The sequence below is a fragment of the Paroedura picta genome, chromosome 9 (assembly GCF_049243985.1).
Source record: "Paroedura picta isolate Pp20150507F chromosome 9, Ppicta_v3.0, whole genome shotgun sequence".
NCBI classification, from domain to species: Eukaryota; Metazoa; Chordata; class Lepidosauria; order Squamata; family Gekkonidae; genus Paroedura; species Paroedura picta.
In genome coordinates, this window is record NC_135377.1 from 55,648,120 (window position 1) to 55,720,208 (window position 72,089).

Consider the following 72,089-nt stretch of genomic DNA (forward strand, 5'->3'; position numbering starts at 1 on the left):
AGCCTCATTGGCTATAAGACTTTGAAGAAACCCATGCATTGACACTTGCTTGGATTTTGATTTGAGCTGCCTTGTAAGCATCTGAAGTGTTTCTTTAGCTTATTGGAAATATGTTCCTCTTACTGCCACTCTGAATTTCTTCATTTCTGACAGTTTGTGAAAGTTGGTAAAGAAGCTGGAACAGAATCTCAAGTGATCACTTTTCTTTTTCTGCAAGCAACTTCCAAATGGGGAACTCCAAGCCAATGGCAGAAACTTGGAATCCACATGGGATAAATGCACTGGGGCAAACAGCTTCCCAAACCTAAAATGTTCAAATGTTAAGAATTTGATTTTCCCTTGATCAGAATATTTAGGGGAGGGAAAGAATAGGAGAGTGCAATGCTAGTGACACTGGCCACAACATAAATCCAGGTGACAGATGCTTAACTACATTTGGATTCAATGGTAGAGCACTTAATGTGCACTGGGAACTAGCTTCTCCGCTAGTGGAAAAGGAGGAAATATTCCCTTTAACCATCCAAAACAACTAATGGAATATGCATGGACAAGAACCATGTGGGATATGAGGACCCTGACTCTCCTCCAGTTGAGACCTCCAGTTGAAGCTCCTTGGTAAGTGGGGGCTTCATCTTAATTTGGATTTATGAGTTTTAATACCCCCCCCTTTACAGCCTAAGTGCCATGAGGAGCTGCAATTTAGCGAGTTTAATAAAAGTACTTGTGTACAGCCATGACATTCGAAAATCTGAGGGAAGAAGAAGAAGACTGTGATGGCATTATAAACTGATTAAGTGAAATCTCCCCCAGCTCAGTGGCATATCATTCTCAAGACTTTTCAACACTAGAATATCCTAGCATAATCCAAAAGTGTCTGCCAGTGCAAGGAAGCTGCTGTTACTTTAACCAATGCCAGTTCTTCTTTTTGCTTCTTTTACTCAATCAAGAAGGTCACACAAGGAATCTATTTAAATGTTTATTTCAGGAGCTCTCTGAAATCACCCAGCTTTCTGTGTCAATGTACATCTGGCTCACTTCAACCAGCATAGTGTAGTGGTTAAATCAGCAGACTCTAATCTGGAAAACTGGATTTAATTTGCCATTACCCAAATCCCATCTACCCTGGGGATCTTCTGTCCATAAAACATGGAACCCTTTACATAGCAAATTGTCCTTCAGATCCATAACCTAGATTTCTGCTGATCAGAACTCTGGTTTCCTACTGAGAACCCCTGTACTTTGTAGATTTTTTACTTGCTTTTCTGGCTCCTTACCCTACCCCTTGGCCTCACCTGTGTTTGTCCCCAGATCTCCAGATCCCACAACCTATATTTCAGGATGTGAGTCCATTCCCTAACATTTCCAAGTTTCTTGCTTTCTGCCTTTTAGAAATGTCTTGTCTTTATGGTGAATGTATATACATGTGTGTTTACTTGGGAAATAGTTCTCAGGTGCTTAGTGTAAGTTCATTATATTTGAATTCTTTTTATCGTATTTTGCATACAATAAAGTTATTTGTTTATGTTTACAATCACTCTCTCACTCTTTTTCCATATTTTTATTTTATTTTGGGGTATCCCAACCAAGATCCACCCTGTTATAAACAGATTTACAAGGTCCTGTGTTATTCCTTTGTAGATTCCTTTTAATGTTGGTTTACCCTTCTTTGGGTTCACTGTGGATAACATCAGCAAAATACTGCCCCAAATAATCTTGAAGAGCCATGCATACAATACTATGTAGAATGGGCTATTTTTCAGCATTTTCTCAATCTGTATGTGCACATAGGTAATGCAGAACAGAAAACAAATGAAACAAAAACACTAAAAGAAGTGCAGGACACAGCATATGCTGCAATTCTGGGATTAATTTTGGAAGTATTTTTAGTTGTATAATACAATAGGTGAGGAATGCAAGATCGAGCAAACCTATGGATCAATAAAAAAAATGGAACAGAAGAAATGTGCTCATCCCTAAATTAGGACTTCAGTTTATAGGTCAGGACCAGCACCTGGTATTGTGCCTGGAGGATTATTCAAGATTTCTTTTAAATAGTACAGTGGTGTGGACAGTATAAAAATAACTTTAGGTTCAGGTTCTTATGTCAGCCAAAGGTCCTTTATGGAGACATGAACTAGAAAGGAGAGATACGTTTCATTTCTAAATTGTGTAACTTTTGATAGTTCCAGCAAACATGACATTACTTAAGCCTACGTTTTAGGATTTATTATGAATGATGATGTTTTTACAAGTACATTTCAGTTAAACACCAAAGTTCATTTCATGGACAGATTGGAAGTTAAAATGGACCTGGAACAAGCCAAGCTCTTGCTGTACTGCAGACCAGCTCATCCCTGCTACTGAAGGGCAGCAGTTCAGGAGGAGGCAACTGGTGAGTTGACACTAATCGTCACTGCCACTGAAGCAGGCCCTGAGGAACTGTCAGAATTGCTAGGATTTCTCTTTTTGCATTGAACATCCAGAGGCTCTTTAGGAAAGTGGCCTGACAGGAAATTTCAGTATAAGGCAAACGGTCCCAGCAAGTCCCAAAAAGAGCATTGAAGTTAACATGTTGGGAGGTGTATTATATTACCTGGTGATGTTGCCAGAAGATCTAGTCAAAAAGAAAATATTGAAAATATTAAGCTTTAGGCCATGGCATAACAAAAACTGGAAGAGAAATACAGATCATGACCAAGATCCAAAGATGTAGTTTAAGGAAGTCCAGTCTTACTTTCTCCCATTTGATGTTTTTACTTCCTTTGCTTTGCTCTGCAGATGTTATTCAAAACATCTTCAGTTTTTTTTAAAACTTAATCATGCAACATGGGGTGAAGGGAGAGAACCCCCATTCAGCAATAGGGATGCCAGCTCTTGGGTTGGGAATGCCTGGAGACTTTTGGGATGGAGCCTGGAGTAGATAAAATTTGGGGCAGGGAGGGACCTCAATGGAGTATCATCCTATGGAGTCTACCCTTCCAAGCAGCCATTTTCTCTTTCACTTGGAGATAAGCTATAAAACTGGGGGATTCCCAGACTGGCATCCCTATCAAGATTAAGAAGTCCAAAGCCCTTGAACATATGGTACCAATAACGTGATGGGTTTTTTTTGGGGGGGGGGGATAATTTCCCTTGTAATTATAGCACAGATATCTGGTTTACTTCAGAAGGACTGACATAGTTTTCCAACATATAATGGTCACATATATATAGATAATTGTCCCAAATGTGGGTGGAACTAATAAACAAAAATGCAATTTCCAAAACAATATTTTCCTTGAAATTTTAATATGTAACTAGAGGCCATGTGCACAAAGTAGAGGGATCCTTGTTTTAAAATGATCTCACCTCATTTTTCATGCTCCCCTACTAAACCTAGAAGTCAACCATGATGAAAACTTATTGGGAGGTGGAGATAATAATTTAAAAAAAGCAAAAGTCAATTAGTTCTACTCTGGAAATGTTTTCCTATTCCTTCAATTGCATTCACCTGCAGAGTTATCATTCTCAAATATACATAACATGGAGTCCTATTTGGAGATACTTCTAGCAGCAATTATTTGGATTTTACCAAACCACATATAGTAAACCACAAGCCTTCCATAAGTTTAAAAAATGGTTTGCACCATGCCTCAAATATCACATCAAATCAACAGGAACCAGGCTCACGCTAGATTAGGCTTTCTCAACCAGGGTTTTGTGAAACTGTGGGGTTTATTGACCTTGAGAGTTAATGTATTTATATAATTTATTATATGAATTTAATTTAATTTATTATATAATTTATTATATTAATATGGCAGCAAGGAGTTTGGGGGGCACATGGGTCCCACCACAGGATAGTGGGATAGCAGCATGCCACCATCCCACCATTGTGGAGATATAGAAATGTCCCATTTGGCTCTGCAGCACCAAAGCTGAACAGGGCATTTTGTGTCCCTGTAGGCACACCATAGGTATGGGGAAGGCTGGCCGCTATGGCAAGACAGGGAAGTAGAAGGATCTGTGTTCCCGTTCCTTGGCCTGTCGGAGGCCCTAATGCGGGCCAGTGCCAAGAGGGGGCCTGGACAGCACTGGCATCATGTGTAAGTGGGAATTAGCCCCACTGGCATGCAGGTGGCAGCTCGCCTTTGTGATAAGCAGAGGGAATAAAACAAGAAGAAAAAAATGACACTGCCATTTTGACCTCACTACCCTTAACTGCCAGAAAGACAGTTTATTCGGTCTTTTGACCCATATAGAAATATCAAGAAGACCAAAGTATTGGATAATCAAATTGAAAATACAATAGCAGTTAAAAATCAAGTATCATTGTATTACTCAATGAACTGTGGAACTTCATTCATCCTAGAGCTTTTTCTTCCATGTCTGTGTGCCAACTGTGTGTTGTCTCTAACTCCAAATATGAAATCTCAGTCCTACTTTTCTGCAGTGGAAGCAATCAAATAAAGGTTGTTCACCTTTGTTTAATTTCAGTGTGGCTTGAACAGAACTCACAATAGACCCCTTAAAATGAATGGAAATAAGCTGTACCTGAACTGCTTTCAGTGTTATAAAACTTCACATGATTCAGTGTATTTATTATCTGCACACAAAAGTGTATACCCAGAATTAAAGGTGCTACTGGACTCACACTTTGTAAAGAGTTTTGTAATTCTTAACAATACCCGAGGAAATATTTCAAAAATTATATATTTAAGGAAGGAAGGGGAGGCCAAGGGCAAACAGGCTGTGGTGTTATATAGTATCCGCGATCTTGGAACTTTACAATGTAGCAATGAAGATGACAAAGGGATAATTAAGATGTTATTGCCATCTAAATAATTCAAAATTTCCAATTGGTCTTGGTGTCTAGAGACTTTTTACTCTGAAGCTTTTAAAAAGTTCATATTCAGCTAAATGCTTATATGCTCATACGCTCAAGGCATTTTAACTCTTTCCAAACATTAGGCCAGAATCCCAGGTTCATTTACCTGAGACTCACATCTGTAAAAGCTGCATGGGATCAGGCAGTTTGTCAATAATAAATCTAGATTGCACAAGCTCCTTTTTATCCACAAGAATCCCAATTCCTTTGGAGGAAGACTTTCAAAGGCAAGGCCATTTAACAAACTGGTAATGTGACAAAAAAAATCAACATTATTTTGTTTGTTTGTTTGCCAGGGGAACTGAACTTTTTGCCATAATGTGATTTCAATGGGTGGTACCTGGAGGCCGGCACCAGAGAATTGCCGGGGTGTGAAGCCATAGCCCTCCTGCTCTGGCATGCAGTATCCCTTTTATACTGGGGGTGGGGGGAGTTTCAGTTAGAGGCTCCAAACTTTCAGTGTAGCTTGAAGACCCTCTTTTCTAAAGACCCCCAAGTTTCAAGAACATTGGACCAAAGTGGTTGCTCCATCCAGCCTTCATTGTACCCAATGGAGTGAGACTAGACTAGAGAGTATGAATTCCCACCATAGGATACAATGGAGCTGGATAGGGGCCCCTAATTTGGGTGCCCCTAGAATTGGACGCCAGTTCAATCTTCATGAACCTTGGGGGGGGTCTTTAAAAAAGGGGATCTTCAAGGCACATTTTATGGGAGGAGAAGAAGAAAACTCCTGTCTGCCAGCTGGGAGAAAAAAGGCATGAGGACTCAAGAGTTGAGAGCAAGAATCACGCAGGTGGGAGGAATGGAATATGGTGAAACAAGCCCACCCTTCCCATTCTGAAGCTTGCAGAGCATCCTGTACTAGAGACCAAAGGGTCAGCAGAAGGGGGAATACCCCCTGAGGTGTGGCCCAGGTATGACACATAGTTAGCAAAGCATATTCTCAATTGAAGTGGTCCACTGTTTTTAGCCCTAATAGATGCATTACATTTTTTCTATACTATCCCCAATGCTATACCATAAGGGGGGAAAGGCATTTGCATGGCTAGATTACTGTTTTCTACATCTATGGCAGAATTTCTAAAGGGTTCACACAATGAGTTATTAATTCTGTCTTAAAATAAAATACATGTTTTCTGTATAGTCACGATCTTCCCTGTACAGTAATAATTCCCAAAATAACTTTGCATACACACACCAGCACACATGCAAATGGAAGTCAAACAGGGAGTTAACGTGACCCATGGGATTTCATTTTTTACATTTTTTAAAGTTTATAAATCTATAATTTTAGCAATGGTTTCAAGTTCTAAGATTAAAGACAGTAGTCATAGTCTGGTAACCAACATTCCATGTGAATAATTTAGCATATGTAAGATCTTTTCAGCTCTTCCCTTTCAACAGCTGCTTGGGGGGGATCCTTTGAAGGGATAAGAAGTTGGGGAAACATCATGTTCAATGAGCTGCTATCAGAACGAAAATAGGGGTCAAACAGACTCAGAAGAACCGAGCACAATATAAATCTGAAAAAAAATAGCGATGACCAGCTAATAATTATTAAAAATGTCACTTAACAAAAGAATAAAAGATTGCAGGATATTTTGTTTCAATCCCAATGGCTGCATGTTATCTGTAGTTTATATTCATTAGCAATCAAAGGTAGCTCCACGGCCAGCTTAACTTTTATGCAGACAGCATGAGCTCAAAATGGGGAAGATCACTAGAAGTTTGCTATTGGCCCCTCATTGGTTTCTGTTTTGCAGCCTGCGAAAAAAGGAATTAAAACAGAGTAACTTTGAAGCCCTATTGGTGAGGCTGTTGTGTTGTTGGCATTAGGAGGAAGTGGTACTACAGCGGTTACCTAAATGCTATGCAAGTGTGTTGGTCTAATGGATTTAGCGCCATGCCAAAATGAAATTTAGTTCATTCTTTTAGGATTCTTCCCCTTTATTCAATTACATTACTTTAAAAATTACATTGTTGACTGAAATTGCAAGTTCTTAGCATACCACCACTTGGAAAAGTGTCTGTAATTCTTATAGTTTCGTATTAGCGACTCATCTCTATAAAGACAGAAACGTGGGGGGGGGGGGGAGAGAGGGAGAGAGAGAGAGAGAGAGAGAGAGAGCATTTCTGGTATAATTACCAGAATTCCCATGGCATTTTTAAAAATCTATGTGATATGTGCCTCTCTGTCATGGGTATTAAATTCTGACATTCTTGCCCAAGCTCAAGAGGTTAGAACAATTGACCTTTAGGCCTCTTCTTGATGTACAATTCTATCACATTCATTACTTATTTAGGTACTCTGAAATCAAATACATATCTGGGATTGTGAGTGCCTCGCGGGTACCATTGTTCCACTTTTATAATTTAATTTTCAACATATTCATGGGCTGTTAAAACTTATAGGAATTTTTTTTCACGCATACTGTCCACAAAACCTTTTTGTTCCTACTCTTCCCCTTCATTACTTGTATCTGAATATGCAGTGCTGGTGTGCCTCATTCTTGTCTTGATATTAACTATATATTTCAATAAACCTTTATTTTTATCAGCTCAATTCAGTTAAATTATTTGATTTAGCCAAAGTCATCTTCAATCAACATGATAGGATGAGATCACTCACAGCTTCCATAACATAATTAAGTCACAGACACAACCTTCTCACTAAAATTACCTTTCATTCCATAATCGAACAAAACCCTAGAAGTACTGGGGATGATTTCATGGGAAGAAGGTTCACCTGTGTCAGACAACCCAGCCTAGACAAGTCTTCAGCAGTCCCCATAATCTCCCTTTTCTAAGCCTGGAATACATTGAAAGAATGGCCAGGAATGTGAGGAAAATTTCTGAATGCATTAACCAAGCAGACACATGGTGAAATTCTCATATTAAATGGTTGCCTTGAAGTCAAAGAAATAGAGAAAAATATGTTTTTTTAAAGTCAAATGTTTTGATGTAATAGATGGGGGTACTTACACCAATAAAATCTAATGTGGTCCTTAATTGTTCCAAGGGTATGTGGGATACAGCTTAGAATGTATGGTGTCATAAAGAGGGCAGTGGAAAAAATAGTGAGTTAGATCTTCAATATCTTTGATAGCAAAAGGACAGAGATGCAAATCTGAGAGGACTGTATTGTATTTGTCCTGGAGATAGGTAGATGGCATTGTTTGAAAGTGGGCAATCATGAATGTTCTCCTTAATGGGACAGCAGAAAGATGTACTAGATACTGTGAAAGATTTTTTGAGTGATTTATATGGATACCATATAGAATTAAACAGATGTCATGACATACCTCTTTTTCAGGAACCCATTTGCAGGTTCTGTAGAAGTTCCAAGTTTTAACAACCTCTAAAGATGATAAAGAATAGAGTTTTAGCACAAGGATCAAGACCTTGATCCAATGGTTAAACTTCACATAGATCTGATATCCATATATGACCAATAGCCAACATAATAAAGGTCAAGATAACAACTTACTCCCCACCTGATTGACTCTCCCTGTGGGTATGCTGCCAAAAGGGAGAGATAACTGTCACAATGAGGGCCAATCATTTCAAATTGCATGCAGATAGGGAGAGAATACTGATTTGACCTCCCTGGAGGGTGTTGTCAATAGGGAGAGAGCACCAATTATGGCCAATTAGTTCAAATTGCATGCAGATAGGGAAAGAGCACTGTCCCAATGAGGGCTAGCAAGTTCCAATTTCATGCAGACAAGTCCCTCCCTACCTAATTGGCCCTCCCTGGGGTTGTGCTGCCAATAGGAAGAGAGCACATTCCCAGTTAGGAGAAGAAGACAATGGCTGAGGATGGTTGCCCCATCCTCAGCCTCTTCCTACTCTGCAGCTCCCTCAGGCAAAGGAGGGAAGCCATCTACTTTCTTTGCTTCCTATGCTCGTCTCAGGTTTCAGCTCTCTTCTGGAAGGCAGAAATAATCACCATTTCAAAAACTGAATGCCAAGGGACAAACAGAATACAATGAATGTCTTAACTCAGTCCAGGGAGTCAAGGGTTCATTCAGGCAATCCAAGGGCATTGCTTAATTGGCTCAGATTAGCCAGGTGAGTTGACAAGGCAGATAGTTGGCTTTGGAGGCTGGCTAGAGGAATGGAGCTCCTGCAATGATGTTGAAATCTATGCCCTGGTTGGTCTGCAGCTCAATTCCCTTCTGCTGGTCAGAGCTCTCTGCCTGTTGAACATCTGACTGGGCTAAGTCCTCATCCAGCTAAGATTCAGGTGATGCTGGGAGCTCCTGGCAAATCCTCTGAGGAGTTCTTAATAAGAGGACCTGGGCCCTCATCCCCACAGCCTTCCCTACACAGTCTGTCCTTTGAGAGATGTGGCGGGTAAGGGGGCAGCCCAGCCACCCCCACTGTGTTCCATGCACAGCCTTCTCTTTGGAAGATGGGATGGATGGGAAGGAGTCAGCCCATCCCTTGTGGCCTTGTCTGAGCAGCCTGGCCTTTGGGAGATGGGAAGGAGACAGCCTTCCCTACACTGGCTGGACTTTGGGAGATGTGGTGGGGAAGGAGGCAGCCCACCCATCCCCAACACACATGTGCAGCCTGCCCTTTGGGATATGGGATGGGTGGGAAGGTGGCAGCCCATCCCTATGACCTTCCCTGAGCAACCTGGCCTTTGGGAAATGTGGGTTGGGTTAGAAAGAGGCTGCCCATCCTCCCTGGCCTTCCCCAATCAGCTCAGCCTTTGGAAGATGTGGGGGTGGGAGGGAAGGAAGAAGCCCATCTCCTACAGCCTTTCCCAAGTTGCCTGGCTTTTGGGAAATTGGGGACAGCAGGACAGTGGCAGCCCACCCCTCTACGACCTGCTCAGCCTGGCCTTTGGAAGAAGTAGGGTTGTATGGGAAGTTGGGTATAGTGGTGACCTGTGTAGCCACTGTTGTATAGGGTGGGGGTAGGAGCGGGGGTGGAAGGGTCAGTGCCCCTCCAAAGTGGCTGTTTTCTCAAGGATAGTTTCGTGCCTTTCTTCCCTTTCCTCACCCCTTTTCTTTCTCTTTTTTCCGCTGTCATTTTCTCTCTCTTTTATCCTGTCTTTTTCTCACCCTCCCTAAGGTTTCCAGGACTCTGCCTGGAAGTTGGCAACCCAGCTGGCTGCATATAGAGGATGAGTCAGGAATAAAACCAAGTTCTTGAGATTAGAGTTTTCTACTCTTTAGGCATTTCACCACACTAGATATCAAGATTGAGTGGGGAACTGTGGGGTGTTGGAGGGCCAGAATCCAGGAAGGTCACAATGTAGATGTATGTGCTAGCACCCATTGTATTCATGGGTGCAATGGGCTTTGCTTCTAATTTAAAATAAAGCTGCCAACATTTTAGATGGACCTGCATAGAAACTGAAGGTAGTCCAACTACAATTCCTACATATTTTGCTGGACTAATGATACAGATAGAAAGAGATATTTCTATGATATTGTACTTTGGGTGAAACCTCTTGTGATAGAAAGGGCATCTCCCTTCAATGCTGCTCCTGCATTAAGAAGTACTTCAAGGAAAAAGCTTAAATCCCCAAGAGCCATGGAAAAAGAAAGAAGTTTTAAATAGTAATTGAAACTGGCTCTGCCAGTACCCCAAATCCTGCAGCTGCAGTTTACAACTCAAGAGAGCAACAAACTAAAACAGAGAACCTACAATGGGCATTTCAGGACTGATCCAGATGTTACCTCTTCTCTGGGGTGGAAAAAAAGGCTGGCTGTGTTTACACCTATCCCCCACAGTACCCTAGCCTGCCATCTTGCTGTGTTATTGTGTGTAGCACAGGAGTAAAATACAGAACAAATGAGCCTTGGAAATGTAGTTAACTACTTTCTTCTTTATTGTGTTTATTCTGCAGGCTCGCATGAATTATTCAGTATGTTTCAAGAATGCCGAGGAAAAAAATGTATTCTTTTAAGAGGTTTCATTCTCAACGGATGTTTTCACTAAGTTAAGATGATGGCTGAAAACTTTTAGAAAGTATGGGATGATTTTGAAACACTAACCTGCTCAGAAATAAACAATGCTACATTAATATAAAGCAACCATCAGAATACTTGCCTCAAAAACAAGTTGTGCCTCCACATATAGGAGCTTCTGTTTCTCTTCTGCTTATCTGGTGGTTTTTAACTATCTTGGAGTTTGTGTGATCTTAGAGTCCTTTTTAGGTTTATAGAAATATCTGTCATGACAATTAACAGCTCTAGTCACCAGATGCTGCTGGAGAAGACTCTTGTGAGTCCCTTGGACTGCAAGGCAAACAAACCGGTCAGTTCTAGAGGAGATCAGCCCTGACTGGTCTTTAGAAGGCCAGATCCTGAAGATGAAACTCAAATACTTTGGCCACCTCATGAGAAGGAAAGACTCCCTGGAGAAGAGCCTAATGCTGGGAGCAATTGAGGGCAAAAGAAGAAGGGGGCGACAGAGAATGAGGTGGCTGGATGGAGTCACTGAAACAGTCGGTGCAAACTTAAATGGACTTCGAGGAATGGTAGACAGGAAGGCCTGGAGGATCATTGTCCATGGGGTCGTGATGGGTCAGACATGACTTTGCACCTAACAACAACAACAATATCACACCCTCATGAATATTCATCTCAGAGAGGTTTACAATAAATGTATAATAACAATAAGTAACTATAGGATTTAACATTATAAACAATAATTAAAATTATAATCTCTATCTTAACAGCTAGCCACAAGGGGGCAGGTGGAAATGGGGGTGGAATAATGGGGTGAGAATGGAGGGAGAAGAAAGAATGGAGAGTTGAGGGAAGTCTGGGTAAGATGTTTTATCAGTCCCGTTTCCCCCCCCCCCCCCCCACACTGGTCTCAACCATATGCTTGCAGGCCCAGTGAAAACCAGAGAGTATTCCCAAAAAATTTAGGAAGCAACATTTTAGATATAAAGAATTTAAAAAATACTTATAAGGGAAAGATACTCCAACCAATGTTTCTTCTCCTGAAAAGGGAGCACCCCCCACCTCCCAAAAAATCTCATTGGACCTGCATGGACCACATGGTGTGGGAGACTGTATTATGAAGGAGAATGATGCAGGTCTGAGTGAAAAAGCCAGCAGAAACCAACCAACACAATTGATCTCAGATGCTATTTTCATAAAAGTAGAGATTCTACTGCATGGTCTGAATAACTTGTTTTTGTTTTCACCCTTGCTTTATGTCTAGATAGAACTTGGAAGTAAGCCCTGGAAAGCCAGCTCGGTGTAGTATTTAAGAATGGCAGCTTTTAATCCAGTGAACTGGATTTGATTCCTCACCCCTCCACATGCAGCCCATTGGTGACCTTGGGCTAGTCACAGTCCTTAGTGCTTTTCTGACCAAGCAGTCCTGTCTTAGCTGTCTCAGCCTCACCCTACCATACAGGATTGTTATGGGGAGAGGAAGGGAAGGCTATTGTAAGCCACTTTTAGAGTCTTTCAGGTAGTGAAAAATGGGGGATAAAAAACAACTACTCTTATTCTTAAGGATCCCAACATCACTTCCATTTTGATTTACACAATAAATGACATCCAGAAGATGCTAATTCTTCATCAAAGAAGAATACACACTCTTTCTTTACTCTCACTATTCTCCTGAAAGCATACTCTGTTTAAGGTACATGACTGAAACACTTATCTTGGAACAATAATTATAACACTAATGAACTGTTTAAAAACCAAATATGTAGAATTTCATAGGGATTTAGACATTTTAAATGATAAATCATAACGGACAACCCGTTTTGCCTACTTTATAGTGATCAAGTCCCTGTGAGCCATACATGAACTGGCTTACACATACACTTCAATGAAAAAGGGATCTGCACATTTTCTTTGAGACGGAATGATACGGAATCCCTTCAAAGTAAGGGAAGTCCATCTCTATCAATGCTTCTGTGACTGTAGAGTAATTGGATCAAGTGAAACATATAAAACTTGTTCTGCTAGAAAACCAGGTATGGTAAATTTGACACCATTGCTTTCACAAAGATTTCATGCCACTATTATAATACACAAAGTCTTCATACATTTAAGGTCACAGTTCTTAAATGGGATTTACAAGTTTCAAGTGTCTAGTTACAAATTCATGAATTGGAAATGTGTGGTCATAAAATTTACTAGCCCCACAGCTCAACCTTTTAAAGCATGAGAGTGTTGGAAGATTTATGAAGTTGCATCAGAGCTGCTAGCTTATGATGTCACCAGAAAATTTCACACTATCTTCATTTTTTATTTTAGAGCCATGACTATGTCTCATGAATTACCACCAAAAAAGATACATAAATTTTCAAACTGAGCAGGCATATTAACTGCCAAATAGAATTTCAGGAGTGTCATTTCATTATCTTGACAAAAACATGGTCGAGCTTTCAGAAACTGAGCTGTATATGACTGTAATATCTACAGCTACTTCAATAAATCTTATGTCTAGTAACATCCCTAGCCTTATTATATTGTGGATTTAAAACATCTCATGGCTTATTAGCAGATTCATAAACTCACTCAAAGGCTAGAACCAAGAGGAGTTATGCATTTCTTATCTGGCTGTTTATAAAACCCAGTGGGTCCATCGGTATTTAAAACACACTAGGAGAAGTATTCTATCCATTTCTCCTTTGTTGTAGGACCCTAACCATTCCTTTGCTGATCTATAACAGAAGTTTCCTACTGTTTAAATAATAGCAACCAAGGTATTGTGGTTATAATAAAAAAAAAATCTGCTTATTCTAGGAGTCCAATTAAATGAAATTTACTTGGATAGAAGTAATATGTTGGCCTCTGTTACATTTCATTTACACTCCATATAACGTGAAGTTCAGTCTTCAGCATTTCCAAGTTGTTGCTCAGGTAGTAGGACTATGAAAGATCTCTGCTTAAGATGCAGAAGTACTTCTGTTAACCAAACCAGACTAGAGTTGAGGGATCAATAGTCTGACTCAAGACAATTCCAGTATCATGCTTTTGTGATTGGGCAATCTTTCCTGTATTAACAAATATTTCCCAATACTGGCGAACTGTCGGTTTTTGATTTCCTATTCAGTGTTAGGTTGACAAGGGTGGGAGATGAGTATGAGCATGGGCTCAGCATCAGCAGTTCTGTACACAGTATACCATACAACAAGCATATTTCTCAATGAAGAGAAATGACAGAGAATCCCCAGTTTCCATCCCAGAATTGTCTCTACTATCATGGTCTGTACATGCTATACATTCTCTGTGCAATTAATGTGAGTTTTATGTATCAACCAACTCTCCCACAAACATGGAGTTACTTTTCTTACTATTGCAGATAAGGGTCTTAAAGACATACATGGTTAACACTGTATTTCTAAGCAGAGAGCCAATTTGGTGTAGTGGTTAGGAGTGCAGACTTCTAATCTAGCATGCTGGGTTGATTCTGCACTCCCCCACATGCAGCGGCTGGGTGACCTTGGGCTGGCCACAGCACTGATAAAGCTGTTCTGACCAAACAGTGATATCAGGGCTCTCTCAGCCTAACCCACCTCACAGGGTGTCTGTTGTGGGGAGAGGAAAGGGAAGACAACTGTAAGCAGCTTTGAGCCTCTTTCAGGTAGAGAAAAGTGGCATATAAGAACCAACTCTTCTTCTGCATTATACCCTTCAATAAACTTAGAGAGGTATAACTCTGCTATACCTATATTGTGCTATAACCAATATTGTGCTATAACCACTCATCATCTTAGCTCAGCAGGGAAACTCCCAGCACAAGTTTCATTTTCTGTTTCAGAGCAAAAAAAACCCAAGTAATTTAAGCACTAGAAATATGTTTGCAGGAGGATTCTGAATGGCACAAACCTCCGTCATAAACTGGATTTACATAAACTGATTCTGGCTATACTTGAATCCATATGTGTAGTTCTAGCAACATATAAGGTAGTGGATACAATGTTTGTCTTGAATGAAGAAAGGAGAGTGGATAAAACATTAGTGAAAGAATGGGTTGCCTTTATAGTCTTCAGGAAGATATTGTTGCTTTGAGTCACATATTGTATTCTGCACCAAAATCCATTCACTATCACATCTAAAAAGTATCTGTGTGGTAAATGGTAAATGGAGCTTTTAACTTATTTCCTTCATGTCAGCTTTCCCTACCCCAAATTGTGTTTCAATTTCCTTTGAGTTTATAAAGTGACATGGGACATAACACAGAAGAGCTTTGTGGTCTTATGACCTGGATAGTACTCAGACATCCAATTAAGGGCAGAATTTACCACAAAAGCTTATAGGGAAATGTCACCTCAATGTGGTGAAACTTAGAAACAACCACAGGAAATGCAACCCTTCATTTCAGTGGCAGCATTTCTTGTGGTTATCTCTTCAACAAATGAATTTAAAAGAATGTGTGACTGCAAAAGAATTGCAGTGCAGTATCTTATCATAAAACTTCCATGAAGAAAAATGTATTACATAAATTATTTAAAAACAAAAGTTAAGATATATCTCACTTTGGGCTGACTCACTGATGGACATTCCCTCCCCACTCAAAGTAGGGATGTATATCTTTGGGACAATAGGATTCCTGGGAAAGGTGTTTCATCAACTCCCAATCTCTCTTTCCCTTCACTAAACTCAATTGGTTATCACTAAAATCATTCTTCTCCCTAAGGATTTTCCATCCTGTAATCCAGGGGTCATCAAGTCACATTAACCACTCTGGTCCTACCCCAGTAGAAAAATCATAGTTATTGTTTAGTTCCTGGGAAACTTCTGAGGTTCAAACCTGCCCTTTGTACTCATTCCAGACATACCTATCACTAGCCTTCTTTATCATACACAAGAAATCACATCAAGTATATTATTTTAGGGACTATCTCATCAACCATAACCTGATTTTCCTTTAAAACACACCATGGGTGTGTAGGTTCTCTGGTATTTTCTGCACAATTCCATGTGTATGTGTTCTCTGGACATCCTGTATATCCCACCTGGCCCTTTACAACACACTTCGGGTGTCATTGTCTCCCATCACTCCCAGATGGGACTATCTCATTGCAGAGAAACAAGCTCAGGTTCCCATTGATTTATCATTGTCATGAGTTAAAATTTACATGAAAATAAAATGTTCCTTATGTTCATTGTTGTCACGTGTCTGTATCTTATTTTGAAGGGATGTTTAAACATTATCATAGCAATCAGAGAGCGTTAGGACAGTGGTTGAGAGTAGAGGAGTAAACTACCCCCCCTCCCAGGGCCTCAGTAAAATTGTCAAGCGTTGAGTGGTCCCCGGTGATAAAAAGGTTGGGGACCACTGATGTCTCCATGTTCCATACTCCAGAACAGCCATTTTATTAAGGGGAACTGATACCTAGGTATAAACTGCACGGAGCTTTTATTCCAATTCCAGGTCGATTCAATCCCTACCGTCTACACAGAATGCGATTTCCATTTTGATTTTGGGCAATTTAAATTTTCCTTCTGTAGCAAGAAGGATTGATCCAGAGTGACCCTACCTTTATTGTGTGATATCTTAGAGTGCTTTTAAACCTCAATATATTAAGATTTGGATTGAGCAAGCAGGCTGTTTTGAATCAGGGCTCTCTTCTGTGGTAGAGATGGCCTGATTGGCCAAAGGTGGCCATGTGACAAGATTGCCTTAAAGGAGAAGCCCCTAATTTCTCTCAACTTCTGTCGGTCTTGGTTTTTTTCTCCCTCTGCCTTCTTCGATCCTCTCCCCCCCATCCAAGAAAAGAAAGAGGCTCCCTGCTTGGCTCCTCTCCCCCCTCCCCTTCAAGAAAAGAAAGAAAGAGGTTTGGCTCCCCCCTTCTGAATTACCCTAACCACGTGTAGAACTCTTTCTGTTTCAATGGGGGGGGGGAGAGGAAGACCTGAATTCAAATCAATCTGAATTCAACAGGATTGACAATGGAATAAACAAAGTAAGTGCAGACTCTGCCCTAGTCTGGAGATCAGTTACAATTCTGGGATATAACTGGAGGCTTAACCTTATTCTAACCTTATTCTAACAGCACATTTGACAAACATGTATGTTGTGTCAAAAATCCTTACATCAACCCAGAAAGACTGCATTGTTCCTATATTTCAGATTAATTGAGTGTATTTTTTAAATCTACATAGCTAATTTAGGATTTGGGTTAGATACAGAATGTGTCTGAAATATGCCTTTGGTTTCACAGTTTAAACCAGCAGTTCAAATTTTTATCACCATTTGGACTATACATAATATACTGCATCAGCTTTCAACTTAGGTCTGAAAACCTGAATAATGTCTGGGTAATTTGTAATGAAAAAACAAGCAAAAGGAGCCCAAGTGATGTCATAGGGAATGAAGGATGCCATGTGCAGGTGGTCCAGAATATAATGTGTCTTTGGCACATAGCAAGGTAAGCCACTTTAGAGAGTCATTAACCTTCACAGTGTCAGTAGTCAGAAAGATGGCCTGTTTTAGCCACAGCTGTCAACTTTCTAAGCTTTTAAATCTTTTCCTCTTGTCAGAGGCATGGATTGTTAAAGAGGGATGACAAACAAATTGTTTGGCTACTCACCTACTGTCCTTTCGGCTATATAAATTACACAATGATAAACAACCTCTGTAGGCTAATACATATTTAAAATAGAATGCCCTTGGGAAAGGAAATCCAGGTCAACCATAAATTATGGAAATTTTGGGTTTACTGAAGTTGTGACCCACTATCAATGTTGTGGTTCATGGAGACCTCATTTTGTACTTCCAGAAGCAAAAACAGAAGGTTTGGGTCATTACCATATGTTGAACAGGACTGAGTTCTGTTTAGTGGGATCATAAATGGTTATGCATAAACTACTTTTATAAGAAACAATATAGTAGTGTTGCTATCAATGATGAAGAATATTCATGTTATTTGAGACCGTCATCTATTTGGTCTCTTTTTTTATGCAGAAACTTTACAATTCCCATGACATTCAACTTATTGGCAGGAAGTCCTACTGCCTTCAAAGAAAGAGTGTCTAGTTTAGCTAATGGATCTTCTTTATTATTCCATTGGACTGGATCATAACAAATCTTAAAGTGTTATTGTAACAAAAGAAGAAGAAAAGGAAAGGCAAAGCTGATATTACAAGCTGTCTTCCATGAACTTGTAGACACTGACCTCAACAATGTTCTTGAAGCTCATGCTTCTTTGTGTTAAAGTTTTCTCTAAAAACTATTTGTCTCCTAGACCATTTAGGAGAAATAGGCAATACTCATGTCAAGACAAGCAACAGCAAGTATGCTTTGGGGGGCCCTGGACCGTACAAGCCTGGCCAGTTATTGTCAAGGGTGAAGGCCTCAGCTATAATATATGACACACTACTCTATAACTAATGATTTTAATTGTGTCCTTTGCTCCATTCTTTAAGCTCACCTTAAATGTATTCCACTATAGCCGAATTAGCATTATCCTAACAGAGAGATCTTTGGCAGAGTAGGTATAAAGCCTTGACTTTTAAAGGCTATTGTTTTCCTAACAATGACTCCAGCATTCAAAGCCTTTCTTTTACAAATGTATCTTTATAAAGAAAAAAGGCCAACCTAGAGGGCCATCTCTAAATAACTGTCATTTTCTGATATGGCATTAGAACCATTAATATGAAAATGTCTTATAAGAACTGTGAGCTGCTTTATGCTTTCCGTCAATGATACAGAAAACATAATAGTGTAATTGTTAAAAAAATCATTATTCCTTATAAAAGGTTAAAAGGTTGATGATAGAAGTACGGGTAACTAGTTTTCTTCAAATTTCCGTTTTTAAATAGGATTGTTCAGTGTTCGCAAAAGGATTGTTTGAAAATTGAGCCTGCCTCATTCACATTGCCCACTCTCTATCAAGTACAGCGGTTCATACAAGCACTTCTGTGATATGATCACAATTCAAAGTGAACAGCATGTTAAGAAGTTTTGCATCTGCACAGTAATGGCACTCAGCGGTGGTGGCCAGCTGGATAGCCACTCCTGGTGTATGCTCACAATCAATGGGCTTGCTTGGATTACACATGCCCCAAGATTATCCTAGCAGGCCACTAATCTTTTAAATCAGCTACATTAGAGGTTTTTTTGAAGTTTTTAGGGCTGTGAAGTCAGTAGCAATACATTGTGTCAGTGCATGCTCCGAAAGATCTGGATTGAGTGACAGTGGAATGCATCATGAATCTACAATTACTTAGAATACATGTACTGTTTTTGCATCTGTGTATAAACCCCCCTGTGGGCTTGAACCACATTTCTGCGATTTATTTCAGCAGCTCTGAGCCTTTTAAAGCCTTAGTTTCTACTCCAGGTGAAAGCTGATCAGCAGAGTTTTCAACTCCCTGTGATGTGCAGGACGCAGAGGTTTAAGTGGCTCAGAGTGAATTAACCCTCTTGTTTTCTGCTCTTTATGAATTGGCTTAAAATTTCTGGAAGTTTGTGGCAGCTCTTCAGTTCACAAACCTCAGTTTGCAATCAATGAGTCACCCAACAGTTATCATGAATCATTAGAAATTTGACAGTTCCTTGTATTGAACAGCATTTAAGCTCGCATGTCTAAACATCATCCTTTTGGCTGCCTGTCAGGCAGGGTGAGCACCCCCAGTGGGGTTGATGGGGCGTGGGGCCACTGAGGGACCACCTGGGGGAGGGAGATACTTCTGGAATCTCCACACTGAGCAGACTGACACTTGTGCTTGAGTGCAGAAGCCTTGAGGGACTTCCTGTCTTATTGTGGGTGTTTGATTTCTGTAAGGATCCAGGAGCTCCCACAACACTCATAGCTGCTGGAGGACTCCTAGTCACTGTCGTCCTCCTCCTGTGCCCCGGAGTTTTGCCACACTTTTATCTTTCTGTTTCTTTGCTTTCCTCTGTCCGCTTGTTCCATTCCCTTTCTCTTCCCCCCCACTCACCTTGGTGCTCTCTCCTTTGCCCCCTTTTATCCTCTCCTTAAAAGCTATGTCACCTCCTTTTATCCTCTCCTTAAAATCAATTCCCTCCCATTGCCTTCTTCCAGGTGAGGTCATTTGAACCCCACTCTCTTTCCTTTCCTCTTCATGCTTCCACTCAGTCAGCTGTTTCCCCCATGCTGTCAGCCAGGGCGGTCAGCTCTGCCTGTGGTTTCTGGCACATCTCACTCCCTTTCCCCCCACCAGCAAGGGGCTGAGCCCCACAGGTAATGCTCACACCGCTGAGATGCTTGGCATTGTGACTGGGAGCTTGGACATCTCTTCCAGATCAGAAAGTGGCCAGCTCTAACAGTCTCCCTGTTTCCCGAGCTAATGGCTGGGTGGTGGGGGGACCAGTGAGCATGCCAGGATCAGGAACCTCTCCTGTCATGACAGCAAGGTTTCTGGGTGGGCCCTCATTGGCCCCATTGCATGTGCTGCATTCCTAACTGTCCCGCCCACTGGCTCCCTAACCTTCCTGCTTCTGGGCCTCCCATTACTGGGGTGGGGGTAGGGGTCATTAGGATCCCAGGAAGCATCTGACCACCCAGCCAGGGGCAAGTGCTCTGGACACAGTCTTATATGGAAGATATTGCAACCTTTCTTACTTGGATGGGCTTTGCCAATGTGATTTGGAAAAGGTTGATTTCATATTTCATATAATATAACTCCTATCACAATAGATTGGCCCTATTTTCATTACCACAGTAAAATACAATATAGTTCACCATTTGTTGGTGGATGACATTGGCATTGGCCAAGTATCTCTCCATCATATTTTCCTTAAAGAAATAAAGGTTCTTAATTTCCTACTCAAGATCAAAGGACCTTGAAGGAAAAGCATGGCATTTTATTCTGCTGATGTCCCATCCCATCCCAAATCCCACCCTCCCCAGACTATTCTTAAATCTCCAGGGAGTTCCCAACTTGGGTTTAGGTAGGTTCAGGCAAGCACATGGAATAAAAGGCAATACGAATAGTCCAAACACAATCCTGGATCAAAGCACAGATATTTAAAAGTCGAAACATCTAACCAGAAGGGGAAGCACACAAACCAGGTCAGAGTCCAGAAGGTCAATGAAACAGAGGTCTCACACACAAGAGTGGTGGTTAAGCTGCTTCAGTGCTGGCTCTCCTTTTTCTGGTTGCTTGTATCAGGAGTCACTCAGGGTCAGGTGCAATTCATCAACCTGCTGAGTTGTAGATTCAAGTCAGCCTGATCCTACAGAGGAGGACAGGTGCTGGGCTGCCAACCATGCACCATGGTGCCACTCCTGTGCTTCTCTCTGAGTCTGCCTTCTTTGGCATTCCAATGGCTCTGGCAACCTGGGGGGGAGGCAAGGCTCATGGCTGCAAGGTCACTGCTTTAGCTTCAGATCCTGGGGAAATTGATTTCACCCTCACACTCCCCCTTTGCATCTGAGGGAGTCTGCACCTTGCATGTAGGATCTTCCTGCAGCATCTGAAAACTGAGGCCATCTTCTTCCATCTTTTTCACATTTAAGGCATTGACAGGCAGACACATTACACCTATCCTTATCCATTGTTGTTCCTCTATATATTTCTGAAACAGGATGGGACATGTCCGGCTGTCCAAGTTGGAATAAGGCCAATCAGGGTGCAGCCAGCTTTGTCCTGATCGGCCCTGCCCCTGTGTCTCCTATCCTCCGGCCCTGGACTCTAGCCTCTTTGCTCTCAGACACCTCAATGCCTGGAGCTAGCAGCAGGTGAGAGGGCCATGGGCAAAGGTGGAGGGCTTGCTAACGAGGGCCTCCCAGCCTACTGATTGCCTGCTAAGGAGCTCTGTCTCGGCCCTGCTAATGAGCTGCCCAGCCCCTGGCCACCTCACTTGATTTGGCTGGTCAGGGGCCGGGGGGTGGGACCCTCTCAGGGCCCATTCTTAGGAAGGGGCTTTGAAGCTAGTTTCATTCATAATTTCAAAAATGTATCCTAGGTCAATCAAGCTTAAAGGCTGATCTTGTAAACTGGGGTCTGACTGTATAATGGAACACGCATACATTTTAGGTGTTTTCAGTGTACAATAAAAATGTATTAACATAAATGTTTTAAGTTATATGTTTTCACCTGGTGTGATAAACTGCCATATGATTATACAAAAATATTATTTTGGATTAAATTGAATTAGAATCATAGGCTGAAGACTATGGCTATGATGGAAGGAGAGTTGGAGGATGCAGTCAAGTATAAGGAGGGACCAAGATTATGGCACAGGATACAATTTTAACAATTATATCTCAATCTGTACCACTAGGCATTGAAAATGTTTTTTTACTATCATCATCTAGTATAAATCAGTTGTCCCAATCTATACTTCTAAGTGCATAACCTGAATATTAATTATGTTGTGCCATGGAATAATGATGCATATATTCTATAATATCTTGTTGATGATAAAAACAATGGGATTTCATGTATTATTGTACTTAATACATTTGTGCTCTAACAGCTTCCTATTTTGTAGAATTCTGTGTCATACTACAATGCTGTAATTACTTAGAGCAGTCTAACTCACTGTGGGTAGCACAAATGTAATTTAGTTAATATGATCACAACACTCTGTGATATCTATACAAATTTTGATTCTGCATTGCATAAAGTATTCATATTTGCCCACTTGATGAAAACAAAAACTTCCCTGCTTCCCATTAGTGAATTTATGTTTATGTCCACCCTAACTTTCTCAACTAAACTGAGGCAATCTACTTCTATGATAAAGTATCAATCAATATGGCCTTTTATGCCCCCCAAAGGTAAATGAACCTTATGGTCAGTTATTTTTGTCCATTAAGACTAACTAGATCTCTTTGCATAGGCCTATTATGCACGGCCACTGAAATGGCAGCATGGAGAACGCGGAGGAGGAATAGTGAAGTCAAATAGTTTAAGGCTTCTTCTGTTTTGCTGTCTAACCATTTTTAATCAAATTCTTAAAATTTTGGCCAAGTATTGAGATAAGTTTCAATAAGAATTGACAGGTTAGAGAACTGGTGGGTCAAATTATCATAAGTTTCCAAGAGGAAAGACCAGTAAGAGATCAATATATGTTGATTTTGAGTTGGAATATAAGCTGATGTTACTATAAAAGAAAAGTTGTATGAAGACTGCGAAGGTCAAATTTGGTGAAACCACCACTTCCAATCTGGAGATATTGAGGAAAGATGATATGAGGCAAACTAGTCTGTTTCTTGGCCTCCATTCTTTCTCCCCCTTTTGAGCCTCCCTGGAGAGAATTATATATCCTGGGAAAGTTGTGATGCTGCTTAGCCAAGTCTCTTGTAATAAAATAATGTCAAATATGGATATTGATGAACTGACCCTTGGAAATAATCATTTAGTCTTCCAGCCCGTCACATTCCAACTAACTATTTTCATATTACTGTAAAACTATTGTCATTGACTATCAGATATAGCATTTTTACTGGACCAGCTAAGAGGACAACATTAGGGCTTACAGAACATATCTAAATTTTAGATTTAAGGAGAGTTGAGGCTGAGAAGTCAGGTAATGAAGCATCATGAGAAAATATATTTATAAGGAAGAGAATGATCTCACCTATGCCTTTGTGGAGGGAGTCTCTCCCCTTTTGTCTAATCTCCTAATTGTTTGTTTGTTTAAATTGGGATTGGGAACACAGGAGGGAATCTTTTATAAAGTTGTAAGGTTTCTCCTAAATCTTCATTAGATTGCCTTTTGAAAATTGGGTAGAAAGATAATCTATTTCATAAATTTTGTTAGGAGTGTCTGCAATGAGGAAAAGCTTGTGATGTCAGCAGATTGCTAGGATATATCCTTGATATCACTCAGATATGCAACTGCCACTGTGGTTGAAAGATCATTCAGAAGATTATGGACACTATTCATGTTTATATCATCTGGTAAAAGAAGCTGGTCTGTGGCTGATTGTGGAATTTCAAAGCTATTCTCAAAGCTATGACAAAATCAAAGAGGATGTTCTACCCTGCTTTGCTTAGGAGAAGGGGATATAAAATCCTGAAGAGGGCAATTATGCTTGTGGTTCAAAGTAGACTCTTCTGTAATATGAAGGAATAAATTTAAATTGTAAATAAATAATAAATATATCTTTATTTTTCTAGCCCACCCTTCCAATATAGCTCAGGGTAGGTGACAACATAATTAAAAAGAATGTTTACAGATCAGATCTTTCCCAGCTCTAGCTGTGAGGTCAGCACTTCTTGATGATTTTTTTTGGGAAGCTGTATTCTAAATAAGTTCTTACATAGTTAGTCTCTTGGATTTGCACGAGGCATAGGCAAAAGAAGTTGATGCGATTAAAAGTTTGTTTGTGTGTGTGAATTTTTTTTTTGAGTTTGGGTATATTGAGCCGCCAAAATAACAGTATTTCCTGATATTCCCAAATCTCAAATTCAGTATGGCATGGGAATTCAGAAAATATTCAGGAATGCCATTTTCCCCAGCTCCAAGGTATTTAGAGGGACCGAGATCCATTTATATGCCTTGTCATCATCATAGTTCACTTAAAACTGGAATGAAGTTTGAGTCCTAGACATTTAAGGAAGTTGAGTGCTCTTTAAATGTCTCTGCAGCAGAGTCTTACTCTGACTTTAAAGTGATTTATTATTCGTTTGTTTGTTTGATTGTTTGTTTGTTTGTTTACCGTCCTCTCCGAAGGCTCAGGGCGGTTTACAGGAAACAGGAAAAAGATACAGATAACATATGGTAACAGGTGATAACAACAATAACATTATAACAACAATAACAACATGATAATATCAATAACATGGAAGAATAATGGAACTGCAAAAGAGCCTCAGCTCAACTCTTACTGTGACCCAGTGGGTTGTGTTGATTCACAGTAGTAGGAGGGGAGGGGCTTGGGGGCCAATTGGAAGTGATGGCTTGGGTTGACCTCAACCAAATGCCTGGCAGAGGAGCTCCCTTTTTCAGGCCCTGCGAAACTGGGAATTTGTTCCATCAGGAACAAAGCTCTGGCTTTGGCTGAGGTCCAGCAAGTTTCCCTGGAGCCAGGGACCACCAGGAGGTTGGAGGTAGTAGAGTGCAAGGCCCTTTGAGGGGTGTAGGCAGAGAAGCGATCCCCCAAGTATACTGGGCCCAGATTGTGTATGGCCTTAAATGTGATAACCAAAACCTTAAGCCTGATTTGGAATTCAACTGGGAGCCAGCACAGCTGCTGGAGGATGGGCTGGATGTGGGACCTCCAAGGTGTTGCTGTGAGGAACCTGGCAGCTGCGTTCTGGACCGGTTGCAATTTCTAGATCAAGGATAACAGCAGGCCAGCATAGAGCGAGTTATAGAAGTCCAGCCTAGAGGTGACTATCATGTGGATCACTGTGGCTAGGTATTCTGGGGCCAAGTAGGGCTCTAGTTGTTTGGTGGTAAAATGCCAGCCATGCTACTGTCATGATCTGAGCCTCCATTGAGAGGGAGTCATCAAGAGTCACTCCCAGGTTCCTGGCGGAGTGGGCCACTGTTAGCTGCATTCCATCCAGATTGAGTAGGCGCACTATGCAGGAGAAGGTGCCCCTGGGTTCTGATTGGGTCTGGGAGAGATCTCTCTCTACTACACAAAGACCTGAGGTTTAACTGGGGTGGTGGTAGCTGAGAGCTCCCACCATCTCAGCTGATCAGTACCCAGCTGATCCTGCATTGAGCAGGGGGTTGGACTAGATGTCCTGTATGGCCCTTCCAAATCTATTATCCTACCCCTGAATAAAACCGCCAAATAGGCTTTTATTTGGTTCTGCAATACCAGTAGCCAAGACAGATTCCGCAATCTGTATTCAACTTTGAAGATAATGAAAATTACTGGTAAGGGTAGTTTTCTGTATTTTTTTCCAGCTCAGCTAAACTGAAAGCACATGCCTAATTTGTACTTCTTAAAATCCCTAAAGATATATCCAATTGCTGGTAGGTTACAGAAGTCCCTGTCTTAATTGTGTTGATATCAGCTATAATGATTTAAACTAAATTAAACTTTATTTTATAAAAACAAATAAAACAGACCCCAGATAAAACCAATGAAATCCTGGCCACTATGGCCCTTTTATTAAATAATCATAATTCCCCTCTACAACAGTTGAAATTCCTTACTGAGTACTTAATTATTAAGTGCTGTTTAAAATTAGAGTCAACACTTCAAAAGCGTCAACACTTTAAAATGTTTACAAACACACACACACACCTTGTATGGGGGAAGATTTGATACATCCATGCCTTTCTCAACCTTGGAGCTGATTTAAAAACACATTAAAATAGGATACACAGAATAGAAAGAACGAAGCAAGTGCCCGATTGTTGCAAACTATACTAAGCAAAGCTCATGCTAGCTCACATAACCCACATAGCTCAGAGGCTTTTCTTTGCTTAAACAACTTCTTAGCTTATATCTTCCTTTCAGTGGGAATTAGGGAACGGGATCAAAATAAGGCAGTAGATAAGAAATAAAAAACTTAACTGATGATAAACAAAGTAATGATCAAAATCCCTCCAAAAGCCTTCTAGGTCACTCTACACTCTGGCTGCACCCAGATGAGAAGACAGGGACACTCTAGCAGCAAATCCTTTAAGGGAAAGGGAAGAGAAAGCTCTGAGAGAAGCTCTACAGTCATCTATGTATACATAATGCCAAGTTTCAGTAAAAATAAAACAGGGTAGAGAAATCTGCTCAATCATCTTGCTGAACAGCCATAGAAAGGAGGCTGGATTTTTGACAGGGAGGCCTTGGGGAAGGGAGAGGAGCAAGCAACTGGATGTAATTAAGCTAATTAAGTGAGAGTGTGATAGGGCTGAACCAAGCTGAATTAACTGAAATACAATGAAAGGCATTGACTTTCAGGAGGCGGCTGACCCAGCGAAGACACGACTCCATGTTTGGCGAATAAATTGGCCGCAGCCGTTTATTAACCCCCAACGGAGGGTTGGCCCTCTGCTGGTGAGGGAGCTTGACCCGTCAGCCGTCCAGCTGCCACAAACAGAACCAGGGCTAAGGCTCCACGCCTCACTCCCAGCCGAGAGGATGGGACGCCTTTCACCCCGGATTCTCCTGGGAAGCGGCAGCAAGGGACCCAAAAGGCATCTGCCTCCATTGGTGCCCCCTTGCCGCTTGGCCCCCAGGCCCCTGGCCTCCCAGCCAGGTAGGCCGCGCCCAGGTACTGGCTGGTCCCTTTACCGAGACCCCCACCTCAGGGAGCCCCGCATGCAAATGGGCCTCCCTACCAGCAGGCTCCCCACCAAGCATGACCGCGCTGGGATGAAATTAACAGGAACCAAAAAAAACCCGGGAGGGTGGGAGAGTGACTGTTCCTGCGGCGTCCAGCACGAAGAGGGCCTTGGAGTGAGCACCCGGGCCTATATATAGCCGGGTGCCCCCGCCCCTCTCTGGCCATGTGACGGCATGGCCTGATGATGCCCTTGGAGGCACGTCATCGCTGGGCGCCCCCGTGGTGTCAATGGCAGCCGCACCGAGCCGCGGCCGCTTTATTTTATTGATACAGAGTAATTTTAAAAAGCATAAAATACAAAAACACAAGACAAAAATTGGAGATTAGAGACTAGAATAGAACCAAAATACCCCAAGAGTAGAATACAGTACCAGGCATCTAGATTATTATTTAGAGTTGCTATAAAGTAAGGATAGTATATGTAGAATTATATAAAGACTAGCTGCAAGGCCCTCCGCAAGGCACCCGTGGGCTGGCAGCGGAGCAGGCAACTCCCTGGGGTGCAGGAAATGCTCGTTGTGTCTCTGGGAGGTGGCAGGCGTGTTTGGCAGGCCACAGGGAAGGGATCTCTTTCCCCTCCCCCCGCCACTGGAACCACTTCCCCATGGCCCACCAAGAGCACCCACCATCTCTGTAAGGCGGTGGGTGCAGTTGACGGGCCACAGGAAAGGGATCTCTCCCCCCCCACACACCGGAACCCACTGGGGCTTGGCAAGTGCAGCTCCAGCCCTCCCTCACTGACCGCCAGCTCCAACAGCCAGGCATGTCTGTGAGGTGAGGGGTCAGTGGTCCATGAGGGAAGGCGGGAGCCACAGGGGCAGGGCCCATCAGGGTGCCATGGATAAAGATTAAGAAATAATATAAGGGATAACAAATTAAAACTTTAAAGGTTAAAGGGTTGAAAACTAGTAGTGAAATACAGTGTTGAAAATACAGTAGAAATGATAATACAGAGAACAGTGAGAAAGCCAAGTACAGGGAGTATAGTACTCTCAATACACATTTTAAAGCTTAGAATAGGAAAGGGTGAAGGATGGTAACAAGGTAATAACTAAAAGAAATCAAACAAAGGTGCTGAGAACGGACCACAACTTGAATGTCTTTTACCACCACCACTGGAATCTGTACATAATGCCATACAGTTTACCCTCCAAAGCAGGCATGTTATCCTTGAGGAAAGGGGCATTGATATCTGTCATTTGGAGATTAGTTGTAATTCTGGGGGATCTTCAGGTTCCACCTGGAAGTGAAAACAGCAAAATCCCACCGGAGTTTAGATTTGGGAAAGAGTCAGGTCCCAGTTACAGGACTGGATTTAAGGACAAAGGATTTGTTTTGTTCCTGGCTTGCATAAAGGGTAAGTGTGAGGTGAGGGTCTGCCATGGGATTGGCAAAGGGTGAAACAAGAGGATGAGGACTGTGATGTTGCCTTTTGCTTTTAACTCATGGCTAAGCTACTCATGCAAGCTCCTGCTCCTAGGTTCACATAGCAGAGATAGGCCTATTCAAAACAACATCCATTTATTAGTTGAAAGCCACAGGGAAGGGAACAAAGGGTTTCAGGAGACAGGAGCTCATGCAGTCTACACTACTAACTAACAAAAGAGCAGGGTCTCAACTCTGTAAGACTAAACTAACACATACAAATATCAGAGAAGGAAAAGGCTGTCCCATTGTGATGCCTACAATAAATACACCACAGGAATGGCCACAAATGAATTGTAAGACCAGTGGAAGAAGTGTTGAGCATCCAGTACAAATGGAAACATTCAGGGGAGGGGGAGCAAAGCTCTGGATTTAAGTCCCATTATATTGAATACAATTCAGCCACAGTAAAGCTAGCAGTGGATTGTAGCAGAGGTACATTGACTTGTAGGAGGGCATTTGGAGCTGGAATAAGACACGACATAGAGTTACTGGCTATAAACATGGCCACAGCTTTATTACCTCCCCACGGGAGGGATGGCCCAGCATGGGAGAGGGAGAATGACCTAGCAGTCAGCAGACAGCTCTAAATCCTGTGGCTTACATAGGAGCCCTGGGTATCTGCACCATTCCCAGCCAGGAGAGCAGATCCCCCTGCCTACTGAAGTCTGTCCTACAGGAGGCAACCTATGTGGGGGGAGCCACCAGGTGCCCACCTGCTTTGGCTGCCCCCCAGGCCACCTGGCAAAAAACCCTTGGTAAGCTATGCTCAATTACATGCCACCTCATAGTGAGGCCCTAAACCTCAGGGAGCCCGATCACCTAGCAGACTCCCTGCCAACAGGCTCCATCCCATGTGAAACCCGCAACTGTGATGAAATATTAACCATGAAACATCCACCACAGACACAGCCTAGGGGCTATTTACACATCACATAGGGTGGGAGGGAGGAATGCTGCTCCCTGGTGAGCTGGGTGAAGAGACCAAGACCCACATATGTTGTGCCTTTATAGGAATTGTGGGTCCACCTCCCTGTTTACGCTGTGCATGCTGCATAAGTGCAGCACGCACCCTGCATGAGCCGGAGGGTGGTTGCGTTTGTCTCCAGTCCACCCTCTGCCATGTCAACCGGAAGCACAGTGGATTCTTTGCCGTACATTATTGTTGCCTAGTGGACTGTGTGAATCACTTGTCTTACATGAAAGCCACCTTACATTATATGGGATAAAGACTAGTTTGAGTTGCGAGAGCTACAGAAGAAGTTAAGCTCAGATAAGATTAAAACATGACCAAAATGAGTTAGAAAATTTGGGAGTCAGCAATTTCATAGTTATGAGTGTTATCAATGTCCTTCTTTTGGGCACACATTTGCCATATTTATTGTGTTCTTTCCAACAACTTTTCTTGCCTGTTTATTCCACAATGAATCAGGAATAGAATCTGAAATAATGCAATCTTCTGACAATGAAGGAAATAGAGAAGATTGTCATCAATCATCAGACAGGACCAGTAAAAGTGTATACAGGAAATGCTGGCTAAAGTGAATAAACATAGTGACCTCTGGAAAAGACAAACTGAAACCTAATAGATGTCTTCATGTAAGGGAAATTATGAGGAAAAAAAGAAGGAAGAGGAGGAAGTTTTTTGTACTCTTTTTTTACTACCTGAAGCAGCCTCATGGCAGCTTACAATTTCCTACTCTTCCTCTCCCCACAACAGACACCTTGTGATGTAGATGAGGCTGAAAGAGGCCTGAGAGAACTGAGACTGACCCAAGATCACCCAGCAGGCTTCATTTGGAGCAGTGGGGAATCAAAACCATTTTTTTCTAGATTAGTGTCATATAGCCCCTCTCCCCAGGCTACATGCCTGCTTCTTCCAGGGACAATTACTTTGGTTTTCTGGTGGCTGTTCACTTCTGTTTCCTCCCTGCCCCCATCTTTGGTTCCCAGGAGGTTCTGCTTCTTTGCAGAGTTATCTGTATCCAATTGTCTGTTTTGTCTGAAGGTCAAATGGCCATGCCAGCTCATTGGCACTGGTGTGTTAACTCTCTGCTCTGGATTTATTTTGACGATAAGGTACAGTGTTCTATGGGAAAGTGTTTTGGTGTGCAAAATGTGTGGAGGGGAAAGGAGGATAATCTATATGAACCATAGGTTTCTCTTAGCAACTTGTTCTTAGCAATGTCTAACAATCATGAGGTGACCTGTTGTGCTCTCTGTGGACTTTAATAAACAACTTCTGAATTTTTTGCTAAGAAATGCGTCCCTTGGATGTGCATCCTAGATTCATTACAATTAGAAGCCACCACAATTAAACACTACACCAAATGAGCTCTCCATGGAAGGACTGGGTGACATGATATAATTTATTTTTATCCCACTTTTCTCCCAAGTCAAGGTCTACAGAGCCATAACATATGGTTCTCCACTGCTTCACCTTATTCCCCTAATACCAACTTGTGAGGAAGGTTAGGTTGAGAAATTCTGATGGACCAAAGATCACTTGGTAGCCTTCCATGACAGATTCAAACCTGATTATCACTATGGCCTTCCAACTCTCAATTCTAGGAATATATGGTCCAATCAAGACTAAATATCCAAGAAAGAACTGCTTGAACTACAAGCTTTATCTAAATGGATATTATTTTGGTAACAATGAACAAGAATATTGCAATTCCTAATCAAAATTAATTTTATAAATAAAGAATAGGAGTTGTTTTTTATATCCCACTTTTCACTGCCCGAATGAGTCTCAATGAGGCCTTCAATCACCTTCCCTTCTTCTCTCCACAACAGACTCCCTGTGAAGTAGGTGAGGCAGAGTTCTAATGGCACTGTTCAGTCAGAACAGCAATATCAGGGCTGTGATGACCCCAAGGTTACCCAGCTGGCTGCATGTGGAGGAATGGAGAATCAAACCTGGATTGTCAGATTAGAAGTTGCCATTCTTAACACTACACCACACTCGCTCTAAAATCATAAGCTACCTGAAATGCTCAGCCATCCTGCAGTTTGGTTCAAATGATGTAGTTGAAGGGAAAAGATTACTGTAAACATATCATTATATGCTACTTTGCTGTATGTATCTCTCTCCCATATGCTGTCACATCTGCAAATTGCTGTTTACAGCTGTTAACAGAAACACTAATAAAAGAAGAAAGACATTTGACAATTTGTGAGGGGACCTTATGACAGCATCATTCAGTGTCCATTCATGACTGCTGAGCTATCTATGTCAATATCAATGAGTACATTCATGTTCTCATATGGCATCATGGGAAACATAGTTTATTCTGGGAAGAATCTGGGGAAGATCTTGGGATCTGAATTTTATGGAATGTGGAGAAGATCCATTATTGCCTGAGTAACTTCAAATGCCATGATGAAAAGCTGTTCTGATTGGCTCCAACACGTAAATTACAAATGTTAATTATTTTCAAAGGCAAAACTGGTGCCTGATAAAGCACAAGGTTTATTGACATAGCATTTAGGCTGGCTTTTGCGCAATGACTTCATGGCTATCAGGCAGGTAAAGGGAGGTTTTGAGTTGTAGTACAGTTTAGAACTTTTTAAATACATATCCATCAAATATTGCTCTAAAATAGAAAGAATTGTTTTGGTTTTAAATGCACAATTTCCCCATTACTTTGGGGGTATCAGATACTACATATTTATGCAGAGCATCTGCAAAACAGATGGTCCATAATAACAATTGTTAATTTTTTACAACTGGAGATATGCAGGAGGTTCATTATTTGTGGATTATTTACAATAATCATTTCCAAAAGATTATATATTCAGGAGAGGTATGAGTTTGTTTATTATTGAATCCTTTAACTGGCATCATGAATTAATGATTTATTAGGTTCCATTACTTTGTTTATAATATGCTGTTACATTACAGTATGTCAAGTTAGCTAATGACTTGTCACATTATAAAATACCATTAGGCAATTTAATAGAAAAGTGAAAGTTAAAGCACGCATTCCCCCATATGCAAAGTCATCCTATTCTAAATATAGCCAATGTTTAATAATAAAATATTATCTAACCCCCCTTTTATCTCTTTCACAATATACCTCTATGCCCCAAAGTAAATTTTAATTGGGACAATTTTCTTGAAAACAATTTTCCTGAATTTATTTCAACTCTAATTTATAGATTTATTTCCCTCCTATACACATATGGAAAAGTAAGATATTTTTTTTGTTTATTCAGATCAGAAGGATTTTTAAAAGAAAAAAGACCAACAATAACCAAAAGTTAACAAATCTGAGTTCTTTGTGTGTTTTAAAATATGTATTATTGAATATTGAAATAGTAAAACTTTTTAAAAGTGAATTTCTCATGCATTATCCTCTTGTTCCACTGGATTGCCTAATGCTGTTTTAACTCATGACATTGTAGACTTCTTTCTTTGAAGAGGTTTTCCCCATTTTTCTTAATCTGCTAATAGAAGAAGAAGAAGAAGAAGAAGAGTTGGTTCTTATATGCCACTTTTCCCTACCCGAAGGGGGCTCAAAGCGGCTTACAGTCGCCTTCCCATTCCTCTCCCCACAACAGACACCCTGTGGGGTGGGTGAGGCTGAGAGAGCCCTGATATCACTGCCCGGTCAGAACAGTTTTATCAGTGCTGTGGCGAGCCCAAGGTCACCCAGCTGGCTGCATGTGGGGGAGCGAAGAATCGAACCCGGCATGCCAGGTCCGCACTCCTAACCACTACACCAAACTGGCTCTCAATAATAACTATGAGATGGCATGTAACATTCTGTACTTTTGATAGAGCCTTACATCAATCCAAGAGGCTTTTCTGCTATCAGAGGATACTTTTCTTGCACTAAACAAATGAGTTGAATCCATAAAAACAGACTGACAACCCTGTGTTTTTACATGGATAGTAGATTGCCATCTCCAAGTTTGGAAAGACCCTTCTCCTTGCTCCACTGACACAGAATTTTTGGCATGTGACCTCCTCATTCATGAGGTGACAGATAATCTGGAATACTATCCCTATCAAACGTATTTGGCTTCATCTATTTTAACATTAAGAAAACTATTAAAACTTTTACATGAATTAGTTGAGTTTTATGCTTTTCTGTTAATGTTAAGTTTGGGTCTATATAGCTCTGAAAATAATTTGCCAGCTATCTATAAAGATGGTTGCTTTGTAGCGGAATAAAACAGAAGTCTGGTGATGTCCTATATACCATCAGCATTTTTTGCAGCATGAGCTTTCTTTTTTTGCAGCAAGAACTTCCTCAGCAGTTGCTTTGTAGTCCTGTACTTTACTGATATATTTGGAATGATTTATTTTGATTTAATTGTAAGCTACCATTTTACCAAACAGAATGAATACGTTCCAAGAAATACGTACAATATATTTTTATGTTGATTAGAGACCTTTGTAGCTGGAAATTTGTATCACTTCCCAGTGTACATTTAAAGGAATGTATAAGAAAGAGAAAATGCTGGATAGTGAGAAGTTCTTCTTTGCCACTGAGTTGTTTTTCAGGGTCTCTTTAAGGGGACGGCATGAACAAAAGCACAGAATAGCTGAGTGGTGGGAAACAGGTGGCTCCCTGCAGCTCAGCTGTTTTTCAGGCTTTCTGTTATCCCTTACAATGTGGTTTGTGGGACCATGAACTGGTTTGTTTCATGATTGAACTTCCCAGATTCATGACCAAACCACAAACCATGAAGTGACACAAGGACTCATTATGCACGGTGGTTTTAGCGCACATTCGGGGTGGAATGGCGGCGACTAAAATCACTGATAACGCACGGAGCCGGCTGCAACTGGCCGCAGCTTTGGTGCATGCCGCCGAAAAAGCCGCGTCAGTGAAACGCGGAAGAAAGCGCAGCTTCCGGGTGACCGGGGCGCAACCAGAAGCGGCGCCCGGATCGCCGCATGCATAATCAGTTACTCTGGGTTTTACCGCCATCGCGCCCCGCCCCATACATAACCGGTATGCGTCGCGTCTTCCCCCTCCGCGTCTTCCATGTGACCCGAAATCGCCGTTTCGGCGGCCGTGCATAATGGGCCAGACAGCAGTCTTCTGGTTTTTGTCCATCCTTAGGATTGACTGGTGGCAGTGGTTACTACCCAGTTTGATTTTTACATTCTTCAGGAGTAGGAGAAAGGAAAGGTGTCACCAGAAGGATGATTTAGACAGCCACAGAGTTTTTCTAACCACCTAGGACCCAAGGAAACAGGACTTGTGAGTCCATTTCTTCACAATAGCGAGAAATTCTGCCCTGGTTTGCTGGAATTGACTTGATATTACAGCAGGCAGGTCACATCTCCTTTAATACACTGAGGAGGTTAACATCACCTCCTCTCCTGTTCCTCCTTACTAATGCTACCTTGAATATATATTCCTGTATTTATGCAGAAAAGTCAGAGTTCAGTCTCTTCTGTCACCCAAATGAAATTATGTAATTAATGTCAAGCAGAATTTTTTTGTTCTGAATGAAATAATTTCCTTCCTAGTAGTAATACTTCCTCATGTTACTGAGGTGGTGAAATGAAGATATAATCTACTGCCCCTTTATCAGGACCAATAAAAATCAAGCAATAAAATATAACCTGATTGTGCCATTAACTCAGATGAATTTTTCATCATCAGTTCACAACTAAATCATAAATTATTTTTCAACAGCTTTTTAATGAGATAAAAGATAATCATGGTCTTCATTGAAGTACTGTAGTACCCAGTCTGAATAATTATGTAGTTTTCAATGGAGAAAGGAAGCTTTTATAGCCAACAAAATGAACATTTGAGTTTGGGCTAAATGAATCAGTGGGGTTCCATGTTACATAGTTTTGACAGAGAACCCAATGGAGATGTATTCTATTTAGATTCTGCAATGGATTTCAGAAGCTGAAATGGGATCTAGTTGTATGGATGTGTAAAACAGAATCACTGAGTGAGGCCTCCTTACATCCTTCAATTCCAGACTCCCACCTTGAGGTTGTTTAGCCTTGTTTGGGACATCGAATATGAACTGTACTGGATGGAGTTGTACTTCACATGAAGAACTCAATTCTCAAAAGTTTATATACTTCAAATCTAGTTGTTCTCTTAGGTGCCCCTGGAGTTTAATCTAGTTCTTCTTCAGCAGATCAACATGACATCCTCCTGAAACTATACCCATTCCAATAGAAACCTGTCTTGATCACAATTAAACACATTCTGAAGACTTCCTGGCTGGGCTGTTATGATTATTTTTTATGGTACTAGATTTTAGTGATTGTAAACTGAACTGAACTTCTGTTGTTTTTATCTACTGATGTTTTATTTTTCTACTGATATTTTATTTGCTGCTGGTTTTGGCAGTATTTTAAGCTGATTTATTTTAAAATACTTTACAATAAGCTGCATCAAATGTATTTGTGAAAGACAGGTATCAGTTTAGAAATAAATAAATAAATATTCCATACTTGAATTTAAAACACTTGTGTTATTTCTAAAAAGTGGATAATTTACCCTGCAAAATTAGTTCTTTGGTCTGAATTCTAGAACTTAAAATGTTTCAGAGTCCTCCCCCCCCCAATCTATGTGATACTTAATAAACTATGTATTAACTCAATCACATTGATGATTGTGTTGAATAGCGCCCATCATCTGCCTGTTTTGATTGTTATCTCTCCAGGTCAGGAAGCTTGACCTCTGTATTGTTCCAAAATGTCAAGTATACATCTGGCACAACCTGACCAATCAAACAATCAACAATTGCAGTTTTGAGACCTCTTGAAATCCCGTGGAACAAAGCCAAAATAATAAGTGGTCTGATGATAATGATGATAATGTAATGTATTATTCATTAGAGCAAAAGCACTACAACATATTGGGCTTTATGGAAATGAGATAATTTTAGAACACTCCAAAGTTTCATGGCAACTATCTCTGCATTTGTTTCCCCTACAAAAGCATTACAAGTAGAGATACCCTTTTAATTCCACTGAAATCTTAGAAGTATATAACTGATCAGGATGGCACTTAACATATATCAATAAGCAATAAATACTTTTCATTGTAACACTCTACACTCAGACTGCAGTTGATGGATCAAGAACTGATCACTAGAACATCAGTATTATCAACAAAACTATTTTGGTATCTGTGCCTTATTGACAAGGACTTAAGAATGATGGTTTCTACTATATTCAAGAAGCCTAGCAGCTGGATAATTTTCCAGAGAACCTTCTGCAGAGAGTGAGGGAATCAAAAAATAGATCCAGATATCTGTTGCATTAAGTGACTCTGGGACTCAGCCCCTACTTTATCATGCAATACCATCAGGCGGTGAGTTGGCTCTTACTCCAGTCTCTAAAGAATGTAGATCCAGAAACCTTCGCTCCTTCGCTCCTCTGTGATGATTTTGTGATGCATTTTGAGTTTACAACATCTTGTACCCGCAGTCAGTTCAGTTCATTTTCAGGATAAAATTGGAGGACAGTCTGATTCTTGAGTGGGTGATGACTATGTATCTTAAGTAGGCTTTGGTGGGGAGACAGATTATCTAGACCTATTTCAGTTCATATTCAGGCCTGGATAAAAACAGTGTTGGTTGCCCTGAAAGGAACAAAGGAGTACATCCCTGTTAATTCTCTTGGACTTCTCAGCAGCATTCAACATAATCAGTAGCCATAACATCCTTCTGGAGAGAATGGCTGATTAAAGAATAGTTTATTGAGATTCAACTTTCTAAGGAGAGACAGGAGAGATAGTCCTAACTAACTTCTTCATAGTCTGAAGGCAAACAGGGAGGAAGTAAGCCCAAAGGAGCAGGAAATCTCTAGTTGAGCCAATCATGACACAGAAGGAGATTATTTTAAAAAATATCAGGAAGATCCTGATTTAAATTTGGTAACTACACATCTTCTCTGATGCCCCCTGTAGAATATTCTTCATATATGCTGTTGAATCATGCACACTGCAGATCTTGCATATTGTAGTACTAGTGTGAAGTAGTCTAGTTCTGAAGGATATGGGGTAGAACTTTGCCTTCCTGTTGACTCCCAACATCTGCCTCGCTATGCCAAATTTTCACATGCAGTCTGTAGTCCAGTGGATAACCTTGGAGTGTACTAGAATTCTAATGAGATTTGTTTAATTTGTATGAAGCACTATGAAAATACAGACCTGAAAAGTGGTGGGTTTCTCAACTGAAAAAAATAATTATAATAATGAAACTTCAATAATGAAATAATAACACACAAGCAACAACCAAATAATGATTCAGGTGTTTATAATGTTGGCCTGAAGCTGCTGAACAAAGTTTGAGTCCAGTAGCACCTTTAAGACCAACAGTATCCAGAATAAAACTATGTTGGTCTTAAAGATGTCTCAACATATCAACATAATGAAGCAGTCCATTTGGAATTAATAACAAAACACTAAAGAAACATCTGTGCACATCGACTTAATTTTGCTGAAGCTCATATAGAATGTAAACCAGGCAAGATACAGTCAAAGCCAAGAGGATGCTATTTGGATTAGACATGTCAAAGAAAGCATAAAAGACAAGAATGCTTCCTTTAAAAATTGGAAATATTGCACAGGCAAGGATAACAAGAAAAAGCACAGGCTCCAGCTAAATGAATGCTAATTGATGAGTGGGCAAACTTTTAAATATCTTTTAAAACTAATAATTAAGTAATTTTATTTTAACCAGCTGTGGGATCAGTCTTTGTTAAGACTAGGAAAAGAAATAATCTTTCTGACTTTGTAGACTTTCAGACAACAAACTAAGCTAGACACATTATTTGATTATAATATTAAAACTAGTAATCATTTTTCACCTTTAGAAGATACATTTTTTCTTACAGGCAAATACATGGCAAGTTAATTCTTCGGTTCTGCCACTTACAATGCTACACCACCTAAACATAATTCCATGCTGCCCTCTCCTGACCTATTCACTGAGGGAAAAGATTTATGCCCTGAGAAGAATAACCCTTCAGATTCTAGCCTCACAGACTTTTCTAATTGCTGAAACTCTAGGAAAGATTTATGGTAAAATCAATGCTTTGTTCAAAGCTCTTTCTATCAAGTTGGGGAGGAGTTATTCTTCATCATTCCTGTACCCAAAACAATTTATAAAGAGGCTACAAAATACTGCTCAGGAAGCCTACAGGAAGCTTTCAGATGCTAGAACCTTGTTAAAATATCACTGCTATATGCAGTGCCAAAGCAGAATTATTGACTGGAGAGGAAAATGGCATGTTAAGGAGCATTTGGCTTATCTCCTTGATTGTTCTCTGAGAGATGTTGAACTGAATTGTTTTTCAGGTTTTTCCTGGCCTTGTTAGAACTAAAGTGAAAGCTGGCTTTCTATCCACCACTGTATTCCTGTTTTGATTATAAACTCACCATGAAAGTTTGCTTTACATGGAATAATCAGGAACTGCTTGTGACCCTAAAAACTTTTCTATATTTTCAAACTTATTAAAGGATAAGTCGCTGGATAGGGCAGACCTAATGCAGCCTTTTTTTCCTGTGCCAAAGGGGGAAGAAAAAGAAAAGTTGGAGAAAATTAATTTTAAAAAAAGCTGATTAATAATAACCAGGCTAGTGATTACTGTAGAGAAGAACACTGAACGGTTTGTAAAATGGAAACCCAGTCTCAATCTAACCTTATTAGAGAGACTAATTCTGCCCTGCCAAAAATCCCCTCTGTGAAATGCCTCCACACAAAGAGTTGTCCATATATGCCTTGTCTGGAGAGGCAGTGGGAACTCATCCTGTTATGCTGGAACCTACCATTGGAATTCATTTTCTTAACCCCAGTGTTGACTGAATTAGTCCTTCTACAAGAATGTTCAGTGAGAATGTGAGAGGCTGGACTTCCAAGGTTTCCTGTGAGGACATCAAGTGGTTTTCCTTAGTCCCTGGTGTTGGAAGTGGTTGGCCAATATTGCTATCCAAATGAATTTAGTAATTCAACACAAAAAATCAACCCAAGCAGGGAAGTTACCTTCTTCAAAAGAGCTAGTGCTAAAGATTATTTCATAATTTCTTCTGATCTTGATCAGTAAGGGCTACTTGGCACTCCTGTAGGTCAGTGTAGTACAAGACTATCTTTGAGAAAGTGTTGGCTCTTGAGATTTGGACACTATCCAGACCTTGGGCTTTCATTCATCATTTACTTTGGTGAGAAATCAATCAACCTCCAAAGCACTGGCTTTACAGCATGATGCACCTGGTAATACCACATTTTTGGTATTCTACATCCAAAATCTTTATTCACTACTTGGCAGTTATAAGGGGTAGGTTTATGTGGTTACCTTGTTCCTTAAGTAAGATCGACATGATGTCACAAACTTCTGGAGTGCCCTTTGTATGCTAATCTCAGGAAATGTTTTATTTTTTTCAGTATTTGCAAACTTATTCTGATGTATATATGTGTGTGTACTGATGTGAGCTTGTAGCTCGACACAAATCTTTGGAGAGTTGTGTGTTAAAAATGTAAATAAATAAATAATATATTCTCATTATGTAGTTACCTTTTAACTTTCTGACAGGGATCCAAAAAGAATTAAAAAAAAAAGAATTCTAGAAGTTGCAAAACATTGTTACTCCTTTTTGTCTATTGGGTGATCAGTGAATAACAACAACTATCCGTTGCTCAAGATAGATGTATCATTGAGCATCTATTGAATTAAAAGAAAAGGAAAGGTTGGGCAAACAAAGGAGAATTTGAAGAACATACTGTTAAAAGAGCTAGACAAATATACTTGAAGCAGAAAACCAGTCAAGGAGAAGGCTAGATATGTTGCACTGGACAACAATAGAATGAAAGTATTACTAAAGGAGACTGATTATAGGTGAACTGAATGAAATATTTGTATATATATATATATATATTTCCCTTCAGAGAGTATAAAGAGTCTATTCACCTAAAACAGCTGTTTGTTCATTTGTTTTTTGTGTGGGGGGGTAGGGATATTGTCAAAATAGGTGAAATACAGGAGTGATAAAACTTTAGGGCTAATTGACAATTAGAAGTCACTAGATCCAAATGACAGACTCCTTAAGGTTCTCTAAAAAATTTAAGTATTGATCTGCTTACAATAACAAGCAACTTGTCACTGAAGTCTGTCTATCTACTAGATAATGAACAAGTAGCAAATATAATGAATGACTTTTTAAAGGAAAGGATCCAATGAGAAACTAGGGAATTACTGGTGAGTTAGATTGGATTTTTTTTCAAAATCCCAAAAGTCTCATCAAAGGTATCTGAGCAAACTTAACATTCATCGGATAAGAGGATCCTTTTGAAAAGTATTACAGTACTTAGGAGATCATTTACTCTCTTACGATATAACATGCTCCCATCCACTTTTAGGGAAGGCTTATTAAAAAAAATACCCATCTGTGATCGTTTATGCATCTGCCAGGACGGGAGCATTGAGACATCTGAACATGTATTACTCCAATGTAGGCTATACGATCAATTCAGGGGAGAACTTATATCTTCCCTACAGAATAAGCCCAACTCAGAGGCAATCACAGACATGTTGTCAGACAAAAGCACAGAAATAACTTCTGTTGTGGCCAGATTTGCTTGGAGAGCAATCAAAACAAGGAAGAGCTGGTTGGATTTGGAGCAACTTAGGTAGAGATAGTCTCAGTTGGTTGAGATAATGCTTGTGAGTTTTAAAACCAGAATGATTCTTATAGCTGGAATGTTTTTATCTTTTATAATATTTAAGTTATCAATTATTCTTTTATGTTGTTAATGCCAGATGTTTTTATACCTTGTAATCTGACTATTGGTCTAGTACCGTAATAATAAAGACTTGACTGAGTATTACAGTACTTTTTCTTCAGTAATCAAGTTTTTCCATACTACTATCCATGAGGAAAAGTTGAGGTTGTACGAAGCTGGGAGGGCTATATATTGTAAAAAGTATATTCAGCTTTTCAGCTATACTTCCCAAGTATGGCTGCAACATTTCATATTAGTAAATGAAAATGTTTAAATACTGAAAAGGAACCATGTGTTGTTCATTTTTTAAAATCAATTCTGCTAAATCCTAAAGTACTCGAGTGTATTTTCCAGTCATACCTGGACTATTTTGTAAACAGTATAGATTTCAAATATTTCTATTCATAAGTTTCAGCATCAGAATTTTCATTTTTTTTTCAGATGCAATATTCATGGGTCTATGAAGGTTGAAGGATTTATAAAGACAGAAATTCTGATGAACAGCTAGAAAAGCTCTGATGTTTCCAGAAGAATAAATAATCCAGTGCTGTGATAAATGTACCTGGAAGGATTTACCATGACATTCTTGCTAAACACCTTTGTTATTAGAGAATACATTTATGCTAACTCAAACTACTCTGACAGTTCCATATTTCTGCAAATATTCTGTATTTACATGATATGCCTCCAAAGTGTTATCAAAAAGGTTAATTTCATAAGCCACTGAAAACTATTTGCAGATGAGGTAAGGCTTGCCTGAAAATAATGCACAAACATAAAACTCATACAGGCCAAAGTAAGCCAACACTGACTTTCAAGGGAAATAATTAGGAAACAAAAATGGGTTTTAGAAGCACAGGATAACACGACCGTGTAGGGTTGGGGTTACCTTGGTGAGGGGAAATCCAAATAGGTCACATGTGTTTTTCATGTTCATATGGTAATTTTGCTAGTAATAATATGTCACCAAGCTGGTAAAAAGCCAAGAGTAGTGGTAGGAATCTAATTGGATTAGAAGACTGAGCAGATGAGCCAAATAGAGTATAAGAATAGTGGAATATCCAATGGGAGTCAAGCAGGGTCAATCCAAAACCTCTCTCCCTCACTTTCTGTCTTTCAGGTATTTAACTGAAGGAAAACCTCACAGAGATAAGAACTTTTCCTACCAAGCCACCTTTGGACAAACTTTGAATATGTTCCACTATGCTTTTCCTTGGAGGATTGGTGAGATTCATATGTGGCTTGTTATGTTCTCATTGTTGTATTTCAAGCTCCATGCTGCTTATGCTTTATACCATTTAAAGTAAAATCAATGTATTGGCAAGGATATTTTAGATTAAGCTCTCAATTTTTGTGTGTGTTGGGGTATGGTCTGGAAATTCTGAATGTTATTCAAAGAGAAAAATCTTGTTACAGCTTATGTACTAATAAATTACCATAAAAATCTGGTGTCCAGGTTCTTTCTTTTCCTGTGTCATTCCCAGAATAAGATTCAAAGGATCCATCTCAAAAACATTGATTTAGCCTGGAAATAACAGCGGGTAACAATAGGGATGACATTCTACCATTTGCCTGATTTGCCTGATGTGATAATGTTTGTTCTGTGTCATACCATAAATGGCACCATGGTCTTGGACACAGCACCAATCTACGATCCCTAATTTTTGCAATAATTTCCCCCCATATTCCCAGTTGAAAAGCAATTTCAGAAGATGGCTTATATGACATCATATCCCCAATGAGCTCTCTCCATATGTTGTCATCTCCAGCCACTGCCCCCAAATCTCCAGGAATTTCCTAAACAGGAGTTGCCTAGCCTCCTCCCTGCCAATCTGAAAAAAAAATTCCTACCTTTCCTCAAAGTCAATCTGCCAATCTGGGAAAACCCAATTCCCACCTGGCCCCAAAGTCACTAGCTAATTCCATTCTGCCATGTGCAGGTAGGACAGGAAAATATTGTGAGCAAAAAAGAATGGCCTGAATGGGCATTGAACTGCCTACATGGGAGCCCATTCTACTGGCTAGGATATGAAGTCGCATCCCAGCCTGCCCAGAATTGAGATATGGAGCATACCCCTCTAGTCTTTTCCCATCGACACTGGGTCCCAGTTTGTTTCTGGGCCCAATTCAAGATGCTGGTGCTGGCCTTTAATAGTTTGGGAAAAGGGTATGCTTTTGAAACAGGAAATCTTTAGTCAACTATTGTACAAACCTACCACACTATCATCTGCTGAGGCCATGCTTCTGGTGCCCCCAGCTTTTGACATTAGGCAGGTGGCAACCTGAGAGACAGCCTTTCAGTTATGGCACCAAAATTGGGCAGTGCCCTCTTGGAAGATATTTGTCCCCTTTTCTTATTGCAGGTGATGTCATTTTGCTTGGTTTTTGCATTCCCTCAATGACTTCTCCTCCCTGCCTTGTGTTTCATTGTGTGTTTTACTTACAGTTTCAATTGATTTTATGATATTTTATAATGATTTTTTTAAGTATAAGCTGCTTAGGTAGTTCCATTTGGGCATAAGGTTGGGATAGAAATGTTGATGATGAGTTTATATTTTTTAAAAATTATTTTCAATTATGTATGTGTTTTAAATAAATAAATGTGTAGCAGAAAAGTCCTGCTCTAGCCTGTAGGCCTATTGCTCCTTCCCAACACCTAAAGGGGCTTTTCTCTCTCCCCCTTGCTCCTGTGTCTTCTATAGTACCGATCTTGGTTGTCTTCATTTCAAAATCATTAAAACACCTACCCTATGTATTATTATAATAGAGAATAGAGTGTTCATTCTTTCTAACTATGTCCCTTTCTTTTAACAATGACTTGTAACTATGATTTATTAACTGGAGGACTATCTCATAATTAAAACATGCATTCCCCCACTGGGTCTGTTCCAGCTTTTCTTTGCAGTTGATCTGCTAGCATCAGAATCACATGGAACCTTTGCAAATCATTGCTTCCTCTGAATTTTTGCAGTTTATTTTCCTGAAGATTTACCATGAAAATTGGGGGTTGGACAGAAAAAGTATTGTCATGTACTGTCACTGTCAGCAGTGCCACAGCAGCATCACTTTCCTTTCCATTTTTTGTTGTTGTTTCCTATCAATGACATCTTCTTAGTGATATAATTCTAGAAGATGACTTCCCTATGCCCTGTCTCATGTGGTTTGCTGACTGGACAGTGGTTTTCCTCCTGTGTCAGTTTTGAATTTACTGGACAGGACAAACATTAAAACCCCCCAAACTGTTAAACTGTGGGCTGATTCTTTACATTGCATAATTTGTTGGGTAGGTATTTGTGAGACAAGCACAAACTGGGGGGGGGGGCAATTCTTAGGTTCATATTAGAGATTATTCTTGTTTGTTCAAAGTGATCACCCACAATGTAAAGGAATTTGTTTAGCTCTAAGAATTCCTGCTCACCAGTAATTGGCTAAAAAATAGATATGCTAGCAATTCTCTGACTAGTATTGCCAAGAAACAAACAAAAATAACTGTGCATAAAATTGCCATTAATCCCTCATCTAAAGTGATAACAAATCTCAATAAAATAAGAAGTATGACATTTTAAGAGAAGAAACTTTAAAATCAAGATGATCTTTGTTTTAGTCTGCCCATATAATTAATTTGCTGGTTTTATGTTATTTTAAAAGTTGCTTTTTGTAAATTTATTATATATGTTTTGATGATGCTGTGATAAGCCTCCCTGAGCAAGCAATGCCGGGAGGGTGGTTTATCAATCAATCAATCAACCAATCAATCAATCAATCAATCAATCAGGGAGGTACAGGGACATGAATCATATTGATATATCATCTGGCATGTGTTAATTTAAAAACTGTCCATACCTATACCAAAAAGAAAAGAAAAGAAAAAGTTTTATCTCTGTAGAAGGGAGGGGGGAGGGGGCCATGACTAGGCATGTGCAATTAAGCCTCCTCCAAAAATAAATTCAGGATTTTTGAAAACTCCCAGATCCAAATACCAACAAAGTACTTAGATCTGGGCATTTTCTTGGAAATTCTGGATTTTTTTCAGATCCTATAGACCTGAGATTTTAAATAAATGGAAAATGAAACAAAATGGAAAAGTCACAAGAGTCCATAGGAAGGGTGGGCATAAAACTAAAGGTTATTATCATTATCATTATTATTTATTAAAACACAGCTGAGTGCTGGGAGCACATTGCTGTTGCTTTTCAAATGTTTCTCCCAAATTTCTTTTGGTTTAAAAGGACTGCAAAAGAAATTGGGAGAGAAACAACTGAAACTTAGGGACATTGTCACCTGCCACTCAGCTTTGTTGTCCTCATCAAACACTGAGGTATTGTCATCACAGGCTGCCTTCTTACCAATGCACTCCTTTTCTGTGGAGGTTTCTTCTATAAAATAAACTGGAAAGGGATTAGCATTCATGAAAGCAAGGTCCAGATAGTATCGCCCCAGGACCATCAATAACAAGGGTCCAGGAAGTAGGCCATTCATCCCAATCAGATTAAAACACAGACCCTCTAATTAGAGTCTGAATTTGATACCTCGTCTAGTGGTTCTAATTAATCAAACACTATAACCACTAACCAAACAAGATGTAATCTAGGCTAGCTGCCCTCATCTGATTGGCTGCTCAGTTTTCTCTGCAGCCAATAGAACCTTACGCTTCATTTAAAAGCAGGTGGGGGCCAGGGCAAATCAACCCACAGCACAATATTCTGTGAATCTCACTTTTCCCATTAAATGTACATTTGGAGAAAATCAGCAAATACAATATAGTTGTCACTTGTAAAAGAGAAAAAAAAATCTAGGCATCCATCACCAGGTATTCCCTAGCTCTGAGGCTCAGGGGGAGAAAAGAAAGGAAGCTGAATACAACTGGATAAGCTTGTATAACATTTGGAGGCTGCTATAAAAATCCAATAGGCAGAAGTGCAATAAAAGCCTCAGAAAATAGGTCAAGCTACTCCAAAGACTAATATCAGAAGGAATCAGCAACATTTTGCCTCTTGGCTGTCTGTGTTCAGAATAAAGAGTATTTATTTTCTACTTTGCAGGAAATTGCAAAGAAAATAATTGTGATGCAAAGAAAAAAAGAAAGGAAACAAAAGAAGTGTGAAGCAGAAGTTTACATGAACTATGAAAGATGGTGGCAATAAAAGTTTGAGGGACTTCTCTTAACCTACAGATTTCCTTCAGAACTCACATGTCAGATGACCTGCCAAAATTAAAGGTTTGTCAGATGCTAGATCACATGCTGGATTGCAGGAAAAGGTCACAAAGCAAACTGAAAAAAAGGGACTCGACAGTTTTCACCCAAGGCTATGCTTTATTCCAAAAGGCAGGTTATCAGTCACATTATTGGGCTCAAAATGCTGAAGAAAGTCAATACGCAAATCACAAGGAGCTAACCTTTAGGAAGCATGACTACAGGCTCCTGGCTGAAGCAAGTAGGGAGGCTACCTTTTATTCAGTACAGGGACATTCACTTTTATTTACAGAGTTCATGCAGTTTGTTCTTTCTTCCTCCAAAAGATATCACCATTGCAAACTGTAAAGGGTGGAAAAATGGCTCCAAGTCTGAGAAAGTTGTTTCTATTTTGCAGGCATTTTGCAGGATTTTTTTTCTCACCAATCTTAGTGAGAAACCAGAGAAAGTACCCAAAACAAACAAACAAAAATACACCTTGGCTGCTTGATTTAAACAACTCTGAATAAATAATGATTAGTGTTTCAAATGCCTACCCAGCCATGAGCTCAACAGAAACCTTGGCCTCACACAGACAGTTGTCCTACAAGTAAGTCCTACAAGTAAAATGGAGAGAGAACAGAACCATGAATGTCACTCTGAGTTTCTTGGAGGAAAAGTGGGGCAAATATTTAATCACATTAGAAATGCTTCTGGTTTGGAGATTCTTGAGGCCATTATGAACTGAATCCAACATTACTCCAGAATCTCCCTAAGTTATGTAAATGCTCAAACATACCAAGCACGGGTACCTTTTACTGTGTCTTGTCTTTTGATTACTGCACCATGAAAAGAAAGGGACGGTTCAAAATTATTGTAACAGAAAACAGAACCTATCCCGGGCTATATTAAACAATTCCACAATAAATACAAATAAATGTTTCTTATCTCTTCTTATATATTTATGTGTATAAGCACAACCAGAACGGCCTCTAGATTAAACCGTTTTCAATTTTGTTTTCCTCAGTGGTTGTCCTTCTTTAAATTATATTATATATATGTGGCCTTTGGCTCTCAGGTTGGGGAGGTCTGTTCAAAAGACTCTTTTGAACAGACCTTCCCAAACCTGAGAGCCAAAGGCCACATATATATAATATAATTTAAAGAAGGACAACCACTGAGGAAAACAAAATTGAAAACGGTTTAATCTAGAGGCCGTTCTGGTTGTGCTTATACACATAAATATATAAGAAGAGATAAGAAACGTTTATTTGTATTTATTGTGGAATTGTTTAATATAGCCCGGGATAGGTTCTGTTTTGATTACTGCACTTCAAGGACTCTGCACTAGTGGATAGAGCCTCTGAGTCCAGATTTGGACACAGGTACCACAGTCACGCAAATTGTCTTAGATGGTGCATCTTGCCATCCAGTTATTCTTCCTGGTCTCAATGGATAACCTATTAATTAATTAATTAATTAATTAATTAATTTACTAATTTACTTATTTACTTATTTATTTATTTATATTTATAAACCTACCTAATAGTTCTTCAGGATCTGAAAAATGTTGGAATATTCAAAATCTGCAGTAGAACCAAGTTCAAAAGTGTGCATGCACATGAATGCTTATACCTTGAATAAAATTTTGTGAGCAAAGATGCCTCTGCACTCAAATTGTGCATGATGTAAAAAGATAGGAAGAATACCTTACAGGGGGGGGGCATTGGGTGAGATAAGTTATTCACATATTTAGATAGGAACTTCCTGGTATTTTAAAAATAATATCATCCTGTGCCCTGATTGGCTCAATTGGACACTTCCTGTTCCTTTGAGCACACTTCCTCCCTAATTGCTTCCAGACAAAGGATCAAGAAGAATAGTATTCAAACTGCTAGGACTCTCACTTTCTCTTTCAATTCTCAATAAAGCTATTTATTCTCTAAGCAGCCAGTGCTTCACCCTGATGCATTTTAAGAATTTGCCTTCAAAAATAACCTGAGAGTCTATTTACTTAATCTGCTATTTTACATCCTCCCCAAATTTTCCTTTGTCAACTGGCTATTCATCACAAGCATTATATATTCATCACTGAACATAAGACTTTGAGCATTGATATTAACTATAGAACATGAACTGGTTTTGTAATACACTATCAGGATTCATTAGGGAGTCTTGGGTTGAAATGGGGGGTTCTTAGGGTCAGATCTCTACAGTTGCATTTTATTTGTTGAAAGTTCTATTTTCCGTGGAAATAAAAAAAAAGTCAGAGAGAAAAAACAAATAACTCTGTTCAAATGTTTTGTTGCCATTGGTGGTACATGGAACAACTGAATGCAGAAATAAAGAGAAATAATCTTACCTCCAAAATTTAGGAATTTTGGTTTTCCCTCTGCTGGCACAGATCCTGAAATGTATCTTGTTTTGTGAATTTAGACCTAAGGGTATATCATAACTTAACTGCAGCAATTAAAATAAAGCAATTGTATAATGAAAACCAATGTTTGCGTAAGTCTAAAGGATAAACATAACCGCAGGCGCCATATCTATCAATACCCTGCTTGATTTGTTTATTTGATTGCACAACCTTGAAGTGGGCTTTCTATTTTATTTCTAAAAGATTGCCTTCCTATGTTTGAATACAGCTTATTGTTGTGGCTCTGCATATGTTCTTTCTGTTGTTTCTGCATAATGTTAGCAAGCAGTATACCTCAACCCTGTTTTTATCCCACTGTGAAAACCACCAGATGTACAAAATTAAAGTTCAAGTTAATCAAAATATTGCTTGACAAAGCAAATAATTGAATTGCACTTTCAATGCACTGTGGTAGACCATAATTAACATGCAGTATCTTCCACATTTGAATACAACTTCCAATTTCCATTTTAACATCATGGAATGCTGTCTACACATTTTTTAATGGTGCCCATGATAATAATATATTCTGGTTTTAATCATATTCCACATTGCAGGAAATGAAGCTTGCAATTTCCCAGGTGCTTACCAAATTACTCCTGCAAGCTAATTCTCAACCCCCAAGTTAAGAGTTTCAACACAGTGCACATTAACAGGCTGCTTATGTTCTTCCTGTACAACAGAAGGTAAGTTAATATGTGCTTCAATTATATCCAGTTTGTGCATTTATAGCACCCTGTGGGCAACAGTAAGAAGGCTGTAAAGTACTTATCCTGCTTTTTTAATGTTCCAGTATATTACAGGAGAGAGAGAGAAGAGGGGGTGGGGAAACTGTAGCAAGGTTTAATGGGAACTGATAAAGAAACTTGGAAACTGCTGCAGTGATACTCCAGAAAAGCAATTTCCATTTGCATGTTCATGCATTAGAAGTCTGGGATTCATGAAGAACCCCAGCCTGGGGGAGCAATTTGGAAATTCCCTTATTCTCCCAAATTTTATCTCAGTGATTCTATAAGCTCTTTGAGGCTCCAACAGGCCAGTTTCCCCTCCTACTTGCCCCCTTTAGCTGACTCTTGACTACTTTCAATATTCTGAGCACATTTAATCTTCATCAGACTATTTTCAAGGTTTCGTTCTCTCCCTTTTTCTGTATAATAGTTCCAAAAGGCTGCTGCCTCGTTTTTTGGTAGATCAGATTGTGGCTTTTATGGCTGGCATGAAAACCATCATTTTATCGTTAGACAGAGTGATGAAGACTGTCAGATCTGGTTTCTAAAATGTTCCTTATACATTTTCGACAGAATGTATAGAACACTGATGAAGAATATGAAGAACAGACTCCTATTTTAATGACTTCCAGTAACCACCAGTGGAAGATATATTATAGAAATTTCCTATTCTTGTATTGATACAATCAAAATCCAAATAAGACGGAAGGTCATCTGGGTCTTACCAAATATAGAGGAAGCTAAGAAGTCAAAAAAAAATTTAAATCTTCTTGATTGCCAATTAGATTAGAACAAATACATTTTGCAATCTAGACATTATGCATTTATTTGGTTGGGGACAATGATTTATAGAACAACATTGAACCTCCTTCCATAAGAGCCCCAAAAAGCCCTTTCCCTGGAATAAATGGAATACAAATATAGAATCATAGAGTTGGAAGGGGCCATACAGGCCATCTCAAAGCATCCAGGATAAGTCACTGTCCATACACTGCTTGAAGACTGCCAGTAACCAATTATGCATGGGGTGGACTGCCTGAGCTGGTGGCAACAGGGCTTCAGAGCAAATCCCCGATTATGCCTGAAGTTGCTGCCATCCACAGGGGATTCATTATGCAATCTTCCCCCATTTTAAGGAGAGAAAAGTGCATGAATCGGGACTTCACTACATGGACATCCACAGGAGGCTACAACATCATGTCTTACTCAATGATCATGGTGGAGAAAGGATCTTTGATCCATGTATCCTTCTCAACTGAGTTCAAGAGCTCTTTCTCTTTTATTCCAGTACAGTAATGCAGACGATATGGAGGGATTAACAGAGACTCCTGTATTACATTTTTAAACCATATGAAGAATTAGGGCAATGATTAAGCACACATCCTTTATATTCTTCACCCATACATTTGCACAAGACTTTTGATCAGCTGTTACTGTTATTCATTTAATTCCTATACTTTTTCTACTTCTAGCATCCCTCATGCTGCCTCATTTTCCCGGCTGGTATGCAAGATCTCCATTCAGACACAACACTGGCATGGTTAATTTGCCATCTGCCTATATTCCATGTGTGTATGTGGTTTTTTTCCTCCCTCAGTGCATAGAGATTTAATCGTTTGCCTAGAAAAATATAAAACAAATGGGAGAGGAGGGCTCAAGTTCCCTGTGGATGTTTGCTGTTTATTGTACTTGTCATAATTTCTCACCTTCAGACTTCATTTCAGATGCCAGATGTCTGTTGCAAACGCCAATCATTTGAGGCAGGGGTAGTCAACCTGTGGTCCTCCAGTTGTCCATGGCAGGGGCTCATGGGAATTCTAGTGCATGGACATCTGGAGGACCACAGGTTGACTACCCCTGATTTGAGGGACATGTGTCAGTCCTCCAGTAGTCACTGCTCTTTAGGAAATTCAGCTGGACAGAAGACATCCAGTTTCAATTCAGAACAGCATACCATCAGCCATCCTGTACATTCATCAAAAGACCATATTCTCTTTATCTGGAATTTAAGGTAGCTGCAGCCAGTAGTTTTCAGTTAGTTTCATTTCATTACATGAAATCTACAAAAGATTTGCTTGCCTTCACAAGGCTGAAATGACAACCGTGTTTCATTCGGTACAGAAAGATTCCTGCAATATCACTTGTTTCTACAGTTAACATGTCACATGTACATATATCATACCATCCTTGCAGTCAGTCTCTCCACAATTTTTTTTTTAATCTGAAAGTTATTATTCCATACTTTCTTCAAGGAATATGCATGGTCACCTTCTCCTTTTTGCCCTCATAACAAACCTGTGGAGAAGCAGTAACAGATATGAAATTGAAAATGGGACCCTCCTCCTCTTCCTCCCCTCCCTTGCCATCAGAATCTGGATACAAATTCTAAACCAGGATATGTTTGCATGGGAACAATTTTAAAAGGGTATTGAGTTTTCAATATTTAATATTTATTGTGAATGCTTTTAATCTTCAGTATACTTTTTAAAATGTTGCTAGCCACCCTAAGACTGTTGCCAGAGGCTGACAGCCAATAAATCAAACTATAATTTAAAAAAATTAAATCAAACAATAATTTGAATCAGGTTACCCCTGGCTGTACTCTGACACAAAAAAATTATAGACTATTTTCCTTGCGAAAGTAAGAGTAGTATCTGGATCAAAAAGGGTTGATCTACAAATATAAGACATGTTCCTCTTGCCATTAAAAACCATCTATGCCATCATAATATCTAGTAAGCTTGTCCATGAAGTAGTAGACAGTTTTAATGCTTTACAGAGCTAAGTATTTGGCACATCAAGCTGTCATCTTTAATCTCATCCACATCACAGAATTTGGTACTCTTAACACAAATTGGCAACACATTAAATAGTAAAGACTAGCCCATATAAGGATTTGAATGTAAATTGTTTGATAAATCAATTAAACTATGGCATAACAATTTGATAGCCTGCACAATAAGTGAAATCCTCCCTCCACACACAGCAGTTGATATAAACATAACATTGAAATATAAATTCAACCCAATATGTGGCTATAAGATTTATTTTGACAGCTTGTCACTAAAATTAATTTTAGAATTCTGCTTTTTTCTTTTTTCTCCAATTGGAAGCTACTGAAACAAGGGATATTGGCTTTTTAGAAATAAAATTGGAGGTACGAAGAAATAATCAAATCAAACTGGTCACTTACCTCTTAACTCTGGGAGTATTTTTTGTTCTAAATATAAGTTATTAATGCTTTGTTAAATTCATCAGACCCTGCAGAGGAAGTAGGGGCACTAACGGGAGCCCCTTGCATTGCCTGGTGAAAATTAAAGGAGGATCCAAAGCATCCTTCAACTTTCAAACAGAAGCAGAAGAGGGAAATACTAATAGACATGGGTTTTTTTAAAATATTTTTTCCTTAACATCTTGAGGCATGAAGAGGCATCACGTTTGTCAGCAGAACTGCAGATATGACTCTATCAATAATCCATGGCACTTTTATATTTCCCAGCTGAGGCTATTATACAGCTTTGGATGACAGCCTGCTTCAACTTCATCATCTGATCCGCTGGGACAGAAACTCATAACTGGCTTTCAACATAGATCCTTCATATAAAAGGTAATAACTGCAATCAGTTGGTTAAGTCACAGTTTTTGGAGACAAAGAAAACAGCAATGAACTGCAAAGGAGGGAGAGAAGAAGATTGACTTCACACTGACACACTTGCAGAAGAGAGGTGTGCACCCCAGAAATGCTGAGCTGAAAACAGACCCAAAATCATCGTGTCATGTCATTGCCATAATGTCCCAAATGATAAACACAAATGCGGGATTCTTAAGCATTATGAACCCCTCTCTCCCCCAAACGGGGTGCTTTTTGCTGTTTGGATGCTTACCATTGTAAGCAGGAATGTACCTCTTGTTTTTCTTTGATTCTCCTGATTTCAGGGGCAATGGCCTTTCTGTCTTTGATCAGATCCTTGAGGGGAATGCTCCCAGCCAATCATCATCAAACACAAGCCCCAGAGAAAGTATTTAATTCAAATATATCTCTACCATTCAGAACACTTGTTCCTAACCAGGATAAAGTAGCTCCAGGGAGAAATAATCTGAGTCTATAGAGGAGTCTGTGGACAGATGCATTTTCTTTGGAGGTTTGAAATTTACAAAGCCTTTACCTTGAGTTTTAAGAGGGGGCTTTAGAAGTGCTGGGCTTTAGAAGTGCTAATAGCCTCCTGGTCAATCTATCACTGTAGTGGTCATTTTCTTTTAAATAAATTTATTATCTTTTAAATAAATTTATTAAATAAATTTAAATGTCAAACCTCAATTTTCTTATATGTTGTTTAAAGGTGCATCAGGAGAAGAGGGGCAGTCAATTGGCAAGTGGCTAATTCCCCAGTGTTTTGCAAGTGAATAAGCTGTTCTTGTATAACTGGAGACAATGTAATAGGAGATGCAAGCACAAGGTAAGAAATACTTAGAATGGAAATTCATTGGAACTCTTTGCCAGGCCATGTGGTGGTAGTGAGGGTGCTAAAAGGTTTTTCCCCCACTTCAAGCTATTTCCAAAGATTTCTGTGATGAGATAGGGGATGGTTTTCTGCAGAAGAAGCCTACTTTTCTTTATAAATGGAAACAACATACCATAACAAGAAAGGATTCAAAATGCAGAGTTTTCAGTAGAAACGTTTTAAAAGTCAGACAGGATTTTTTAAAAAAGCCAGCAGCCAGCCTTCTCCCGCCAGACCATCACCCCCCCATAGTAATCTATGGAAACAAGTATGAAATTAATTCAAAAGAAATTCCGTCTAAACTTCAGGAAGAAGTTCCTGACAGTTAGGGCGGTTTCTCAGTGGAACAGGCTTCCTTGGGAGGTGGTGGGTTCTTCATCTTTGGAAATTTTTAAACAGGCTGGATAGCCATCTGATGGAGAGGCTGATTCTGTGAAGGCTTAAGGAGGTGGCAGCTTACAGTGGATGAGCGGTAGGGTTGTGGGTGTCCTGCATAGTGCAGGGGGTTGGACTAGATGATACAGGAGGTCCCTTCCAACTCTATGATTCTATGATTCTATAAAGTACACCAGAACCAAGAGATGCCTACTCTGAGGCTCTGTAAAATCAAATTCCTTTGCCTATTATCCTTCAAATCACATTCCTTTGTCTATTCTAAGAGCCTTTGGATGAAAACGAGGACTATTTTGGAACTATATAAAAACACAATTCCTGGACTTTGTGAAAATGTGTAAAAATCAGTAAGGTGGCAGTAGGTTCTGAGAATATAACGCCACAGAATTGAGCTTTATTTCTCCACTTGATAGGGGAGAAGTCTATTTTACATTAAAACTTTCTTTGTTATATATGTATTCTCATTTATGTTAATAAGTGAATTAATTTGTTCTGAATATGTTAATCAATGATAAAAAAGAATTTAAAAAATAAAAATAATGAGGACTATGTTTTGGGCAAATTTGGTGTCAATAGCTTAAAAAAATCTGCCCTTGTCCCTCAAATGGTTCCTCATTGAAATAACACTCCCAACATTTAGGACCCCCTTCCCCGCCCCCCCAAAAACAAACCCATGGATTTGAATCCTGAACTGGTGACATCCTTCCTGAAAATTAGGAATCATGGTAGATTTCCTGAAACCCAAACCCAAAATTGTAACAATTTGTTTTTAAGAGCATATCCTTATAGCAGAAGTATAATTTTGACAGCCACTAGCAGATGAAAATGGCTGTCTTGTTTCATGGGTAGCTCCCTAATCTTTAAACTAAGGTTTAGCAGATTTAATTTCATCAGATGCACATCTGTCTTCAAGCAGCAAATAGAATAAGCATGCAAATTTGAAGAAATAATTATGGCTTATTGCTTGAAATGGGCCTAATACTAACACTAAAACTAAGGACCTAATATTAAAACCAAGTGGCTTATTATAACTAAATAATTCAATATAATTCAATATAAACTCTCATAATGCCAAGTGTAAGCACTTGTATCTAAACAATGCACTACAATCACATTTTTTAAAAGCCTTTTACAAATTATTTAAAATTAGGAGACTGAGAGGAGAAAGAAAGAAAGCAAAAGCTACAATGAAATGAAGCAACAGTGTTACCCAAATAGCTTTATGTGTCAAGGCCATAACAGGCAAAGGCATCTCCTTGCTAGCATGGAATAAACACATGTGTTCTGGGTACTTCAATACTTGTGTACACCAAGGTTCAGATTCAGATAATCACTGAGAAAAATAGAGGGAAATGATGGGGAAGGGAAGTAAAATGGCAAGCTTGTGGAATGAACAGTTACAGTTGGAGAGATGAGGGACCAACGATAAGGCTGGCTGTAGCAGGTTAGGTTCATCTTTGGAAGTTTTTAAACAGAGGCTGGAAAGCCATCTGACGGAGAGGCTGATTCTGTGAAGGCTTAAGGGAGTGTCAGGTTACAGTGGATGAGCGATTGGGATGTGAGTGTCCTGCATAGTGCAGGGGTTGGACTAGATGACCCATGAGGTGCCTTCCAACTCTATGGTTCTATGATTCTATGATTCTATGATTCTACAACCAGATAAAAAAACTGAGGCTGAAGGAGGGAAATATACCTTTTTGCCTGGGAGAAAAAAGGATGTCATTGGAATGTGGAAATAATAATATTTTCAAGGATGAACTTGTCTGAAAAGAGGTCCTATTTCTCAGCAGTAGAGGAGAGTTTTCCATTTGTGCTTCAAAACTATCAAAGTGGAGTGGAGGTTAAATGGGTATGTCACGGGAAGTTCCCACTGACTGACTAACAATGGGTAGCATTTCAGTAAAGCTAAATATAATTATTGAGATGGTTGGATAACTCACTGAAGACACCTAGAGGATTTATGGAGGGCAGCACCAGTTTCTGAAATGATTTGTACTTCCTCCCTTTCCCTTTGCACTGAAACCCACACATTCTTATAACAAAACAATAAGTGTATTCCATCTTCCATAGAAGGTTTATTTGGTTGGAAAGTAAGAAGGTATAAAAGGGCATCTCTTTTCACAGAGGTTGCAATTCCCTTAAGAATTATTAAGGTGTCACACTGACCCACAGGGTGACAGAACTGGCAGACTGTTTCTCAAGGTAAGAGGGGGAGCTAATACTATGTGGCGAAAGTTCACTAAACTCTGTGGTAATTAGTACCTTCACCACTACCTTTACCACATTGACAGAAATGCTTAAAAATTCACTAAACTCTGTTCACTAAACTCTGTGGTAACTAGTACTTTCACCACTACCTTTACCACATTGACAGAAATGCTTAAAAATGCTATTCACTTCCCCAGCTGAGTCACCCTTAGATTCAGACTCAGGTGATAAGTTCCACTGATTTCTGGTTTTTGTGTTGATCCTCTTCTCAAATTTCCAACCTACTATCCCTCTGCAGCAGATTAACCTTTCTAGCACAAGATATTTATTCCTGTCCCCATGTCTATCCCCAGCTAAACCTTATCTGAAGAGCCTCTATCCTTCTTTAACTTTTCCCTTCACAGGGGATCCATGGCCCCTCAATGGCTAGAGTTGCTAGGGATTTCCACCTACATCTGGGATTAAGGATTGCACTGACATCTGGAGACTAGAACTGGAAGCTGTCCATCACTGCTGAAGCAGTAATGCCTTAAAGACCAAGAAGATTTCCATGGTATAAAATTTCAAGAATCAAAGCTTTCACACAGGTCTCTATACACTTGAAACGGTCATTGCTAGATGTCTAATAGATCAGTTCCAGTCACCACATAGTTTTCCTTTGGCACAAGAGCGTTATCCTGATGCAAGATGCTCATCCTCTTGTAAAAGAGCTCCTTGTGGCAGGGAAAGGCTCTTTGTGTTGGAGAAAAACATAATTGCTATTGGGAATTGATCTATAGCTCTTAACATATTTGCCAACCTTGAATGCTATATGCTAAAGATGATTGCAAAGTTTATCGTGCAGAAAGCTTGTGCAATTGTGTCTTTTATGCTTTCCCCAATTTCTGCATCATAGCAATTCACAATGCAACAACAATGGGAATTTTATAAAGCTGGCTGTGAGATATATGACCTTTCTGGAACAGAAATGATGGATTTTGCCTTGCCAAAATGATCCAAGTAGTTAAAAAATTGAAATGAAAACAGTTCAAAGGGATAATATTCAACAGCTCAAATATATGAGAGTTCACAAAATAACACTGCCAGCATGCTAATCCAGCCTTTAAACATCCTTATGATAAATGAAAACTCTCCTCCTATATTAGGGGTGTGCAATCCCCCCCCCCATTTTTGGTTGAAGGGGTTGGTTTGGGTATATTTACAAAACAAAAAGGGGTTTCGTGCAAAATCTGGATTTCAATATTAGTGTAATATTCACATCTGGGAATGTTCAGAAATCCTCCCCCCCCCCCAGGTCCAGGAGACCCAAAAATTAAAAATGGGAGGGGGAGACTGTATACGAGAAGCTGTGCCCATGGCGAACAATCTGCTCCTTGTGGGTACAGCTGATCCTGTGTTGACTTTTCTTGCACCCAGTTTAAACCAGGCTGCAAATGAAGCCAATGCCAAGCTGAAACAGAAGGAAACTCTCAGCACCTACCATTCTCACTGAATTTTGACTGACTTTTCTTGGTTTCAACTGAGAAGAAAGAGGAGCTAGCCCCAGCCAAGGCAGCATGGAGCCCTATGATAAATGTGCTCTTTTCCCACCAAAATCATTGGGGGGAAAATGGTTTCCTGGATGATGCCTGCCCAGGATCAATTTAAGATGCTTTCTACACAGGGAAAGTGATATGTAATTTCCCCATTGCTATTACAGCTATACTACAGAGGCAATGGTGCTTCCACATGTCAGGGTTTCGTCATAGTTTCCCTGACCAATGTTTCTCCCTCTATACCACCAGAACTGTCCCCAGTCTTTTTCGAAATTATAATTCAGTGTTGTTCTATTGATATAATGCAATAATGGTCTGTGTAACAGGTTCACTGAATTGCTAGCAGTCTGTCTCTTTTTTTAAGTAGTCCATTTAATTGCAGAGCTATACCTTTCTTTCTTCTAGTACTGCAATAAAATACAAAAACAAATATGTGTTCATCAGGATCCAGTATAAACATACTGAATAAAACAGACTTATTCCGGACTGTAGTCAGAAAGAGAGAGAGAGAGAGAGAGATGCTATTATGCAGGAATTGTTTTGCTGAAAAACTATAGATATTGATTTCAGTCCTTCTATCTCTTTATTGTTTTATAAAATTGGTATCCCATTTGTCTATGAAAATGTTACCTAAGACAAAGTCCAGGACTTCCAAAAAGGGAATAAGAGCATCAACATTTCCAGTTGTCTTGCTGCACACTCAAGACAGGCAAAGGGTGTGTAAGAAAAGACATTATTTCAGCCTGTCTGTCTGCCCTTCTGCTGTGTAGACATTGTTTTGGTCTCCTCTATCATAAGGGTGTATCTTATCACTCTTCCTTTTTAACCTTTATGCAGGGGTAATTATGCGGAAGCATAATCTGGAAGAATCTACGATTGTAGTCAAAATTGGAGGTTGTAACATCAATAATTTCCGCTATGCAGATGATACAACACCCTTTGCTGAATCGGAGTGTGATCTGAAAACCCTGATAAAGAGACTAAAAGAAGAAAGTGAAAAGATGGGACTATACCTAAATATTTAAAAAAAAACAAGATTATGACAACTACTGGCAGTAGCACCAAAATCACAATTGACAACAAGAACATTGACTGTATTGATGATTTCATCTTCCTTGGCTCTATGATCACTCAAAGTGATGGATGCAGCCGTGAAATCAAATGGCGAATAACACTGGGCCGGAACACAATGTTAAGCATGAACCAAATATGGAAAAGTAAAGATATCAGCCTTAATACAAAATGCCGGCTAGCCAATGTCGTTTTCTTCCCCATAACAAGCTATGGATGTGAAAGATGGACCCTGAAGAAAGAAGACAGGAGGAAAACAGATGTTTTCAAGTTATGGTGTTGGAAATGAGTGCCGCGAATAACATGGATAATCAATGTCACCAACAAGACAGTTTTAGAGAGGAACAAACCAAGCAAACCTTCCTTAGAAGGCAAGATATTATGGCTAAAGCTCACTTACTTTGGACATATCATGCGATCAAACTGCTTAGAAAAGTCATTAATGCTAGGCATGGTCAATGGCAAATGGAAACATGGTCACCAAAGGATCCGCTGGCTCGACACAGTCAAAGCTGACACAGGGATGACAATGAACCAACTAAAAGAAGCGGTCATTGACAGAGACACATGGTGGAAACCTTCCTACAGAATCACTGAGGGTCGGACATGACTGAATAGGCATACTAGTGTGTGTATCACTAATGCCAACAAGTTCAGACATAATGAGTTTCAATCAAATTGATCTTCCTTAGAGGTCAATATACTGATATACACAGTTGTACAGAAAAAAAATCCAATTTTCAACAGGGAGGGTGAATGAAATAATGAGATGCTGTTATCCTTATTCAATTATAGAAATTCAAATGATATTATTTGCTTACTTCTATATTCTGATATAGTTGATTCTGGTCCTGCAGTCTATTCATATTGATTGTTATATAACAATCAATACAAATAAGGATAACAGCAGCACTAATTTAATTTTTCAGTCAAGAGACAGGTTCAAATCATAATAATCCTGTCAGTCAAGAGAAAACAGAAAACAATGAATGTCATATCACAAAATGAAGAATTATCAGACATGTAGAAAGAGGCTAACATTACTCTGATTCATGAAAAACGAGCATGATTCAAAAATTGTTAAGAATTACATATAGGTCAATATCATTAATAAGCAATGACTATAAATTTTTCACAAAAATATTAGCTGAGGTTGAAAAGTATGTTAAAAGATTTCATACCATGAAGACCAGTCTGGATTTTTACTATAAAGGCTACTAAAAGATAATTTTGAGACAGTAATTGATTTGATCGACTACTTGGGAAAACAGCATGAAAAAAAGCAGTTATGATCATCTCTGATGCAGAAAAAGCTTTTGATAATTTGAATTGGGACTTTCTAATTAAGATCTTAGTAAATATGAATTAGGAAGGAATATAAATAATCTTCGGTATGCTGATGACACTACTGTCAGAGGTACCTCCCAGGAGATGTAACTTGGCATAATTTGTCTTATTATTAAAACATAATTTGTTTTATTTGTTGTGAATAAAGTTTTCAGTTCTGTTCTTATATTTTTGTACTCTGCTACACCCATTTTCTAGTGTCTGAGTGTTTTTAAAATCATCCATATTTGGAAGTTAAGAATTTAATTAAATTGCCACTGTATAGTGATTCCATTATTAGCATCAAATTCTGTCTGAAGGCCAAATGTAAAGTAAAAATATATACAGTACAGTAAAAGGTAAAGGTATCCCCTGTGCAAGCACCAGGTCATGTCTGAACCTTGGGGTGACGCCCTCCAGCGTTTTCATGGCAGACTCAATATGGGGTGGTTTGCCAGTGCTTTCCCCAGTCATTACCATTTACCCCCCAGCAAGCTGGGTACTCATTTTACCGACCTCAGAAGGATGGAAGGCTGAGTCAACCTTGAGCCAGCTGCTGGGATTGAACTCCCAGCCTCATGGGCAGAGCTTCAGACTGCATGTATTCTGCCTTACCACTCTGCGCCACAAGAGGCTCTTATTATACAGTACAGTACAGTATGTTTATTCGGTCGATTGACCCATATAAATAATGCATCAATAGAAACTGCAATCCATTATAAAAGTTAATTGATATGTGTAGTAAATAAATACAAAAGTATTGCTACATAAAAATATTAAGATAATAAAACAATGTTAAAAACAATATATTGATGGAAACAAATAATATGTTATTGTAGGTAGGAGGGGAAGGGTTATAACATGTAAAGAAGAAGAAGTAGGGGGAAGAGACCTCAAGGAAGTTAAGTAAAAATATATACAAAACAAATAATATATCTGCTCAGGAGCATTTTTTAGGAACATAAAGCAATACTCATACACATATACACATGCACATGTGTGTGAATTCCCCTTTTTGTGTTTTCACAATCAGGAGCAACTATACATTGCCACATAATGAGTAAGGAAAGGAAATGTTCTTTGAAAAAAGGATTACTGGGGCAGCTGAGTAAGAAATATAACTGCAGTAATAACAAAACAGAACAGCAGTCAACAGCACAGGTAAAAGGCAATCCTTGATGAATGTTGACAGTACACCTAAATTGTCCCTGTTTCCCTCATTAACAATGCAACATTACATCCATCCACTGTAGCATTCCCATTGGTATGAAGAAAAATGTAATGACAGAACTGGAATTATAGCCTGTGTCATTAACAGTCATAAATATCTCATTTGATGTCCTTCAAATGGGTCAAGCTGCTATGTGTTCTAATTTTTCTAAGAAACATACCTGTTAGGAAATCTATTCCCAGTTTTGGGGGTTGCTTTGATTATGTCCATCCCTTGTTTCACACTTGAACTTAAAACTGAAGTAGCATCTTAAACTTAGGTGAACTAAGTTCAGAAAAATTAATAGGCTTAGAAGCGTTAACCCTGCTTAGATTGGCATTGTTTGCAGCATATCACATGCCAGGTTTTTCTTGTGGATTCATCAGCACTAAAAGATCAGAATAATACAGAAAAGGGTATGTTTTCATTTCCACTTTATTCATGCCATGAACATCTCATGGGAGTATCAATATACAGGGCATAGAAAGCTTTATTATTCCTCTAGAGCCTAAAGTTAATTAAGATGTAATGGGATGCTGTTTTTCCCCGTTAACGTCCCTCTGCCAGCTGACCAACAATTGGATGTAAAAAAAATTGGTGGCTAAGCTACATAATATGCTGTGGCAATAAAATATTATGTGATAACAAAGAATCACAGCTGAATATTCATGGGTCTATTTGTCAAGCTGTTCACATGTCACAATTAGAATTCAGCAACTAAAGCAAACAGTGTGACAGATTTGTCAGCATTTAGAAGGATTATGTTAATCATCTGCACCAGGGAGTTTTCAAACTTAGCCACTGCAAGCTGCTGTAAGTGGAGAGGACTGTTCAAGCCCTTGAGATGCATGTCTTTGTCAGGAAGAAAAGTAGATCTAAACCAGGTAGGGAGGGAAATCATCTGGGTCTATCTCAGGGGTAGCAAACTGCAGCCCTCCGGATGTCCATGGACTACAATTCCCATGAGCCCCTGCCAGCATTTGCTGGCAGGGGCTCATTGAAATTGTAGTCCATGGACATCTGGAGGGCTGCAGTTTGACTACCCCTGGTCTATCTGATGCTTCAAAACTTCAGGAAGAACAACCCTAGGAAAGTAAATACAGAATGTAGAATTGCATCATAATCATTTCTCTTGAACCGTCAGTCCTCAGTGTCAGTCAACACAACCAGAGAGGCACATGACATCCTGTTTTGCACAGGCTATGATGAGTGAGAACTTTGACCTGGATGGCCTGGGCTAGCACTATCTCATCAGAGAAGATCCTACAATCCTGGGCTATCCAAATCAGGGTGCTTAGAAATTGTCACATGCAGCAAATGCCTTCCACTGAGCAAATGCTTTCTGCAACTATGAAATCTGGAGTTCCCAGCTTGTGATATATTATTATCTTTTATTTCAGTCAAATGTCCATGGAAGAAAAATCCTGATTTTCTGTTTACTTCATCGCCCATTATGCACGGCTGCCGAAACGGCGATTTCAGGTCACATGGAAAACACGGAGCGAGAAGAAGTGAAGCAAACCACTTATGCACGGGACGGGATGCAACGGTGGCAAAACCCAGAGTAACCGATTATGCACGCATCAACCCCGGAGCCGCTTCTGGTTGCGCCCCAGTCACCCGGAAGCTGTGCTTTCTTCCGTGTTTCGCTAACGTGGCTTTTTCAGTGGCATGCACCGAATCTGCAGCCGGTTGCAACCGGCTCCGTGCGTTATCAGTGATTTTAGTCGCCGACATTCCACCCCGAATGTGCGCTATCCCCCCAGTGCATAATGGGCCCATAAAAGGAAGAAAAAATGTAAGACTGAATCTCTTCTTTCTTTCTACTTTCTACAGCATAATGCGTGTATAACTACACAGAAACCAATAATCTCTTCTCCAGATACGAAGTTGTTAACATAATTTATAACACAGAACAACAATAACAACATCAACAAAAACCCTTTACATGTCCGGTGGCCATTAGTGTCCTTAATGCTCTGAAGATTCACAGTACAGTTGTGAGGCCAGTGCATTCTGAGCGAGAAAGAATAAATCATAGGGGAGAACTGGAACAGCATGCTGCCCCTGAAAGTATCCCTGGAAAGTTGAGTCTTCTCTCCTGAGGGTGAGGGAGGGAACATTTAGGTTGATGACTGACGCCCAGTACTAGTGTGGCTGGGAAATGGATGTCTCTTCAGAATACTGCTAAAGACAACTTCTGTGTTCTCTGTATTGCCATGTCTTGAGCTCTTTAATTCCTTCATACAGATACCAGTGACCATTCTTTCCAAAGCTGAGGAAGCAAACAAAATGTTTTGTTTCTTAAACACAAGTGTTTCCTGCACATTTTCCTCACAATCCTATTGCTCTTTGGAACTTTCAAGGCTTACTTCTAAGAAAACTCCCTGCACTGTCAAGGTGTGCAACACATGGATATGTCCCAACCCAATGGATTTTGTCATAACTTTGTGACAAGAATCGAAAAGCAGCTATTACCATAGGAGCCATCAGGAAAGGCACAATGCAATTAGAAGGGCAGTTATGATTAGGGACAAGAAGCCTACAGATAAATTATTTAATGTTTAATACTGTTTTGTTTAAAATTTTATACACATTGGTGAGGGAACATTGATTAAAAATGATTAAACAACTTTCCAAGTGGTAGACAATTTTTTACTGCACAATAAATGAGAGATTAAATGGGCCCCTCCAGGTTAGATCAGCATCTGGTAGTGGGCTGCCAGCACCCATAAATTATTCCAATGAGGCACAGAGAGGGATCTATCTGAACTGGGGGGGGAGTTGCCCCCTCATGGTTCATGTGGTGGCTGCCTCAGCCACCAGGGCTGTTGCGGCTGGTAATCAGCAATGGGGGTGGGGCTGCCACTGTCTCAGCCCCAGTGGGTCACATAATGGCTGCCTAGGCCCCAGAGGCCAGCATGGCTGCTGTCTGGGCTCTCCAACTCTGGCGCACTTCGTGGGCAGGATAACAGACATTACGTCAATCTGCATTTCTGTTTGAAGAGGCACACCAGAAGATGTGTCCCAAATCAATAAGGCATTTTCAACAATAACCATAATATAAAATACTTTCCAGATAACATTACAACTGCAACACTTCAGACTGGGTGTATCTGAATGGGATAGGGGTTCTGGGTGCCAAATAGATGTCACTGACATCATCCAAATGACCTCCACATCTATTTGCATTTGTGCATAGATGTGCTTCACTCTACTATTTGAGGAAGTATTGCACCTCTTACAACCACCCCATGGAGGTCCTTTTTTTGTTGATCTATATGACAGCTGTCTATATGTTATGAATATTTCATGTGCACAGATCACGGCACAGATCAGTGGCACATACCATTACAGTGTCACGAGGAATAGAATTATCTCATTTGCATAGGGGCACAATGTGCATTAATAGCTCCTCAGATAATGACATGTAGAAAAATGTTCATCAGTTAGCCTGTGGCAGCAATCCTTACCCAAAAATGCATATTACTTCACTATCCCTCCCTTCCTCCAGTAGGAACAGAATAATTTTGAAGCACAGAAATGTAAGAGAACTATAATATCAACCATGAACAAAGAAGCTGTGAAAGGGAAGCAGAGGCCAACTGGTCACCCATTTTCTTCTTCCAGATGCATAAAAATCAGGTCTCAAAATATTGAATTTTCAAAAGACTTCAGAAGATATCAGTTTTGTCAAAAGCTCTGTACTCACACTGTATGCTATTCAATACACTTTGAATTTCCCTGGAAAGAAGAAATGTTGATACTCTCCATCTCCTCTCTTGACAACAGGTCAATTCATTCTTTTTACTACTGGTTAACCTATTAATACTGATGAACATTATTTAGAATAGATTAATTAACAAAATATAATAAAATCCCCTTTCAAATGACTGGGTTAATCGCTCCACATCATCAAAACATTTACTCTGTTAGTGGCCTTGCCATGTATTCCTGTTTTTACTTCCACATTTTTCTTATTCCTTTCACTTTTCTTTTTTCCTTTAAAAAAAAAGTTTGTTTTTTGCTTCTTTCTGATCTTGGTTAGAGTCTGAAAAGAAGCTAGAGCAGAAGGAAAGTGACCTTATCCATTGAGGCAGGCTAAGATGGTAGAGTCTAAAATGATACATTTATCAAGTATGAATATAATCCTTGCAGGATTCATATCAATTAATTAATTCTATTCTGCAAATAAATTTGGATAATGAAAAAATGGAATGTCTATATTTTGAAAATGAGGCTACAGTCTAAGGGGCAAACTAGAGGAGACTGCAAATGTTTCAGAACAGGAGTCTACATGGTTTTTTAAAAATATTAATAGTATCTGGGGGAGAGTTGGTGGCTGACCAGCTCTTCCATGTTGTTTTCTCAGTGCAAATCCACCTTTCTGGGAATTCCAGTTTGTTCATGGAAAATAAAAAAACAACAACATATAGTTACCATTTAGGGGACAAGTACACTAGGAGCAATCCTGCAGGGTCATTATTAACCCCATATATATAATGTCACTTCTCCAGCATGGCATCCCAGATCTATTGCTTCTCTGACTGTATGTATTCTGCCATCTTAATTAGATGTTTTTTTAAAGAAACAATCTCACAGAGAATCACATACATCCCAAATTTAATTTAATGTTATAGAAATAGGTGCCTCAATGGTTTGCTAACTGTAAACATTGCATGTATTTTTACCAGTGCTGGAAAAAAATAACCTTCTTTCATTGCTCCATAGCAAGATGAACTACTCAACCTTGTTACCAGGTACTAGAGAAATGTGTGTTCTTTCACTTAAACAAGGACTGAACCCCCCTTTTGGATATCCCATGGCCATTGCACTGCAGCAATTGTTTTTCAAGTGGATTGCATCATATGTACAGAAAAGCCAGTCGCAAAGGGTTTCTACAGGACAGCTAGAATACAATATATAGTGATGGGTGAATGCATTTACTGATGATGGGCAAACTCATTTTTACCATGAGATGAAGGATTGGGCAGATTGCATGCCAAGGAGGAATATGAAATGAGCACATCTTAGAAAACAAAAGGAGGCCACAGCTTGTTTATTATGTACAAAACCCACCAGGAGCATCGCCAAAGCAGGGAGGTAGATCCCATCCTCAGTGCGAATAATAATAATACATTTATTTTATAGCCCACCCTTTCTCAGAAGACTCAGGGTGGGTAACATGAGTAAAATAACAATAAATACAATAATATATATAATATTATTTTTAAGTAACTGAGAGCCTAATTAAAACTCCCTACCATACAGCTTTTAATTACTGAGGGTTGGTTGGTATTCTCAATCGAGCAGGGAAGCAAGCATCTGCATGATATTATTCCTGTCCTCAACTATAGGCCTGGTAGAACAGTTCTGTCTTACAGGCCCTCTGGACTTGTTTAAGGTCATTGAGGGACCTGATCTCAATAAGAAGAGTGTTCCACTAGACCAAGGGCAAGGCCAATATGTCCCTGGCCCTGGTCAAGGCCAGTTTTACTTCTTTGGGGCTGGGGACCAAGAATAAATTTTGGTTGTTTGGTCTTTTGAGGATATAGTGGAAGAGGCAGTTCCACAGATACATGAGTCCCAGGCCATTTAAGGTTTTAAAGGTAAGTACCAGAATCTTGAATTTTATCCGGTCTCCAATCTGGAGCCAGTGCAACAGAGAAAGCACAGATGTGATATGTGCTCTCCAATGGGCCCCAGTAAGGACCCTGACGGCTGAATTCTGGACCACTTTGAGCTTCTGGGTCATTTTCAAGAGCAGCCCTGTGTAGAGCGAGTTACCAAAGTCTAATATGTAGAGCAGTGGTCCCCAACCTTTTTATCACCAGGGACTGGTCAGCACTTGACAATTTTACTGAGGCCCGGGGGGGGTAGTCTTTTGCTGAGGGACGTAGCCACTGCCTGAGCCCCTGCTCTGCTTGCTTTCCCACCAGTGCCCCTGACTTCCTGCCACCCACTGGGGGGTGCTGCCAGCAGCAGCTGCACAGTGCCACACTGAGGGGGAGCCCCAGCCATGGCAGCCGCCGGAGAGCACCAAAGGTGAGCTGGTGGCAGAGTGGCAGGGCAGCCCCCAAGTCAGCAGTCGGGGAAGAGGATGAGCCCTGGCCTGGTACCGGATGATCCACGGACAGGTCCCGGTCCCGGACCGGGGATTGGGGACCACTGATGTAGAGGACTTTTGCATGGATTATAGTTGCTAGGTCAGTTGTCAAGAAATAAGGTGCCAACTCTTGTACCTGGACAATATGTTAACATGTCTGGTGGGTGAATGTCACAACTTTGGCCTCCATGGATAAGGAGGCATCCACCAAGGCTCCTGACAGTGGTCTAAGGTATAAAATTGATTCCATCAAGAGGTGGGAACTGTACTACTTCTCCCCGTAGCAAATGACCCAGCCAAAGGACCTCTGTCTAAGCTGGATTTAACTTAAGCTGACTTTGCTTGAACCACTCCACCACAGTCTCCAGACATCTGGCCAAGGGATCTGGGGGTGCTGATCAATGACTGTCCATCAACAGAAATAGCTGAGTGTCATCAGCAAATTAAAATGGCCCCTGTTTAAACTGAGCCATATAACCTGGGGTAACCCCTTTGTATGGCTGGGACTGGGTAGGCTGATCAGGAATGACATCCAAAATGGTGAAGGGCATATCTGAAACAGTGCATCAGTGGTTGTATGGTGGGAAGGAGCAGCTCTTGTTGCTGAGCAGCATCTTTTCCATGCCTGGCAGTGGCTTTTTTGTGCATCATGTGGCAGGGCTGAGGCTGGACACCTCTCAACACATTGCATGTAGGCAATAATGTACAAAGTTGGAAGAAGATGCTGGCTGTGTTTGTAGTCAGGCCAAGAGTCTGTCAAGAAAAGCAGCCATGGACAGACTGACCAGTACAGCCCATCCATTTAAATATCTTCGTATATTTAATTATGATGTGGCTCAATTTAAAGAATTAAATAAATTAGTTGAACCTAAGCTGCTGTGTCATGTCTTCACTGATGGCTGCCTGGGGCTATGCAGTAAAGGAAACAAAATAAAGGATCACAAGTTCAATTCACACAAGGAGGAAGTAAAATTGAAATAGAGGTTTGAGGGTTAAAACTGCAGGGATGAGAAATTCACATTTCGCCTCCATACTGTTAGTTAATTGCTACAAAGTCAGTTTTAAGTCTCCTGCAAATGTCCATTCAGACTGCCTGCAGGGTGTGAAACTCTTTCCCTGAGTCTAATCAATCACTCGACACTTGAGAACACATGGTTTAAATTTCCCTTCTTTTGCATGAGGATCACAAACCTCAAAGTAGCTTCATCTTATTTCATTTGTTTCTACAGCCCTGACATTGTATATGAAATGGCCTGTTTTCATCACTTTGAGTTATAAACTGAGGACCAGAGTATTGTAATTATAGATGCCAGGCTCTAGGTCTGTTGGACCTTCATTACTTATCATGATCAGGGAGCTGATTTTTTGCTCCACAGTTTACAAGTAGCATACTGCTGTTTGTTCATCTGGGGAGGGGGGGGGGTTGTTGTTGTTTGCAGGTCCAAGCAGTCCAGTACTTCAACAGTATTTCACATATATTCTCAAAAGCCAGGTGGGAGTCCTAGCTTCCCCTTTTGCCTGCTGACCTGTCATTACTGCTCACCATTCAGCAGTCAGCTCATAAACTAAAACACACCAGTCAGTGATTATAAACACACAGTGCATCTTTAAAATTTCACATTATGGAAATCATTGCGCCTCCTGGGTCACGGAACTGCCTTCCATGACCATGGTAAAAAAATCAGCTATACCTACACTGCATGAGGAGAACCATTAAGTAAAATAATTTATTTATGTATTTATTTATTACATTTATATCCTGCCTTTCCGCAGAAGTTTAGGGTGGCATTCAGAGCATACCAGTTTGAATCAAAGACAATGCCTACAGCTTTTTCTCTTAGGTTACCACAAAAATGATTCTCAGATGTACAGCATATATTTCCAATCAAGCAATTTGTCTTTATGCTTACGTTCAAACAGTGATTGGAGTGGTAACTACATTCCAGATGTCCTTTCTAGAGAACACATTCTATTGATCTTAATTAGGCTGAATTCCGAACAAACGCTCATAGGATCACTATAAAATAAAAATTCAGAACCAGACCAGTGATTTACCATTTAAATATGGAAGTTTTAAATAAAATGTTTGCAGTGAGTTTGTTCACCAGAATTCAAATGCTATGAACAGTGCAATCCTAACCAGACTTATATACATCTAAACCAACTGACTTAAAGATACTTATGTTGGGTAAATTCATTCAGGATTAGTAAGTTGCTATATCAATATAGCATAGTACAGTATAGTATAGTACAATACATTGTTGACATATATTCTATCTTATGCAGAGTCATACAAAATACTCCTTTTTGATCCAAAATCCATGCAATCAAGTTCACAATCGGCAATGTAATTCTAGGTTTTGAAAGTTTGTTGAGCTTCATGTCCTGACCGAGCAGCCTCACCTGCCTCACAGGGTATCCGTTGTGGGGAGAGGAAAGAGAGGGCGAATGTAAGCCACTTTGAGACTCCTTCGGGGAGAGAAAAGCGGCATATAAGAACCAACTCTTCTTCTTCTTCTATATGTATGGACTGGCAATTCTCATTTCATTGTGTCTGAGGAAGTGGGCATGCACACGAAAGCTTACACCATGAACAAACGTGGTCTTAAAGGTGCCACTGGCCTCAAATTTTGTTATAAACAGACAATATTTAGGACATTTGATATTTACTTTGATATGCTTGAAATTTTACCTGTCACTGAATGTATCAATTGCTCATTACTTTCCTCTCACATCTCACAAAGTTTGGGTCTTCCTTTGGTTGTATCACTGTCTTGCTAGCATTTGGCTGGCTGGCTGCCCTCCAGATGATGCAAGCAATTGCTCCTACCCCCTACATGCATGCTGCATATGATGGGAACAGAAACACACTTTCTGCTTCTGTTCAGCCTACAGTTGCCTCCATTCCTAGGAGTGCAAGCAAAATTTTGCTCCACCCCTCTGATGTTCTGTCAGTGGCTGTACCCAGAGGTTGTAGCCTCTGCTGCTATTCCCTTCCATTCTGTAGCATTGACATACCAGTACAGAGGAAGAGTGCATGCACTCGAAAGCTCACCTTGTTGGTCTTAAAGGTGCTATTGGACTCCATTTTTGTTAGGCCTGAAACAGGTATTGAAACGGCAGCAAACAGTCTCCTTTTTCTCATGTGATAATGGCTTTGGTACTGTGAAACTACTGGTCAAAAGAGGAAATGTGTATATAGAATGCCTATGGAGATGAGATGCTTCATGCTGGGAAATGCCTCTGTTGTCTACATTTTCAGCTGAGATCCTTGACCTTCACTGTTTCTTGTGCTTCCCCTGCCTCACCTCATGTGACTGTTCCAAGCAGATAGTGAGGTGCCAGAATAATGGTTTTAAAAAAAATTAAAGATTTATAATTATAATATTAAAAGAGAAAAGTGATATGTAAATACATTGCTTGTAAAATATTGCTCTGTGAGCTTAAACTGAACTATTAGATATGGCATAGACTTTTTGGCCGTCTAACCTGTTCCTTAGTAAGAAAATGCATTCTGATACCACAGATGTTCTCTTTTTAATGTAATTTGCTGCTACAAAAGCCAGGCAGAACCCAATCTATAAAATATTAATTTATTTTTGACATTATTCAAACAATTAAATATTTTATTTTGGATGAGAAAGTGTTACTCCCTTGACTATAAAAATATAACTTCTTGCACTAATGACATACAATACTGAGGCTCACAAACATGTAAAAAGTCAGCTTCGTATTCCAGACAAGCTCTGCAAAAGCTGTCTTTTTAAGGGTGCGATTATGGGCACAGCACGTCACTTATGTTTATTTAGCTTCTCTATAGAACATAACAAGTAGTTGCACTTGTCGTTGAACAAGGTCTCCAGTTCCTGCTACCATGTTTCTCAACAGACAGCTCTAAAGCAGGAATTGGCATAAAATGCAAATCGAGATGGTTGCATATGACAAGCGCATATATTATTTACACTGCATTCACACATGATGTGCCCCTAACAAAACTGATGGAATCAGCACATTAAAAGTCCAAGAGAAGTAGGCATGATGTGAACTTCGATGCAGACATAATTGTCAGGACAGCTTACATTGTTTGAGCTCTCTTGATGATATGAAAAGCAAGTTCATGATGGCATTGCCTCAATATTCCTTGACCAAATTTGTCTTAAGAATAGCACTGTGCCAAGTAGACACCCATCACAACCATCAATGTGCAATTTACCTTATGCCCACTGGAGCTGCACTAGTGGTCCTAATT